Here is a 72,089-nt window from a genome sequence, read left to right as displayed (position 1 = left end):
GTTATACATAATTATACAAATACGATTACAACACATATATAACAGTATAAATCATGAATTCAGTATCCATCCTTTTCAAACTGTAACTAATTGGTACTTCAGAATCTGAACTTTGATATTAATCCAACAATTAGTACAAATCATGACCTAAATCAGAAGAATAATCCAAGGAGTAGTTAGACATCGACTTCATACAAATTTTATTTATTTTCTGACAAATATTATGTCGAACCATCAATCTATTAAACAAATTGTTTAGCCTTTAATTCCTATAGAGTTTTCATTCAATAATCAACAACAAATCACTCAATAACTTATCTCTCTCTCTCATAAACAAACTGAATCTATTACCTTGATCACCAACACCAAACCATCCTCTAATTCTTTATAAACGCATATATATAATACATGATCATATGATTTTTTATCATCACCCTCAAACTGAAATGTCCCGTTCTTATTGATTAAAAACGTTCCATATTAATTGATTTCGTTGCGAGGTTTTGACCTCTATATGAGACGTTTTTCAAAGACTGCATTCATTTTTAAACAAACCATAACCTTTATTTCATCAATAAAGGTTTAAAAAGCTTTACGTAGATTATCAAATAATGATAATCTAAAATATCCTGTTTACACACGACCATTACATAATGGTTTACAATACAAATATGTTACAACAAAATAAGTTTCTTGAATGCAGTTTTTACACAATATCATACAAGCATGGACTCCAAATCTTGTCCTTATTTAAGTATGTGACAGCGGAAGCTCTTAATAATCACCTGAGAATAAACATGCTTAAAACGTCAACAAAAATGTTGGTGAGTTATAGGTTTAACCTATATATATCAAATCGTAACAATAGACCACAAGATTTCATATTTCAATACACATCCCATACATAGAGATAAAAATCATTCATATGGTGAACACCTGGTAACCGACAATAACAAGATGCATATATAAGAATATCCCCATCATTCCGGGACACCCTTCGGATATGATATAAATTTCGAAGTACTAAAGCATCCGGTACTTTGGATGGGGTTTGTTAGGCCCAATAGATCTATCTTTAGGATTCGCGTCAATTAGGGTGTCTGTTCCCTAATTCTTAGATTACCAGACTTAATAAAAAGGGGCATATTCGATTTCGATAATTCAACCATAGAATGTAGTTTTACGTACTTGTGTCTATTTTGTAAATCATTTATAAAACCTGCATGTATTCTCATCCCAAAAATATTAGATTTTAAAAGTGGGACTATAACTCACTTTCACAGATTTTTACTTCGTCGGGAAGTAAGACTTGGCCACTGGTTGATTCACGAACCTATAACAATATATACATATATATCAAAGTATGTTCAAAATATATTTACAACACTTTTAATATATTTTGATGTTTTAAGTTTATTAAGTCAGCTGTCCTCGTTAGTAACCTACAACTAGTTGTCCACAGTTAGATGTACAGAAATAAATCGATAAATATTATCTTGAATCAATCCACGACCCAGTGTATACGTATCTCAGTATTGATCACAACTCAAACTATATATATTTTGGAATCAACCTCAACCCTGTATAGCTAACTCCAACATTCACATATAGAGTGTCTATGATTGTTCCGAAATATATATAGATGTGTCGACATGATAGGTCGAAACATTGTATACGTGTCTATGGTATCTCAAGATTACATAATATATAATACAAGTTGATTAAGTTATGGTTGGAATAGATTTGTTACCAATTTTCACGTAGCTAAAATGAGAAAAATTATCCAATCTTGTTTTACCCATAACTTCTTCATTTTAAATCCGTTTTGAGTGAATCAAATTGCTATGGTTTCATATTGAACTCTATTTTATGAATCTAAACAAAAAAAGTATAGGTTTCTAGTCGGAAAAATAAGTTACAAGTCGTTTTTGTAAAGGTAGTCATTTCAGTCGAAAGAACAACGTCTAGATGACCATTTTAGAAAACATACTTCCACTTTGATTTTAACCATAATTTTTGGATATAGTTTCATGTTCATAATAAAAATCATTTTATCAGAATAACAACTTTTAAATCAAAGTTTATCATAGTTTTTAATTAACTAACCCAAAACAGCCCGCGGTGTTACTACGACGGCGTAAATCCGGTTTTACGGTGTTTTTCGTGTTTCCAGGTTTTAAATCATTAAGTTAGCATATCATATAGATATAGAACATGTGTTTAGTTGATTTTAAAAGTCAAGTTAGAAGGATTAACTTTTGTTTGCGAACAAGTTTAGAATTAACTAAACTATGTTCTAGTGATTACAAGTTTAAACCTTCGAATAAGATAGCTTTATATGTATGAATCGAATGATGTTATGAACATCATTACTACCTTAAGTTCCTTGGATGAACCTACTGGAAAAGATAAAAATGGATCTAGCTTCAATGGATCCTTGGATGGCTCAAAGTTCTTGAAGCAAAATCATGACACGAAAACAAGTTCAAGTAAGATCATCACTTGAAATAAGATTGTTATAGTTATAGAAATTGAACCAAAGTTTGAATATGATTATTACCTTGTATTAGAATGATAACCTACTGTAAGAAACAAAGATTTCTTGAGGTTGGATGATCACCTTACAAGATTGGAAGTGAGCTAGCAAACTTGAAAGTATTCTTGATTTTATGAAACTAGAACTTTTGGAATTTATGAAGAACACTTAGAACTTGAAGATAGAACTTGAGAGAGTTCAATTAGATGAAGAAAATTGAAGAATGAAAGTGTTTGTAGGTGTTTTTGGTCGTTGGTGTATGGATTAGATATAAAGGATATGTAATTTTGTTTTCATGTAAATAAGTCATGAATGATTACTCATATTTTTGTAATCTTATGAGATATTTCATGCTAGTTGCCAAATGATGGATCCCACATGTGTTAGGTGACTCACATGGGCTGCTAAGAGCTGATCATTGGAGTGTATATACCAATAGTACATACATCTAAAAGCTGTGTATTGTACGAGTACGAATACGGGTGCATACGAGTAGAATTGTTGATGAAACTGAACGAGAATGTAATTGTAAGCATTTTTGTTAAGTAGAAGTATTTTGATAAGTGTATTGAAGTCTTTCAAAAGTTTATAAATACATATTAAAACACTACATGTATATACATTTTAACTGAGTCGTTAAGTCATCGTTAGTCGTTACATGTAAGTGTTGTTTTGAAACCTTTAGGTTAACGATCTTGTTAAATGTTGTTAACCCAATGTTTATAATATCAAAAGAGATTTTAAATTATTATATTATCATGATATTATGATGTACGAATATCTCTTAATATGATATATATACATTAAATGTCGTTACAACGATAAACGTTACATATATGTCTCGTTTCAAAATCATTAAGTTAGTAGTCTTGTTTTTACATATGTAGTTAATTGTTAATATAATTAATGATATGTTTACTTATCATAATATCATGTTAACTATATATATAACCATATATATGTCATCATATAGTTTTTTTTTTTACAAGTTTTAACGTTCGTGAATCACCGGTCAACTTGGGTGGTCAATTGTCTATATGAAACCTATTTCAATTAATCAAGTCTTAACAAGTTTGATTGCTTAACATGTTGGAAACATTTAATCATGTAAATATCAATCTCAATTAATATATATAAACATGGAAAAGTTCGGGTCACTACAGTACCTACCCGTTAAATAAATTTCGTCCCGAAATTTTAAGCTGTTGAAGGTGTTGACGAATCTTCTGGAAATAGATGCGGGTATTTCTTCTTCATCTGATCTTCACGCTCCCAGGTGAACTCGGGTCCTCTACGAGCATTCCATCGAACCTTAACAATTGGTATCTTGTTTTGCTTAAGTCTTTTAACCTCACGATCCATTATTTCGACGGGTTCTTCGATGAATTGGAGTTTTTCGTTGATTTGGATTTCATCTAACGGAATAGTGAGATCTTCTTTAGCAAAACATTTCTTCAAATTCGAGACGTGGAAAGTGTTATGTACAGCCGCGAGTTGTTGAGGTAACTCAAGTTGGTAAGCTACTGGTCCGACACGATCAATAATCTTGAATGGTCCAATATACCTTGGATTTAATTTCCCTCGTTTACCAAATCGAACAACGCCTTTCCAAGGTGAAACTTTAAGCATGACCATCTCTCCAATTTCAAATTCTATATCTTTTCTTTTGATGTCAGCGTAGCTCTTTTGTCGACTTTGGGCGGTTTTCAACCGTTGTTGAATTTGGATGATCTTCTCGGTAGTTTCTTGTATAATCTCCGGACCCGTAATCTGTCTATCCCCCACCTCACTCCAACAAATCGGAGACCTGCACTTTCTACCATAAAGTGCTTCAAACGGCGCCATCTCAATGCTTGAATGGTAGCTGTTGTTGTAGGAAAATTCTGCTAACGGTAGATGTCGATCCCAACTGTTTCCGAAATCAATAACACATGCTCGTAGCATGTCTTCAAGCGTTTGTATCGTCCTTTCGCTCTGCCCATCAGTTTGTGGATGATAGGCAGTACTCATGTCTAGACGAGTTCCTAATGCTTGCTGTAATGTCTGCCAGAATCTTGAAATAAATCTGCCATCCCTATCAGAGATAATAGAGATTGGTATTCCATGTCTGGAGACGACTTCCTTCAAATACAGTCGTGCTAACTTCTCCATCTTGTCATCTTCTCTTATTGGTAGGAAGTGTGCTGATTTGGTGAGACGATCAACTATTACCCAAATAGTATCAAAACCACTTGCAGTCCTTGGCAATTTAGTGATGAAATCCATGGTAATATTTTCCCATTTCCATTCCGGGATTTCGGGTTGTTGAAGTAGACCTGATGGTTTCTGATGCTCAGCTTTGACCTTAGAACACGTCAAACATTCTCCTACGTATTTAGCAACATCGGCTTTCATACCCGGCCACCAAAAATGTTTCTTGAGATCCTTGTACATCTTCCCCGTTCCAGGATGTATTGAGTATCTGGTTTTATGAGCTTCTCTAAGTACCATTTCTCTCATATCTCCAAATTTTGGTACCCAAATCCTTTCAGCCCTATACCGGGTTCCGTCTTCCCGAATATTAAGATGCTTCTCCGATCCTTTGGGTATTTCATCCTTTAAATTTCCCTCTTTTAAAACTCCTTGTTGCGCCTCCTTTATTTGAGTAGTAATGTTATTATGAATCATTATATTCATAGATTTTACTCGAATGGGTTCTCTATCCTTCCTGCTCAAGGCATCGGCTACCACATTTGCCTTCCCCGGGTGGTAACGAATCTCAAAATCGTAATCATTCAATAATTCAATCCACCTACGCTGCCTCATATTCAGTTGTTTCTGATTAAATATGTGTTGAAGACTTTTGTGGTCGGTATATATAATACTTTTGACCCCATATAAGTAGTGCCTCCAAGTCTTTAATGCAAAAACAACCGCGCCTAATTCCAAATCATGCGTCGTATAATTTTGTTCGTGGATCTTCAATTGTCTAGACGCATAAGCAATCACCTTCGTTCGTTGCATTAATACACAACCGAGACCTTGCTTTGATGCGTCACAATAAATCACAAAATCATCATTCCCTTCAGGCAATGACAATATAGGTGCCGTAGTTAGCTTTTTCTTCAATAACTGAAACGCTTTCTCTTGTTCATCATTCCATTCAAATTTCTTCCCTTTATGCGTTAATGCAGTCAAGGGTTTTGCTATTCTGGAAAAGTCTTGGATGAACCTTCTGTAGTAACCAGCTAGTCCTAAAAACTGGCGTATATGTTTCGGAGTTTTCGGGGTTTCCCACTTTTCAACAGTTTCTATCTTTGCCGGATCCACCTTAATACCTTCTTTGTTCACTATGTGACCGAGGAATTGAACTTCTTCCAACCAAAATGCACACTTTGAAAACTTAGCGTACAATTCTTCCTTCCTCAATACTTCTAACACCTTTCTCAAATGTTCACCGTGTTCTTGGTCATTCTTTGAGTAAATAAGTATGTCATCAATGAAAACAATGACAAACTTGTCAAGGTATGGTCCACACACTCGGTTCATAAGGTCCATGAACACAGCTGGTGCATTAGTTAAACCAAACGGCATGACCATAAACTCGTAATGACCGTAACGTGTTCTGAAAGCAGTCTTTGGAATATCATCTTCTTTCACCCGCATTTGATGATACCCGGAACGTAAGTCAATCTTTGAATAAACAGACGAGCCTTGTAGTTGATCAAATAAGTCGTCGATTCTCGGTAGTGGGTAGCGGTTCTTGATGGTAAGTTTGTTCAACTCTCGGTAGTCGATACACAACCTGAATGTACCATCTTTCTTCTTGACAAACAAAACAGGAGCTCCCCACGGTGATGTGCTTGGTCGAATGAAACCACGCTCTAAAAGTTCTTGTAATTGGCTTTGCAGTTCTTTCATCTCGCTGGGTGCGAGTCTGTAAGGAGCACGAGCTATTGGTGCAGCTCCTGGTACAAGATCTATTTGAAATTCCACGGATCGATGTGGGGGTAATCCCGGTAATTCTTTCGGAAATACATCGGGAAATTCTTTTGCAATGGGAACATCATTGATGCTCTTTTCTTCAGTTTGTACTTTCTCGACGTGTGCTAGAACAGCATAGCAACCTTTTCTTATTAGTTTTTGTGCCTTCAAATTACTAATAAGATGTAGCTTCGTGTTGCCCTTTTCTCCGTACACCATTAAGGGTTTTCCTTTTTCTCGTATAATGCGAATTGCATTTTTGTAACAAACGATCTCCGCTTTCACTTCTTTCAACCAGTCCATACCGATTATCACATCAAAACTCCCTAACTCTACTGGTATCAAATCAATCTTAAATGTTTCACTAACCAGTTTAATTTCTCGATTCCGACATATATTATCTGCTGAAATTAATTTACCATTTGCTAATTCGAGTAAAAATTTACTATCCAAAGGCGTCAATGGACAACTTAATTTAGCACAAAAATCTCTACTCATATAGCTTCTATCCGCACCCGAATCAAATAAAACGTAAGCAGATTTATTGTCAATAAGAAACGTACCCGTAACAAGCTCCGGGTCTTCCTGTGCCTCTACCGCATTAATATTGAAAACTCTTCCACGGCCTTGTCCATTCGTGTTCTCCTGGTTCGGGCAATTTCTAATAATGTGGCCTGGTTTTCCACATTTATAACAAACTACATTGGCATAACTTGCTCCGACACTACTTGCTCCGCCATTACTCGTTCCGACACCATTTGTTCCTTTCGTTCTATTAACCCCTGGTCCGTAGACCTCACACTTCGCCGCGCTATGACCATTTCTTTTACACTTGTTGCAAAATTTGGTGCAGAACCCCGAGTGATTCTTTTCACACCTTTGGCATAGTTGCTTCTGATTGTTGTTGTTGTTGCGATTATTATTGTTGTTGGGATGATTGTTGTAGTTGCTGTTGTTGTTGTTGTTGTTGTTGTTGTTGTTGTTGTTGGGCCGTTTGTTGTAGTTGCGATTGATGTTGCGATTGTTGGGATAATTATTGCGATTGTTGTTGTAATTGCTGTTGTTGTTGTATTGGTGATTCTTATCACCGTTTTCCTCCCACTTTCTTTTGACTTGCTTCACATTGGCCTCTTCAGCAGTCTGTTCTTTAATTCTTTCTTCAATCTGGTTCACTAGTTTGTGAGCCATTCTACATGCCTGTTGTATGGAGGCGGGCTCGTGTGAACTTATATCTTCTTGGATTCTTTCCGGTAATCCTTTCACAAACGCGTCGATCTTCTCTTCCTCATCTTCGAATGCTCCCGGACACAATAGGCACAATTCTGTGAATCGTCTTTCGTACGTGGTAATATCAAATCCTTGGGTTCGTAACCCTCTAAGTTCTGTCTTGAGCTTATTGACCTCGGTTCTGGGACGGTACTTCTCGTTCATCAAGTGCTTGAATGCTGACCACGGTAGTGCGTACGCATCATCTTGTCCCACTTGCTCTAGATAGGTATTCCACCATGTTAACGCAGAACCTGTGAAGGTATGCGTAGCGTACTTTACTTTGTCCTCTTCAGTACACTTACTTATGGCAAACACCGATTCGACCTTCTCGGTCCACCGTTTCAATCCGATCGGTCCTTCGGTTCCATCAAATTCCAAAGGTTTGCAGGCAGTGAATTCTTTGTAGGTGCATCCTACACGATTTCCTGTACTGCTAGATCCAAGGTTATTGTTGGTATGTAGCGCAGCCTGTACTGCAGCTATGTTTGAAGCTAGAAAAGTACGGAATTCCTCTTCATTCATATTCACGGTGTGTCGAGTAGTCGGTGCCATTTCCTTCAAAATAGTTAAATGGAACAAGTTAATCATACAGAATATTAAGAGTAGTTAATAGTATTTCGTAGCATAATATGAACTCATTTATAAAAGCTTTTTCTTCATATTAGCGTTTTATAAGTTTAAATTCGGGTAGTACCTACCCGTTAAGTTCATACTTATTAGCTAATATACAATTCAACTACTACAATTCTATATGAAAAACTGATTATAATAATATTTTGCGTTCAAACTTTTATACAATATTTTACAAACTTACAATACCGCTTATTTTACATAAAGCATGAAATATAGCACACAATAACTTTGATACAAGATAGTTGTGAAGATAATTCTAGCTAGTACACAAGTCGTTCAGCAAAGGCAATAAAGACACGTAATTCATACGTCCAGAAACAAGTCATGCATTCTGGTTTTACTAGGACTACTTCCCATCCTTGGTCTTGTGCAACATAACCGTTATGGCCGTTGATAAGACAGCGTGTTGTAACGTCGTCAAAGGGACGAGGGTTACGTAATGTCCAACAGTCCCGTAATAATCTAAACACCTCATTTCTTACCCCAATTACCGACTCCGTCACTTGTGGAAACGTTTTGTTTAATAGTTGTAGCCCGATGTTCTTGTTCTCACTTTGGTGAGAAGCGAACATTACTAATCCGTAAGCATAACATGCTTCTTTATGTTGCATGTTAGCCGCTTTTTCTAAATCACGAAGTCCAATATTCGGATATATTGAGTCAAAATAATTTCTTAACCCGTTGCGTAAAATAGCATTTGGGTTCCCCGCAATATATGCGTCAAAGTAAACACATCGTAACTTATGGGTTTCCCAATGTGATATCCCCCATCTTTCAAACGAAAGTCTCTTATAAACCAAGACATTCTTGGAACGTTCTTCGAATGTCTTACAAACTGATCTCGCCTTAAATAGTTGTGCCGAAGAATTCTGGCCGACTCTAGACAAGATTTCATCAATCATGTCTCCGGGTAGGTCTCTTAAAATATTGGGTTGTCTATCCATTTTGTGTTTTTAAACTGTAAAATAGACAAGAGTTAGATTCATAAAAAAAATACTTATTAATACAAGCAATTTTTACATATATCATAAAGCATAAGAACACTATATTCCATATATTACACCACACGAATACAACTATCTTATTCCGACTCGCTCGTTTCTTCTTCTTCGGTTTTGGTTCGTTTTGCCAAGTTTCTAGGGATATATGATGTTCCCCTAATACGAGCCGTCATTGTCCACATTGGTTTAGAAAAACCTGGTGGTTTAGAGGTTCCCGGGTCATTGTTACAACTTAAGGACTTCGGGGGTTGACGATACATATAAAGTTCATCGGGGTTGGAATTAGATTTCTCTATTTTTATGCCCTTTCCCTTATTATTTTCTTTTGCCTTTTTAAATTCAGTTGGGGTAATTTCTATAACATCATCGGAATTCTCGTCGGAATCCGATTCATCGGAGAATTGGTAATCCTCCCAATATTTTGCTTCCTTGGCGGAAACACCATTGACCATAATTAACTTTGGTCGGTTGGTTGAGGATTTTCTTTTACTTAACCGTTTTATTATTTCCCCCACCGGTTCTATTTCTTCATCCGGTTCCGATTCTTCTTCCGGTTCCGATTCTTCTTCCGGTTCCGACTCTTCTTCCGGTTCCTCTTCGGGAACTTGTGAATCAGTCCACAAATCATTCCAATTTACATTTGACTCTTCATTATTATTAGGTGAGTCAATGGGACTTGTTCTAGAGGTAGACATCTATCACATAATATCAAACACGTTAAGAGATTAATATATCACATAATATTCATATGTTAAAAATATATAGTTTCCAACAAAAATGTTAAGCAATCATTTTTAAAGAAAACACGGTCGAAGTCCAGACTCACTAATGCATCCTAACAAACTCGATAAGACACACTAATGCAAATTTTCTGGTTCTCTAAGACCAACGCTCGGATACCAACTGAAATGTCCCGTTCTTATTGATTAAAAACGTTCCATATTAATTGATTTCGTTGCGAGGTTTTGACCTCTATATGAGACGTTTTTCAAAGACTGCATTCATTTTTAAACAAACCATAACCTTTATTTCATCAATAAAGGTTTAAAAAGCTTTACGTAGATTATCAAATAATGATAATCTAAAATATCCTGTTTACACACGACCATTACATAATGGTTTACAATACAAATATGTTACAACAAAATAAGTTTCTTGAATGCAGTTTTTACACAATATCATACAAGCATGGACTCCAAATCTTGTCCTTATTTAAGTATGTGACAGCGGAAGCTCTTAATAATCACCTGAGAATAAACATGCTTAAAACGTCAACAAAAATGTTGGTGAGTTATAGGTTTAACCTATATATATCAAATCGTAACAATAGACCACAAGATTTCATATTTCAATACACATCCCATACATAGAGATAAAAATCATTCATATGGTGAACACCTGGTAACCGACAATAACAAGATGCATATATAAGAATATCCCCATCATTCCGGGACACCCTTCGGATATGATATAAATTTCGAAGTACTAAAGCATCCGGTACTTTGGATGGGGTTTGTTAGGCCCAATAGATCTATCTTTAGGATTCGCGTCAATTAGGGTGTATGTTCCCTAATTCTTAGATTACCAGACTTAATAAAAAGGGGCATATTCGATTTCGATAATTCAACCATAGAATGTAGTTTTACGTACTTGTGTCTATTTTGTAAATCATTTATAAAACCTGCATGTATTCTCATCCCAAAAATATTAGATTTTAAAAGTGGGACTATAACTCACTTTCACAGATTTTTACTTCGTCGGGAAGTAAGACTTGGCCACTGGTTGATTCACGAACCTATAACAATATATACATATATATCAAAGTATGTTCAAAATATATTTACAACACTTTTAATATATTTTGATGTTTTAAGTTTATTAAGTCAGCTGTCCTCGTTAGTAACCTACAACTAGTTGTCCACAGTTAGATGTACAGAAATAAATCGATAAATATTATCTTGAATCAATCCACGACCCAGTGTATACGTATCTCAGTATTGATCACAACTCAAACTATATATATTTTGGAATCAACCTCAACCCTGTATAGCTAACTCCAACATTCACATATAGAGTGTCTATGGTTGTTCCGAAATATATATAGATGTGTCGACATGATAGGTCGAAACATTGTATACGTGTCTATGGTATCTCAAGATTACATAATATATAATACAAGTTGATTAAGTTATGGTTGGAATAGATTTGTTACCAATTTTCACGTAGCTAAAATGAGAAAAATTATCCAATCTTGTTTTACCCATAACTTCTTCATTTTAAATCCGTTTTGAGTGAATCAAATTGCTATGGTTTCATATTGAACTCTATTTTATGAATCTAAACAAAAAAATTATAGGTTTCTAGTCGGAAAAATAAGTTACAAGTCGTTTTTGTAAAGGTAGTCATTTCAGTCGAAAGAACAACGTCTAGATGACCATTTTAGAAAACATACTTCCACTTTGATTTTAACCATAATTTTTGGATATAGTTTCATGTTCATAATAAAAATCATTTTATCAGAATAACAACTTTTAAATCAAAGTTTATCATAGTTTTTAATTAACTAACCCAAAACAGCCCGCGGTGTTACTACGACGGCGTAAATCCGGTTTTACGGTGTTTTTCGTGTTTCCAGGTTTTAAATCATTAAGTTAGCATATCATATAGATATAGAACATGTGTTTAGTTGATTTTAAAAGTCAAGTTAGAAGGATTAACTTTTGTTTGCGAACAAGTTTAGAATTAACTAAACTATGTTCTAGTGATTACAAGTTTAAACCTTCGAATAAGATAGCTTTATATGTATGAATCGAATGATGTTATGAACATCATTACTACCTTAAGTTCCTTGGATGAACCTACTGGAAAAGATAAAAATGGATCTAGCTTCAATGGATCCTTGGATGGCTCAAAGTTCTTGAAGCAAAATCATGACACGAAAACAAGTTCAAGTAAGATCATCACTTGAAATAAGATTGTTATAGTTATAGAAATTGAACCAAAGTTTGAATATGATTATTACCTTGTATTAGAATGATAACCTACTGTAAGAAACAAAGATTTCTTGAGGTTGGATGATCACCTTACAAGATTGGAAGTGAGCTAGCAAACTTGAAAGTATTCTTGATTTTATGAAACTAGAACTTTTGGAATTTATGAAGAACACTTAGAACTTGAAGATAGAACTTGAGAGAGTTCAATTAGATGAAGAAAATTGAAGAATGAAAGTGTTTGTAGGTGTTTTTGGTCGTTGGTGTATGGATTAGATATAAAGGATATGTAATTTTGTTTTCATGTAAATAAGTCATGAATGATTACTCATATTTTTGTAATCTTATGAGATATTTCATGCTAGTTGCCAAATGATGGATCCCACATGTGTTAGGTGACTCACATGGGCTGCTAAGAGCTGATCATTGGAGTGTATATACCAATAGTACATACATCTAAAAGCTGTGTATTGTACGAGTACGAATACGGGTGCATACGAGTAGAATTGTTGATGAAACTGAACGAGAATGTAATTGTAAGCATTTTTGTTAAGTAGAAGTATTTTGATAAGTGTATTGAAGTCTTTCAAAAGTTTATAAATACATATTAAAACACTACATGTATATACATTTTAACTGAGTCGTTAAGTCATCGTTAGTCGTTACATGTAAGTGTTGTTTTGAAACCTTTAGGTTAACGATCTTGTTAAATGTTGTTAACCCAATGTTTATAATATCAAAAGAGATTTTAAATTATTATATTATCATGATATTATGATGTACGAATATCTCTTAATATGATATATATACATTAAATGTCGTTACAACGATAAACGTTACATATATGTCTCGTTTCAAAATCATTAAGTTAGTAGTCTTGTTTTTACATATGTAGTTCATTGTTAATATAATTAATGATATGTTTACTTATCATAATATCATGTTAACTATATATATAACCATATATATGTCATCATATAGTTTTTTTTTTTTACAAGTTTTAACGTTCGTGAATCACCGGTCAACTTGGGTGGTCAATTGTCTATATGAAACCTATTTCAATTAATCAAGTCTTAACAAGTTTAATTGCTTAACATGTTGGAAACATTTAATCATGTAAATATCAATCTCAATTAATATATATAAACATGGAAAAGTTCGGGTCACTACACAAACCTTCTTGATCAACCACTAAACCACCATCGTTCTATCACTCTGATCATTCAGGTAATTCAACACAGATCCATCATTGTTTTATTGATTGTTTCTACTATGGCTGCTTTTGTTTAACTAGCCAAACCCATTTATGCTTTACTTCCTGCCTGATCGAGCCAAGTCAAACACCACAAAAAAACCTTCACCACTATCTAAACTATCGAATTGTTGCTGTTACTATTATGCTGAAATATTTCTGTTTCGTTCAAACCATAAATCACCTCCATACGCCACCCCAAAGCATCACCACTTTGAAAACTACCACCTCAACACAATCACCTTTGAACTGCATATTACTATCGTTATGAACTGCTACAACAATCTTGTTCCTGCTATTATTCGAGGGGTTGTAACCCAAGTTGTTCGACTGCAACTACTCGTTGAAGTATTCCGGTTTGCTGGTTACCATCCGACTTCAATACAAACACACACAATACACATTTATATTTTGAGCCATTCTCCATTCAATAATGATGATTAATAATAATATTGGAGTGAATTGCATAATTTATTCTTAGTGGGTGAACCCCTTTTTGAAAGTGATATGGACCTCTTTGCTTTACCTAATTTCCCCACTAACAATATATTATGTCGAGTATACTGTCAAGTTTGGAACCCCACATACAATCTTATCGATTAAAGGGTAGCCAAGTTTGTTTCTGTGGAACGAGTAATGGTGATACAATGATGATACACTAAGTATGAAAATTACGGTGGTCATGATGTATGATGACAGAAATGATGATGTAGCGATATGATGAGTTTTAGAATGATGATGATGGCTTCTGTGATAATAATCGATGATGAAGATAATGATGTATATGTAAAGATGATGGAAGGATTGTGGAGCCGTAACCGAAATTTAAATCTCTTTTGGACCGTATGTTTTAGGAGGAAGAAAGTTATGGATTTTGTGTCATTATTTAATGAAATGATATCATGGTAGAGCATGTTATGATCATATTTGATTAGGCAATTATTTGTACAAATTTGCAAGTGGATTGTTACAATTGCCGATAGTGGGTACACCATATCATTATTTAATTTTTGTTGTTTCTCGTTTCCCTTCGGTAATTACAATAGCAAACAGCCGTATAAAAACTCCTTGGGTCCGTTTGATTTTGTTAGTGGACTATCACTGTTGGGCCGCCATTTCACTAATCCTCTGTTGGGCTGTGGTTGGGTAGTTGGGCTGAGATTCGGGTTATAATTAAATGATGTGAATTAATCTTAGAAAAACTACATTGGATGAGTGGTATGGGTGTTTGTGTGGTTAGCGAGAGGTCGCGGGTTCGAGTCCTGGCAGGAGATTTTTATTTTTAAGGCCTATTCTTCAAAGGTAGTGCTATCAATAATATTATTTTTATAAATATTATCATTATTATTACTATCATTATTATTGTCACTATTATTGTCATTAGTACAAATAAATTTTATTTTCCAAAAATACATTACAAATATATTAATATTACATATTATTAATTTTTTATTACTAAAATGATATTAAGTAAGCCATATATAAAATATAGTAATAATATAAATAAATATATTCTTATTATATAAATCTTGAAGTAAATTCCTATTTTTAATATATTATGATAAATGATACATAATATATTATAAAACTAGCTTAATAATTATTTACTATATTAATATTAATAAATGTATTACAGAAATAAATATTAACTACTTAAAGTATATAGGATAAATATAACTTATTTAGTAATATGATATGTAAGTTATTGATATATATATATATATATATATATATATATATATATATATATATATATATATATATATATATATATATATATATATATATATATATATATAAACTAGTTGGTTGTTATTATATGTGTTAATATACATAAATGATATAGGTTCGTGAATCCGAGACGAACCCTACACTTGTTCAATGACGTCATATGTATTTTTACTACAAAATACAGTATGGTGAGTTTCATATGATCCCTTTTACTCTTTACATTTTGGGGACTGAGAATACATGCGCTGTTTTTATAACTGTTTATTTAAATGCTTTTGAAATATATTTTGAACTGAGAATACATGAAATGCTTTTAAAAATGTTTGACGCGATATGACACAAGCAAAACATTCCTCGAATGAATTATTATGCAGACAAAAGTTCTGCGGATTATTATTGAATTATGTGGACATGATAATTGCCACCATTGAATTATGTGGACATGATAATTGCCACCATTGAATTTTGTGGACATGATAATTGCCACCATTGAATTATGTGGACATGATAATTGCCACCAATTGATGTGAATGTTATGTATCGAGAGAATGATTTTTATACACAGGTTATGTGTATTATATTTTGTACATGAGATATATGTACGGTTACTAAGATTTATGAAAGATGATTTCGTACACGAGAAAGGTGTACTGTATTTAAAAGATATCGCATGTACATTACAGGTGGGTATATGATTCGGGCCCATTTGTACCATGCAGGATTTAAATCTTGTGGTCTATCAAAATGATGTATTTTATTGTTTAATGATAAACTTATGAACTCACCAACCTTTTGGTTGACACTTTAAAGCATGTTTATTCTCAGGTATGAAAGAAATCTTCCACTATGCATTTGCTCATATTGCATGGAGTCATTCATGGCATATAGAGGTCAGAACCTCACAATGGGACCAACTGTTGAGGACTTCGTCCATATGGATTAGGACGGGTCACTACAGGTGGGTATCAGAGCTGGTATTACGCCGTCCATGTGTGGTGGGTTAGTCGTAAAGGAGGTTCTCACAGTCTTACCTGTGACGAAGCATTGGCTCTTACTCCCTGCAATCCCTTACGAGGGTTGGCAGTAGCCGAGAGGCAGGCCCTAAAATCAGTAACTGAGGTACACTCAGTGGTCACCAGGCGGTTAGCTGGGAAGGCACTGGGTGGGACGGTGGTTTTCCCCAACTGTACTACAGGTGGTATCAGAGCAGTGGTCTTAGCAAACCAGGTCTGCATTAGTGTGTCTAACTGATAAGTCATTAGGAAGCATTAGTGAGTCTAGACTTCGACCGTGCATGCATGTCAAAAGTTTTGCTTATCATTTCTTATCGAAAATTATCTGCTTATCATTCTTAGGGAATCACTTGCTTATAATTCTTAGTCTAGACACATCATACTGCAATGATTGCATGAATAGTGTATAGACAAAATTCATATCTTATCGTATCTGTTAATTCATATCTTAGCGTATATGTTATTGTTACCTTTGCCTGACAGCTTCCGTAGATTCCTCCGTACCTTATGGGATTTTAGTATTATATATGCATATGTAAATTATGTATTGCAGGGTACTAATCTACATCCTATAATCTATTTCTTATCGAAAATCCTTCATCTGATCGTACGAGATGAATCCCTCAACCAGTTCGAGTCCCTCAGATTCTGATAGCTATTTCGACAACTATTCCGACAACTATTCTGACATGGATGTTCACCTAAGCTCCGGAAGCAGCGTCACCAGAATAAATCAGCCAATCAGCCATCCCCAATTCATCTGATGGGTTCGTAGTCTACTTAATCAATGGAGACGCGCAGAAGGCGATCCCTTCCACTAACCGAATTCACCTCTTGATGAAGAACTTTTAGCACTTACCGGCGAACTTATTCGTAACACCATTTTCACCCTCATTTCCCGAATATCTCGTCACGACTATATCATAACTCAGATTCTAAACCTTATTCATTCACCCATTCTTACCGACAATCATCCCGGAGTAAGAAGTCAACGAACTATGCGCCAAGTTTTAGCCTTGAAAAATATGGTGCAAAACATACCGGCTTCAGCAACATCAACGGCACCAACAGTACCACCAACATCAATACCAGTACCATCAACAAACTATGCCTCAACATCTCATTCTATACCTCGAGTATAATTATGGTTCTACGAATCGTTCTACATCCTTAATCTTCGTTCGACATGGCGATTATGTAATCTCTAATGTTTTAGAGATTATATATTCTTATTTTAACGGTAAATCAAATGAGTCTAATATCATATTGACTCATTAAATCCCTGACTACATCTGAAGAAAATATATATGTATATATGTTTTCATAAGGATTGTAATTAAAAATTCTTTTGTACAAACTGTCAATGGTGAAAAAAATTTTAACGGGTAGGTAATACCCGAGGAATATTTAGATTTCACATTAATAAGTTACACTGTACATTCTTCAAATCTGATTTAACAGTCATTACTATCCTACTTACATCCACAGACATACGTATTCGTTCACCACAGAATAACCATTTTCATTCAATTTCATATTTGGATTTTGACCTATCAGAATCCGGCAAGTGGCATAATGAAGAAAACATTGGAGAAAATGAAATTTGTTAGAAACTAACAAATTGACCATGAGAAATTTTGGTTAAGAATCCACGCTAACTGTTCCTAGTTAAATGTTCCTAGCTAACTGATTACATTTTATTTATCGCAGTTTATTTGTTGCAATTTAATTATCGCAATTGTATTTATCGTCATTTAATTTATGTTATTTACTTTACGCACTTTATTTATCGTCATTTAATTTCTGTATTTATTTTACGCACTTTAAATATCGGGACACGTATACAAGGTTTTGACATATCATATCGACGCATCTATATATATTATTAGGAATCACCATAGACACTCTATATGCAGTAATGATTGAGTTCTTTATACAGGGTTGAGGTTGATTTTACAATAACATATATAGTTTGAGTTGTGATCGAGTCTGAGACATGTACACGGGTTACGATACGTATTTATTAATTCGAATATTATATATGAATTATTGAATTGCTAACTGTGGACTAGTAACTGTGGACTATCAACATTGGACAATTAAAATGAATTAAAATATTGATTATAACATATGAAACTAAAAACTTCTTCAAGTTTGCCACTTGACTTCATCTTAAACCTCAATTGTATCTTGACGATTACAATCTGCGTTCAAACTCTTCATGATTCTTGAAAACACCTCAATTGAGAGGATGAACCAACCGCACTTCATCAACGGAAGAAAAGATTGATACATATAGTTATACACCTGAAAAACTCCCGGAAACTTAGTAAACGTTTAACATGTAGCCGTGCTAATTCCTTAGTATTATTATTACCCAAAATAACATTTCCACTCTTTTTCAAATTAGCCATTTTGGTCACAGCTCCAGCAAGTCAACTTCGACTTTTCATTCAAAACAACCTTATTATAACCTGGATATATATGTGTGCTCATTTATTGTTATCGGAGAAACCTTTTATATTCAACCATATTACCATCAGTGTTTAATCATCTAAAAACACAATTCTTTTGAAACCACCTCGGATTGATAACCGATGATTTAGATATAATAGCATTAAATGCAGAGGAAACAGCAAAATTATAGATGGTCTAAATGGCCAAAAGTTTGATGATAAAGAATGGAGTGTTGGGAACGCTCGATAGAAAATTTGGTACTGAAAAACGGATTGAGCTAACCATGAAGGAGACCAAGAACAAATACACGAACCAAACCCTATATTTAAAGAATCCAGGTAATTCTGGATCCGATGAAATCTTTAGAGAATGTCTTGCTTCGAAGTCATGTTAAAATCTTACGGAAAATTTTTCTTCATCAACTTTCGAACTTAGAAATTCCAAAATATCATCAAAAATATCTTCGATATTTTTGAGGATATTTTCATAAATATTCTTGTCCGAAATTATCTACCTCTTCGTGTTTTCTTTATTTCATTATATTGGAAACTTCTGTAAAATCTAAGTATAAATTATGAATGAATTGTGGAGAAGTGCTGGGAATTGAAGCATGGGTTAGTATAATATAATGACGCTTGGCCAACGTGATTATATTACTGTAAGTCATGCTGGAAGTTCTATTGGAACATGATGATTCACAGATCATAACGTCATCATGTGCCATGTTACATAACTCTTTCGTTCTACTTAACTTATGAACATATCAAGAAAATGTATTCTTGATGGTTCTATCTTCCGTAATGTTGATAAATTTGAAAATCAAATTGTGCTATCACGTTCCTTCCTGCTTAGAACATTATAATCATTCGAAACTCTATACCTACGAATTCTGAACCAATACTTTCTACTTAAAAAAATTGAGAAGAGAAAACAAAAGTATGAATTGAGAAAGAGAGAATAGAAGGTGTGAGTTGTATGGAAACGAAAGGGGTAGATTTATAGTAAAATATCCAACAGAGCAATCAAAACAGATGACCGCATTTAATTCAAGAGATCTTAATTCCCTTAAATTTCGAAGAATCAGATCTTATAGATTTCGAAGATTTTCTTTAATCCCTTGAATTCCGAAATTCAACCATGACTACGTCAAAAGTTATGACGAAACTTATTTTTCTCATTCCACTATTTTGTGATAGCTTCACTCGTACACTTCGAATAATCGAATCGTTTTATCCACATTAATCAATAATGATAAAACTCTATTTATCAACTCATATTCATCATGAAAACATTTTTAGTATTAGCCATGACCACCTCACTCAAATTTCGGGACGAAATTTCTTTAACGGGTAGGTACTGTGACGACCCGGAGATTTCCGACCAAATTTAAACTTAATCTGTATATGTTTCCGACACAATAAGCAGAGTTTGTAATGTTGAAATCTTAAAAACTTTGAACTGTGTTTCATATATTCTTTTGACCTTCGACTGCTCTCGACGATTCACGAACAATTAATTGTAAATAGATATGTGTGTATGTTTATATAAATAATAATTCGAATTATAATTTGAATAATTATATGTTGTTGTAACTAAAAGTTAATAAAATAAAAATAGAATATCATAATAATTATTATTTAAAATACAACTCTATATATAAATAAAGTATATTAAAAATAAATATTAATAGTAATATCAGCATTATTATATATATATATAACACATAGATATGAAATATGTTATGTAGAGTTGCTATATTATCATTATCAATTTTATTATTATCATTAATGAAATTTATATTAGTATAACTAGTATTATTATTAGTATCGTTAATAAGATTATTATTATCATTATCATCATTATCATCATTATTAATAGTTATTATTAAATTTATTAATATTATTATATATGCATTATTATGGTTATTTACTTTGAATTTATTATTATTATTATTACTACTAATATAATTAATAGTAGTATTATTAATATTTCAATAGTATTATTATTAATAATTTTATTATTTTTATTATTAGTGTTAATATTTTTATTAAAATTTATGAATATTACATATATGGATAATAAGATATATATATATATATATATATATATATATATATATATATATACAAAATTACGTATACTGTTATACATAATTATACAAATACGATTACAACACATATATAACAGTATAAATCATGAATTTAGTATCCATCCTTTTCAAACTGTAACTAATTGGTACTTCAGAATCTGAACTTTGATATTAATCCAACAATTAGTACAAATCATGACCTAAATCAGAAGAATAATCCAAGGAGTAGTTAGACATCGACTTCATACAAATTTTATTCATTTTCTATCAAATATTCTGTCAAACCATCAATCTATTAAACAAATTGTTTGGCCTTTAATTCCTATAGAGTTTTCATTCAATAATCAACAACAAATCACTCAATAACTTATCTCACTCTCTCATAAACAAACTGAATCTATTACCTTGATCACCAACACCAAACCATCCTCTAATTCTTTATAAACGCATATATATAATACCTGATCATATGATTGTTTATCATCACCCTCAAACCTTCTTGATCAACCACTAAACCACCATCGGTCTACCATCGTTCTATCACTCTGATCATTCAGGTAATTCAACACCGATCCATCATTGTTTTCTTGATTGTTTCTACTATGGCTGCTTTTGTTTAATTAGCCAAACCCATTTATGCTTTACTTCCTGCCTGATCGAGCCAAGTCAAACACCACAGAAAAACCTTCACCACTATCTAAACTATCGAATTGTTGCTGTTACTATTATGCTGAAATATTTCTGTTTCGTTCAAACCATAAATCACCTCCATACACCACCCCAAAGCATCACCACTTTGAAAACTACCACCTCAACACAATCACCTTTGAACTGCATATTACTATCGCTATGGACTGCTACAACAATCTTGTTCATGCTATTATTTGAGGGGTTGTAACCCAAGTTGTTCGACTGCAACTACTCGTTGAAGTATTCCGGTTTGCTGGTTACCATCCGACTTCAATACAAACACACACAATACACATTTATATTTTGATCCATTCTCCATTCAGTAATGATGATTAATAATAATATTGGAGTGAATTGCATAATTTATTCTTAGTGGGTGAACCACTTTTTGAAAGTGATATGGACCTCTTTGCTTAGGTATGTTAGTGTCGAGTATACTATCATGTTTAGAACCCCACATACAATCTTATCGATTAAAGGGTAGCCAAGTTTGATTCTGTGGAACGAGTAATGGTGATACAATGATGATACACTAAGTATGAAAATTACGGTGGTCATGATGTATGATGACAGAAATGATGATGTAGCGATATGGTGAGTTTTAGAATGATGATGATGGCTTCTGTGATAATAATCGATGATGAAGATAATGATGTATATGTAAAGATGATGGAAGGATTATGGAGCCATAACCGAAATTTAAATCTCTTTTGGACCGTATGTTTTAGGAGGAAGAAAGTTATGGATTTTGTGTCATTATTTAATGAAATGATATCATGGCGGAGCATGTTATGATCATATTTGATTAGGCAATTATTCGTACAAATTTGCAAGTGGATTGTTACAATTGCCGATAGTGGGTACACCATATCATTATTTAATTTTTGTTGTTTCTCGTTTCCCTTCGGTAATTACAATAGCAAACAGCCGTATAAAAACTCCTTGGGTCCGTTTGATTTTGTTAGTGGACTATCACTGTTGGGCCGCCATTTCACTAATCCTCTGTTGGGCTGTGGTTGGGTAGTTGAGATGAGATTCGGGTTATAATTAAATGATGTGAATTAATCTTAGAAAAACTATATTGGATGAGTGGTATGGGTGTTTGTGTGGTTAGCGAGAGGTCGCGGTTTCGAGTCCTGGCAGGAGATTTTTATTTTTGAGGCCTATTCTTCAAAGGTAGTGCTACCAATAATATTATTTTTATAAATATTATCATTATTATTACTATCATTATTATTGTCACTATTATTGTCATTAGTACAAATAAATTTTATTTTACAAAAATACATTACAAATATATTAATATTACATATTATTAATTTTTTATTACTAAAATGATATTAAGTAAGCCATATATAAAATATAGTAATAATATAAATAAATATATTCTTATTATATAAATCTTGAAGTAAATTCCTATTTTTAATATATTATGATAAATGATAAATAATATATTATAAAACTACTTTAATAATTATTTACTATATTAATATTAATAAATGTATTACAGAAATAAATATTAACTACTTAAAGTATATAGGATAAATATAACTTATTTAGTAATATGATATAAAAGTTATTGATATAAATATATAAACTAGTTGGTTGTTATTATATGTGTTAATATTCATAAATGATATAGGTTCGTGAATCCGAGACGAACCCTACACTTGTTCAATGACGTCATATGTATTTTTACTACAAAATACAGTATGGTGAGTTTCATATGATGCCTTTTACTCTTTACATTTTTGGGACTGAGAATACATGCGCTGTTTTTATAACTGTTTATTTAAATGCTTTTGAAATATATTTTGAACTGAGAATACATGAAATGCTTTTAAAAATATTTGACGTGATATGACACAAGAAAAACATTCCTCGAATGAATTATTATGCAGACAGAAGTTCTGCTGATTATTATTGAATTATGTGGACATGATAATTGCCACCATTAAATTATGTGGACGTGATAATTGCCACCATTGAATTTTATAGACATGATAATTGCCACCATTGAATTATGTGGACATGATAATTGCCACCATTGAATTATGTGGACAAAATAATTGCCACCAATTGATGTGAATGTTATGTATCGAGAGAATAATTTTTATACACATGTTATGTGTATTATATTTTGTACATGAGATATGTGTACAGTTACTAAGATTTATGAAAGATGATTTCGTACACGAGAAAGGTATACTGTATTTAAAAGATATCGCATGTACATTACAGGTGGGTATAGGATTCGGGCCCATTTGTACCATGCAGTATTTAAATCTTGTGGTCTATCAAAATGATGTATTTTATTGTTTTATGATAAACTTATGAACTCACCAACCTTTTGGTTGACATTTTAAAGCATGTTTATTCTCAGGTATGAAAGAAATCTTCCGCTGTGCATTTGCTCATATTACATGGAGTCATTCATGGCATATAGAGGTCAAAACCTCGCAATGGGACCAACTGTTGAGGACTTCATTCAGATGGATTAGGATGGGTCACTACATTTGACATGTGTCTCGAAGTCTTCAAAAAGTGTGTTATTACAACATAATACACTACATGTATATACATTTAACTGAGTCGTTAAGTCATCGTTAGTCAATACATGTAAGTGTTTTTTTGAAACCTTTAAGTTAACTCTTGTTAAATGTTGTTAACCCATTGTTTATAAGATATAATGAGATGTTAAATTATTACATTATCATGATATTATGATGTATTAATATATCTTAATATGATATATATATATATATATATACATTTAAATGTCGTTACAACGATAATCGTTACATATATGACTCGTTTTGAAATCCTTAAGTTAGTAGTCTTGTTTTTACATATGTAGTTCATTGTTAATACACTTAATGATATGTTTACTTATCATTTATCATATTTAAACATAGTGTAACAATATCTTAATATGATTCATATGTATTTAGTAAGACGTTGTTATAACGATAATCGTTATATATATCGTTTCGAGTTTCTTAATTCAATAAACTCATTTTTATGTATATCACTCATTGTTAACATACCTAATGAGATACTCACTTATCATAATATCATGTTAACTATATATATATCCATATATATGTCATCATATAGTTTTTATAAGTTTTAACGTTCGTGAATCACCGGTAAACTTGGGTGGTCAATTGTCTATATTAAACCTATTTCAATTAATCAAGTCTTAACAAGTTTGATTGCTTAACATGTTGGAAAAACTTAATCATATAAATATCAATTTCATTTAATATATATAAACATGGATAAGTTCGGGTCACTACAGTACCTACCCGTTAAATAAATTTCGTCCCGAAATTTTAAGCAGTTGGAGGTGTTGACGTATCTTCTGGAAATAAGTGCGGGTATTTCTTCTTCATCTGATCTTCTCGTTCCCAAGTGAACTCGGGTCCTCTACGAGCATTCCATCGAACCTTAACAATTGGTATCTTGTTTTGCTGAAGTCTTTTAACCTCATGATCCATTATTTCGACGGGTTCTTCGATGAATTGAAGTTTTTCGTTGATTTAAATTTCGTCTAACGGAATAGTGAGATCTTCTTTAGCAAAACATTTCTTCAAATTCGAGACGTGGAAAGTGTTATGTACAGCCGCGAGTTGTTGAGGTAACTCAAGTCGGTAAGCTACTGGTCCGACACGATCAATAATCTTGAATCGTCCAATATACCTTGGATTTAATTTACCTCATTTACCAAATTGAACAACGCCTTTCCAAGGTGCAACTTTAAGCATGACCATCTCTCCAATTTCAAATTCTATATCTTTTCTTTTAATGTCAGCGTAGCTCTTTTGTCGACTTTGGGCGGTTTTCAACCGTTGTTGAATTTGGATGATCTTCTCGGTAGTTTCTTGTATTATCTTCGGTCCCGTAATCTGTCTATCCCCCACTTCACTCCAACAAATCGGAGACCTGCACTTTCTACCATAAAGTGCTTCAAACGGTGCCATCTCAATGCTTGAATGGTAGCTGTTGTTGTAGGAAAATTCTCCTAACGGTAGATGTCGATCCCAATTGTTTCCGAAATCAATAACACATGCTCGTAGCATGTCTTCAAGCATTTGTATTGTCCTTTCGCTCTGCCCATCATTTTGTGGATGATAGGCAGTACTCATGTCTAGAAGAGTTCCTAATGCTTGCTGTAATATCTGCCAGAATCTTGAAATAAATCTGCCATCCCTATAAGAGATAATAGAGATTGGTATTCCATGTCTGGAGATGACTTCCTTCAAATACAGTCATGCTAACTTCTCCATCTTGTCATCTTCTCTTATTGGCACGAAGTGTGCTGATTTTGTGAGACGATCAACTATTACCCAAATAGTATCAAAACCACTTGCAGTCCTTGGCAATTTAGTGATGAAATCCATGGTAATGTTTTCCCATTTCCATTCCGGGATTTCGGGTTGTTGAAGTAGACCTGATGGTTTCTGATGCTCAGCTTTGACCTTAGAACACGTCAAATATTCTCCTACATATTTAGCAACATCGGCTATCATACCCGGCCACCAAAAATATTTCTTGAGATCCTTGTACATCTTCCCCGTTCCAGGATGTATTGAGTATCTGGTTTTATGAGCTTCTCTAAGTACCATTTCTCTCATATCTCCAAATTTTAGTACCCAAATTCTTTCAGCCCTATACCGGGTTCCGTCTTCTCGAATATTAAGATGCTTCTCCGATCCTTTGGGTATTTCATCCTTTAAATTTCCTTCTTTTAAAACTCCTTGTTGCGCCTCCTTTATTTGAGTAGTAAGGTTATTGTGAACCATTATATTCATAGCTTTTACTCGAATGGGTTCTCTGTCCTTTCTGCTCAAGGCGTCGGCTACCACATTTGCCTTCCCCGGGTGGTAACGAATTTCAAAGTCGTAATCATTCAACAATTCAATCCACCTGTACTGCCTCATATTCAGTTGTTTCTGATTAAATATGTGTTGAAGACTTTTGTGGTCGGTATATATAATACTTTTGACCCCATATAAGTAGTGCCTCCAAGTCTTTAATGCAAAAACAACCGCGCCTAATTCCAAATCATGCGTCATATAATTCTGCTCGTGAATCTTCAATTGTCTAGACGCATAAGCAATTACCTTCGTTCGTTGCATTAATACACAACCGAGACCTTGCTTTGAGGCATCACAATATATCACAAAATCATCATCCCCTTCAGGTAATGACAATATAGGTGACGTAGTTAACTTTTTCTTTAACAATTGAAACGCTTTCTCTTGTTCATCCTTCCATTCAAATTTCCTCCCTTTATGCGTTAATGCAGTCAAGGGTTTTGCTATTCTGGAAAAATCTTGGATGAACCTTCTGTAGTAACCAGCTAATCCTAAATATTAGCGTATATGCTTCGGAGTTTTTGGGGTTTCCCACTATTCAAAGGTTTCAATCTTTGCTGGATCCACCTGAATACCTTCTTTGTTCACTATATGACCGAGGAATTGAACTTCTTCCAACCAAAATGCACACTTTGAAAACTTAGCATACAGTTTTTCTCTCCTTAACAACTCTAGCACTTTTCTCAAATGTTCTTCATGCTCCTGGTCATTCTTTGAGTAAATAAGTATGTCATCGATGAAAACAATGACAAACTTGTCAAGGTATGGTCCACACACTCGGTTTATGAGGTCCATGAACATAGCTAGTGCGTTAGTCAACCCAAACGGCATAACCATAAACTCGTAATGATCGTAACGAGTCCTAAAAGTAGTATTTGGAATATCATCCTCCTTCACCCACATTTGATGATACCCAGAACGTAAATCAATCTTCGAATAAACCGACGAGCCTTGTAGTTGATCAAAGAAGTCGTCGATTCTCGGTAGTGGGTGGCGATTCTTGATGGAAAGTTTGTTCAACTCTCGATAGTTGATACACAACCTAAATGTACCATCCTTCTTCTTGACAAACAAAACAGGAGCTCCCCATGGTGATGTGCTTGGTCGAATGAAACCACGCTCTAAAAGTTCTTGTAACTGACTTTGTAATTCTTTCATTTCGCTGGGTGCGAGTCTGTATGGAGCACGAGCTATTGGTGCAGCTCCTGGTACCAGGTCTATTTGAAATTCAACGGATCGATGTGGGGTAATCCCGGTAATTCTTTCGGAAATACATCGGGAAATTCTTTTGCGATGGAAACATCACAGATGTTCTTTTCTTCAGGTTTAACTTCCTCTATATGTGCTAGAATGACGTAACAACCTTTTCTTATTAGTTTTTGCGCCTTCATACTACTAATAAGATTTAATTTCGCGTTATTCTTTTCTCCGTACACCATTAAGGGTTTTCCTTTTTCCCGTACAATGCGAATTGCATTTTTGTAACATACGATCTCTGCTCTCACCTTTTTCAACCAGTCCATGTCAATTATCACATCAAAACTTCCTAACTCTACTGGTATCAAATCAATCTTAAATGTTTCACTAACCAGCTTAATTTCTCGATTCGGGACATATATTATCTGCTGTAATTAATTTACCGTTTGCTAATTCGAGTAAAAATTTATTATCCAAAGGCGTCAGTGGACAACTTAATTTAGCACAAAAATCTCTACTCATATAGCTTCTATCCGCACCCGAATCAAATAAAACATAAGCAGATGTATTGTCAATAAGAAACGTACCCGTAACGAGCTCCGGGTCTTCCTGCGCTTCTGCCGCATTAATATTGAAAACTCTTCCGCGGCCTTGCCCATTAGTATTCCCTTGGTTTAGGAAATTTCTAATAATGTGACCCGGTTTTCCACATTTATAACAAACTACGTCGTCATTATTTGTTCCGACCTTATTTGTTTCTTTATTTTTGTTGTTCTTTGGTCCGTAAACCTCACATTTTGCCGTGCCATGACCACTTCTCTTACACTTGGTGCAAACTGCTGTGAAAAACGCATTCGGATGGTACTCTCCACACCTGAAGCATGGTTGTTTCTGTTGTTTGTTGTTATTGAAGTTGTTGTTGGGATTGTTATTGTTGTTGAAATGGTTGTTGTAGTTGTTGTTGTTGTTGGGACGTTTGTTGTAGTTATTGTTACGATTGCGGTTATTGTTGCGATTGTTGTTGCGGTTGTGGTTGTAATTGTTATTGTTGTTGTACTGGTGACTCTTGTCACCGTTTTTCTTCCCACTTCCTCTTGAGTTGTTTTTTGTTGGCTTCTTCGGCCGCCTGTTCTTTAATTCTCCCCTCAATCTGATTTATGAGTTTATGAGCCATTCGACTTGCCTTCTGTACGGAAGCAGGCTCGTCTGAACTCACATCTTCTTGAATCCTTACTGGTAACCCTTTTACAAACGCGTCGATCTTCTCTTCTTCATCTTCAAACGCTCCCGGACACAATAGGCACAACTCTGTGAATCATCGTTCATATGTGGTAATGTTGAATCCTTGTGTTCGTAACTCTCTAAGTTCTACCTTGAGCTTATTGACTTCGTTTCTAGGACGGTACTGCTCGTTCATCAATTGCTTGAATGCCGACCACGGTAGTGCGTAAGCAGCATTTTGTCCTACCTATTCAAGATAGGTGTTCCACCATGTTAACGCAGTACCTGTGAAGGTATGCGTAGCGTACTTAACTTTGTCTTCTTCAGTACACTTACTTATGGAAAACACCGATTCGACCTTCTCGGTCCACCGTTTCAATCCAATTGGTCCTTCGGTTCCATCAAATTCCAAAGGTTTGCAGGCAATGAATTCTTTGTAGGAGCATCCTACATGATTTCTTGTGGAATTAGTTCCACTGCTAGATCCAGAGTTATTGTTATTTTGCATCGTAGCCTGTACTGCGGCTATGTTTGCTGCAAGGAAAACACGGAAATCTTCCTCGCTCATGTTCAAATTCTGACGAGTCGTCGGTGCCATTTCTTTCAAAAATAGCCCAAAAGAATTAAGTTAATCATATAGAATTTTAAGAGTAGTCAATAGTATTTCGTAGCATAGTATGAACTCGTTTATAAAAGTTTTTTCTTCATATTAGCATTTTATAGTTTTAATTCGGGTAGTACCTACCCGTTAAGTTTATACTTAGTAGCTAATATACAATTCAACTACTACAATTCTATATGAAAAAACTGATTATAATAAAATTGCGCGTTCAAAATTTTATACAATATTTTACAAACTTACAATACCGCTATTATACTTATAGGATGAAATATAGCACATAATAACTTTGCTACTCGGCAGCTATAAAGGCAATTCTAGTTAATACGCAAGTTGTTCAGCAAAAGAAATAAAGACACGTAATTCATAAGTCCAGAAACCAGTCATGCATTCTGGTTTTACTAAGACGACTTCCCATCCTTGGTCTTATGGAAAGTAACCGTTATGACCATTGGCTAGGCAGTATGTTGTAATGTCGTCAAAAGGACGAGGTTTCGTAATGTCCAAAGCCCCTTAATAATCTAAAAGCCTTGTTTCTCACCCCAACTATTAAATCCTTCACTTGTGGGAAGGTTTTATTTAAAAGTTGTAATCCAAAATTCTTTTTCTCACTTTGGTAAGAAGCGAACATCACTAACCCGTAAGTATAACATGCTTCTTTATGTTGCATGTTAGAAGCTCTTTCTAACTCACGAAATCCTATGTTGGGATATGTTGAGTCAAAATAGGTTCTTAACCCGTAGCGTAAAATTGCATTTGGGTTCCCTGCATTTAACGTTTTAAAGAAAACACGGCATAACTTATGGTCTCCCCAATGTGATATACCCCACCTATCAAAGGAAAGCCTTTTATAAACTAAGACATTTCTGAAAAGTCTTTCAAATATTTGACAAGTTAATTTCGCCATAACTAAATGTGCTGATGAATTCTGACCGACTCTAGACAATATTTCCTCAATCATATCCTCTGGTAGGTCTTCTAAAATATTCGGTTGTCTACCCTTAACGTCCATTTTGTTTTTATACTGTAAAATAGACAAGGATTAGATTCAAAAAAGATAATTAACAAACAATACAAGCAATTTTTACATAGAACATAAAATTACAAGCACACTACAATACATATAATACACAACATGATTACAACCCTCTAATCCGAATCACTGGTTTCATCTTCTTCGGACTTGGTTCATTTTCCTAATTTTCTAGGGATATATGGTGTTCCTCTAATATGAGCCGTCGTTTTCCACAATGGTTTAGAAAAACCTGGTGGTTTAGAGGTTCTCGGGTTATTCTTACATTTTAGGAAATACGAACGTTGCCGATACATATAAAGTTCATCGAGGTTAGAATCAGGTTTCTCTATTTTTATACCTTTTCCTTTATTAAATTGGGTCGAGATAATTTCTATAACATCATCGCAATCCTCATCGGGATCCGATTCATTGGAAAATTGGTAATCTTCCCAATATTTTGCTTCCTTGGCGGAAACACCATTGACCATTTTTGACTTTGGTCCGTTGGTTGAGGATTTTCTTTTATTTAATCGATTTACTGTAGGTATCAATATTTATTCCTTCGGAACCTCTTCTTCTTTCGGTTCTTCATCTTCAGGTTCCTCCTCTTCCGGTTCCTCTTCTTCCGGTTCCTCCTCTTCCGGTTCCTCTTCGGGAATTTGTGAATCTTCCCAAAGTATATTCGACTCTTCATTATTATTAGGTGAGTCGATGGAATTTGTACTAAAGGTAAACATCTATCACACAATATCAAACACGTTAAGAGATTAATATATCACATAATATTTACATGTTAATAATATATAGTTTCCAACAAAAAATGTTAAGCAATCGTTTTTGAAGAAAAACACGGTCGAAGTCCAGACTCACTAATGCATTCTAATAAACTCGGTAAGACACACTAATGCAAAAATTCTGGTTCTCTAAGACCAATGCTCGGATACCAATTGAAATGTCCCGTTCATATTTATTATAAACGTTCCATATTAATTGATTTCGTTGCGAGGTTTTGACCTTTATATGAGACGTTTTTCAAAGACTGCATTCGTTTTTAAATCAAACCATAATCTTTATTTTATCGACAAGTTAAAAAGTCACCACCTAGATTATCCAGAAATGATAATCTAAAATATCACACTTACACACTACCAATACATATTGGTTTACAATATTAATATGTTACAACAAAGTAAATCTCGAATGCAGTTTTAAACAATATTATACAAGCATGCTGACACCAAATCTTGTCCATATTTTAGCATGCAACAATGGAAGCTCTTAATAATCACCTGAGAATAAACATGCTTTAAACGTCAACAAAAATGTTGGTGAGTTATAGATTTAACCTATATATTTATCAAATCGTAATAATAGACCACAAGATTTCATATTTCAATATACATCCCATACATAGAGATAAAAATCATTCATATGGTGAACACCTGGTAACCGACCTTAACAAGATGCATATAGAATATCCCCTATCATTCCGGGACTCCCTTCGGACATGATGAATTCGAAGTACTAAAGCATCTGGTACTTTGGATGGGGCTCGTTGGGCCCAATAGATCTATCTTTAGGATTCGTGTCAATTAGGGTGTCTGTTCCCTAATTCTTAGATTACCAGACTAAAAAGGGGCATATTCGGTTTAATAATCCAGCCATAGAATGTAGTTTCATTTACTTGTGTCTATTTTGTAAAACATTTATAAAACTGCATGTATTCTCATCCCAAAATATTAGATTTTAAAAGTGGGTCTATAACTCACTTTCACAGATTTTTACTTCGTCGGGAAGTAAGACTTGGCCACTTGTCGATTCACGAACCTAAAACAAATATGAACATATATATCAAAGTATGTTCAAAATATATTTACAACATTTTTAATACGTTTTAATGTTTTAAGTTTATTAAGTCAGCTGTCCTCGTTAGTAACCTACAACTAGTTGTCCACAGTTAGATGTACAGAAAAATAAAGCAATATATATTATCTCGAATCAATCCACGACCTCGTGTATACAAGCCTCAGGCTAGATCACAACTCAAAGTATATATAATATTTTAGAATCAACCCCAACCCTGTATAGCTAACTCCAACATTACTGCATATAGAGTGTCTATGGTTGTTCCGAAATATATATATAGATGGGTCGATATGATATGTCAAAACATTGTATTCGTGTCTATGGTATCCCAAGATTACATAATATATTAGAATACATGTATAATACAATATGAGTTAGCTAGGATATGATTAATATAGATTTTTTACCAATTTTCACATAGCTACAATAAGAAGCATTATCCAATCTTGTTTTACCCATAACTTCGTCGTTTTAAATCCGTTTTGAGTGATTCAAGTTGCTATGGTTTCATATTGAACTTAAGTTTATGAATATAAACAGAAAAAGTATAAGTTTATAGTCAGAAATACATATTACAAGTCATTTTTGTAAAGGTAGTCATTTCAGTCGAAAGAACGACGTCTAGATGACCATTTTGGAAAACATACTTTCACTTTGAGTTTAACCATGATTTTCGGATATAGTTTCATGTTCATAAGAAAAATCATTTTCCCAGAAGAACAACTTTTAAATCAAAGTTTATGATAGTTTTTAATTAACTAACCCAAAACAGCCCGCGGTGTTACTACGACGGCGTATATCCGGTTTTACGGTGTTTTTCATGTTTTCAGGTTTTAAATCATTAAGTTAGCATATCATATAGATATATAACATGTGTTTAGTTGATTTTAAAAGTCAAGTTAGAAGGATTAACTTTATTTGCGAACAAGTTTAGAATTAACTAAACTATGTTCTAGTGATTACATGTTCAAATCTTCGAATAAGATAGTTATACATATATGAATCGAATGATGTCATGAACATCATTACTACCTCAAGTTTAGTAGGTAAACCTACAGAAAATTATGAAAAAATAACTTGAGCTTCAAAGGATCTTTGATGGCTTGGAAGTTCTTGAAATAGAATCATGACACAAAAACAAGTTCAAGTAAGATTATTACTCGAATTAAGATAGTTATAGTTATAGAAATTGAATCAAAGCTTGAATATGAATATTACCTTGATTTAGAAAGATAACCTAATGTAAATAACAAAGGTTTCTTGATCTTAGATGATTACTTGGAATGGATTAGGAAACTTGGAAGTAAACTTGTGAACTTGGAAGTGTTCTTGATGTGTTCTTGAGTAATTGATTTTATGATGATTATAGGTAATAACCAAAGCTTGTATTTGATGAATTTTTCTGGAAAATAGTAACTTAGACGTTCATGGAAGAGTGTGTGTGTTTTGAGAGAAAATTGGGAAGAAAATTGGAAGTAAAATGGAGTAGGTGGTGAGTGGTGAAGGTTAGTGAGGTTAAAAGGAGTTCTTGTTTTTGTTTCCTTGCTCATAAGTCATGCTAGTTGTTTAATTGTTGGTTCCACATGTTTGTTGACTATCTAGGGCTGCTAAGAGCTGAATTATTATGTGTATATACCAATAGTATATACGTCTAGGAGCTGGGTATTGTACGAGTACGAACACGGTTGCATACGAGTAGAATTGTTGATGAAATTGAACGAGAATGTAATTGTAAGCATTTTTGTTAAATAGAAGTACTTTGATATGTGTCTTGAAGTCTTCCAAAAGTGTATTATTACAACATAATACACTACATGTATATACATTTAACTGAGTCGTTAAGTCATCGTTAGTCGTTACATGTAAGTGTTGTTTTGAAACCTTTAAGTTAACGATCTTGTTAAATGTTGTTAACCCATTGTTTATAATATCTAATGAGATGTTAAATTATTACATTATTATGATATTATGATGTATTAATATATCCTAATATGATATATATACATTTAAATGTCGTTACAACGATAATCGTTACATATATGACTCGTTTCGAAATCCTTAAGTTAGTAGTCTTGTTTTTACATATGTAGTTCATTGTTAATACACTTAATGATATGTTTACTTATCATTTATCATATTTAAACATAGTGTAACAATATCTTAATATGATTCATATGTATTTAGTAAGACGTTGTTATAACGATAATCGTTATATATATCGTTTCGAGTTTCTTAATTCAATAAACTCATTTTTATGTATATCACTCATTGTTAACATAACTAATGAGATACTCACTTATCATAATATCATGTTAACTATATATATATCCATATTTATGTCATCATATAGTTTTTACAAGTTTTAATGTTCGTGAATCACCGGTCAATTTGGGTGGTTAATTGTCTATATGAAACCTATTTCAATTAATCAAGTCTTAACAAGTTTGATTTCTTAACATGTTGGAAACACTTAATCATATAAATATCAATTTCATTTAATATATATATATATAAACATGGAAAGTTCGGGTCACTACAAGTGACGTACATATGAGGTCAAGTGGCCATAGACGTAAAGGGTTTAATGTTCATGGAATATACCCGAAAGTCTAAAAATTTATCGTAGAATGCTTTTTTGTATGATGTGTATGTTTGTTACGTTATAACATCGCGCATCTTAGGGTTTTAGAGTAATGTATTTATAAGCTAACAAGTAAGATTGTGTTTGGATATTTACCCGAGATAGACACAATCCAGTCCATAACAAACATGCGTTAATTATGGCAACCAAATTATGGATTGATATATCTTATCTTTACCTTGACCATTAAGTTAAGCATAAGACCAAGTCAAACTACCGCATCCAATAGTATATGCGAAAAGCAGTGGCGTTCTTGTAGTGACCCGAATTTTTCCATGATTATATATATTAAATGAAAACTATATTTGTATGATTAAATGTTTTCAACATGTTAAGCAATCAAACTTGTTAAGACTTGATTAATTGAAATAGGTTTCATGAAGACAACTGACCACCCAAATTGACCGGCGATTCACGAACGTTAAAACTTGTAAAAACTATATGATGATATATATATATATATATATATATATATATATATATATATATATATATATATATATATATATATATATATATATATATATATATATATATATATAGTTAACATGATATTATGATATGTAAGTATCTCATTAGGTATATTAACAATGAGTTATATACACAAAAATGAGACTACTAAGTTAAGAAACTCGAAACGATATATATAACGATTATCGTTATAACAACATTTTACTAAATACATATGTATCATATTAAGATATTGTTACACTATATTTAACATGATAAAATGATAATTATATATATATATATATATATCATTAAGTATGATAACAATGAACTACATATATAAAACAAGACTACTAACTTAAGAATTTCGAAACGAGATATATATGTAACGATTATCGTTGTAACGACATTTTAATGTATATATACCATATTAAAATATATTCATACATCATAATATCATGATAATGTAATAATTTAACATCTCATTAGATATAATAAACAATGGGTTAACAACATTAAATGAGATCGTTAACTTAAAGGTTTCAAAACAACACTTACATGTAATGACTAACGATGACTTAACGACCCAGTTAAAATGTATATACTTGTAGTATATTAAGATGTATTAGTACACTTTTGGAAGACTTCAAGACACATATCAAAATACTTGTACTTAACAAAATTGGTTACAATTGCATTCTCATACATTTTCATCAAGAATTCTACTCGTATTCGTTCGGTACTCGTACTCGTACAATACCCAGCTTCTAATTGTATATACTATTGGTATATACATTCAATGATCAACTCTTAGCAGCCCTTAATGAGTCATCAAATATGTGGGAACCATTATTTGACTACTAGCATGAAATATCTCACAAAATTACAAAAATATTATTAATCATTCATGACTTATTTACAAGAAAATAAACTTACACATCCTTTATATCTAATCCATATACCAACGACCAAAAACACATACAAACACTTTCATTCTTCAATTTTCTTTATCTAATTGATCTCTCTCAAGTTCTATCTTCAAGTTCTAAGTGTTCTTCATAAGTTCTAAAAGTTCTAGTTTCATAAAATCAAGAATACTTTCAAGTTTGCAAGTCTTACTTCTAATCTTGCAAATCCATTTCAAGTGATCATTCAATCTTAAGAAATGTTTCTTAATTACAGTAAGATATCTTTCTAATTCAAGGTAATATTCATATTCAAACTTTGATTCAATTTCTATAACTATAACAATCTTATTTCGAGTGAAAATCTTACTTGAACTTGTTTTTGTGTCATGATTCTACTTCAAGAACATTCAAGCCATCCAAGAATTCTTTGAAGCTAGATCAATTTTTGTCACTTCCAGTAGGTTTACCTACTAAACTTAAGGTAGTAATGATGTTCATAACATCATTCGATTCATATATATATAACTATCTTATTTGAAGATTTGAACATGTAATCACTAGAACAATAGTTTAGTTAATTCTAAACTTGTTTGCAAACAAAGTTAATCCTTCTAACTTAACTTTTAAAATCAACTAAACACATGTTCTATATCCATATGATATGCTAACTTAATAATTTAAAACCTGGAAACACGAAGAACACCGTAAAACCGGACATACGCGGTCGTAGTAAAACCGGGGGCTGTTTTGGGTTAGTTAATTAAAAACTATGATAAACTTTGATTTAAAAGCTGTTCTTCTGAGAAAATGATTTTTCTTATGAACATGAAACTATATCCAAAAATCATGGTTAAACTCAAAGTGGAAGTATGTTTTTCAAAATGGTCATCAAGACGTCGTTCTTTCGACTGAAATGACTACCTCTTACAATATTGACTTGTAACCTGTATTTCCGACTATAAACTTATACTTGTTCTGTTTAGTTTCATAAATTTCAGTTCATTATGAAACCATAGCAACTTGAATCACTCAAAACGGATTTAAAACGAAGAAGTTATGGGTAAAACAAAATTGGATAATTTTACTTGTTGTAGCTACGTGAAATTTGTAACAAATCTATACAAATTATAACTTAACTAACTTATATTGTATTATACATGTATTCTAACATATATTATGTAATCTTGGGATACCATAGACACGTATACAATATTTTGACATATCATATCGACCGATCTATATATATTATTTGGGAACAACCATAGACACTCTATATGCAGTAATGCTTGAGTTAGCTATACAGAGTTGAGGTTGATTCCAAAATGATATATATACTTTGAGTTGTGATCTAGCCTGAGACTTGTATACACTTGGTCGTGGATTGATTCGAGATAATTTATATTGATTTATTTCTGTACATCTAACTGAGGACAACTAGTTGTAGATTACTAACGTTGGACTGCTAACTTAACAAACTTAAATCGTTAAAACGTAATCAAAAATGTTGTGAATATATTTTGATCATACTTTGATATATATGTATATATTCGTTATAGGTTCGTGAATCGACCCGTGGCCAAGTCTTATTTTCCCGACGAAGGAAAAAATCTGTGAACGTGAGTTATAGTCCCATTTTTTACTATCTAATATTTTTGAGATGAGAATACATGCAGTTTTGAAAATATTTACAAAATAGACACAAGTGTTGAAACTACATTCTATGTTGAATCGTTATACCGGATATCGCCCTTGTTGAACTTGGTATCCTAAGAATTGGTGTTTATTATAATTGCCACCAATTGACGCGAACCCTAAAGATAGATCTATGGGCTTTGACACGCCCCAGTCAGAGAATTTGAACTACTTTAGTACTTCGATATTTATATATGGGGATATTCTAGATGCATTTTGTTAATGTCGGTTACCAGGTGTTCAACCATATGAATGTTTTTTATGCAGATTGCATGTTATTGAACGATGAAATCTTGTGGTCTATTATTACAATTTGATATATAGGTTAAACATATAACTCACCAACATTTTTGTTGACGTTTAAAGCATGTTTATTCTCAGGTGATTATTAAGAGCTTCCGTTGTTGCATGCTAATTTATGGACAAAAGTTGGAGTCAGCATGCTTGTATAATATTGTTTAAAAACTGCATTCGAAGACATATATTGTTGTGTAATATGATTTGTAAACTATTATGTAATGGTCGTGTGAAAACGCTATATTTTAGATTATCATTATTTGATAATCATCGTAATATTTTAAAGGTTATGGTTTGTTTTAAAAATCGAATGCAGTCTTTAAAAAACGTCTCATATAGAGGTCAAAACCTCGCAACGAAATCAATTAATATGAAACGATTATAATTATTATGAACGGGACATTTCGGTTCTCACGATTATAGCTCAATGGTGGCGATTTCAGGATTATAACTCAATGTGGTTCCGAAATTTTTTTCTAGTACTAATAATATTTTAATGTTATTTTAGTGGTAGTTACTTTCAAAAACTACAAATTCTTAAGATATATGGAGTCCAAATAGTTAAATTTAGTGGTGTCTTATACAACTAAAAAAAACTATAAATTTAAAAAATATATGGGGTCCTGCAGTTACATTTAGTGGTGTCATATACAATTTAAATAATATTTTCTATTAAAAATTTTTAAACTAGTAGTGTCCCCTGACTCCACGAATTTTTAGAGTGCGTGAGTATACCCTTTATACGTATCTCTATATGCCATTAAGACTAAATATACATGGAGCCATGGAGGACTACATGCGCATAATACGCTGCCATGCAGGTATGGACATGATTATGTATTTCAGGAGCAATGCTTTACATCATTTGTAAAACACTGTTGCTATGTATGGTAAATGGTTTCTAATTAGAAAATTATAAAATAAGCAACAAATACATGGGTGTAATACTTGCCAAGGTCATTTTAATAAAGGTGTCACTAATACATGGGTGTAATACTTCAAGTAATGGGAAACAAAAAATAAATTAAAACAACATAGATCATTATAATAAAGGTACAACATTCATGAGATATGAGATATAAGACTCATGAAATGATCGTTTCAATACTAGGCAAGAGGGAATCGAAGACAAGTCGGTACGCCTTTTCTGATGGATGAACTGAATCCCAGAAAATGTACTTTGATGTATCATTACACACTGGAGCGTTAGCACACATCAAGGCAGCGCCAATATACCCATCTCCACAACATCCCCGATTAACCTCATTAAAACCTATAAATAAATACAAGATCTTATAACACGATATCAAATTGTTAACGATTTAAAAAGCTAGAACGATGGGTAGAGGTACGTACCATACTTGGCCTTTTGATTAACCATATCCATGATAGGATTGAATATATCAAAATACACGATCTTTACCCCTGGTCTTTGAAGTCCTTTAATATTCTTTTGTAGCATGTGATTGTACTTAATGGAAATGGAATTCAAATAGTTAATACATCTGCGGTTAGAGTTAGGGTTCGTCGAGTAGAGAGTAATCATCGCTGGTAGGCATCCAATCGGTGGTAAACCCGCAATTCCTATTGTGCTTGCACCCTCATTTAATAAGCCCTGAAAACATTGGATTGATTTCATGTTAAGTTTGAGGGATTTAGTTTTTGACATATGTGTTAGAACTCGAACAGATTGTCAAGGTTTTTTATTTTATATTTTTATTATCATTTTTTACGGTAAAATTTTATAGAAATAGTGTAAGCTAGAAAGAAAATTACATAATTAAAGTTGAATTTTGGATCCAAAGGGACCAGTTGATCTAGTCATGTTGATATTAATATTAAATTATCGTCAGTAAACATGACTAAGAATTTTACTGTTTAATACCGTGACAACTTAATATTTGTAGGTATGAGTCAAATCATACGGCCATTCAAAGATCTGACCCAACAAGCACCACACGCCACGTACCATGAACTGTGCATGGTATTTGGTGCGTGTTCGCGAATAAAATGAGTGTCTCGGTCATTATCTCTTCTTCCGTTAAAAATGAAAACCTAAAATCATGACTATGATTGAAAGAGTTATCAACATAAACCTGTAAGAATTTGTTAACGTTCTGCCCAATGAAATGTTGATAGTCCAAAACATTAGGATAGTTCGTGCGTTGAACAAGGATAGGTCCGTAGTAGTTGAACGCGATATCGTTAGTGCCAGCACTAATGAGGAACCCTGCATTCCTAACTAATGTTTTAGTCCTTTTCTTGCCTATTTTCGCCTCGAGTTTTGATTTGTACTCTTTGAACATCTCCAATTGTTGCGATTGCGGAATTGCACCCTGCAAACGAAGTAAATCATTGTCAACATTTGGTTCAAGTATTCGTTATTCTCTCGACAATCACATGATTTTAACTTGATATGAATGCAACCGATGGCACCATCTCTAAGAATAGTAGTTGCCTTGTTATATACGCCCCATACCCAAATTAGTCCATGTGTGGTCTAAATCATAAGTATCTTAATCCTGGTTTGTTAAACAAAAGTTTTCAATACCATGCTTTGTACTATAATCTAGTGGCCCCGACCTTATATTTCCTATTAAGGTACGTATAATATATAATAGTGTCGATTTTTACATTACAAAATTTTATTCCTATGTCAAACAAATCCATGTACAACTTCTCAAATATCAAAAGAGTCGCAATGCACAAGCTACTTTCAAAGAGAAAAGAATTTTCAAAAGAAGAAGTTCTCAACCAAATTCATCAAGATTCCACATCTTCAACAAATTTCAACAATAAAAGACATCAAAAGATTAAATCAAGAAGTCAAAGACAAGAGATTATCAACAACAAATCATATCAATGAGAGAAATTGTTAAGTCTATATTATATTATTATTATTAATAGAATCTGTTGTTAGTTTGCTTAATAACTTAGGCATTGTTTTAGCATTTTACCTTTGTAATTCTCACTTGTACATAGGTGCATATGGCTAGGCCTGGCAAAGAAAACCCAAAACTAGTAAAATAGGTCCACGAAGCAACCAAAACTATATATACTGGTAGGATCAAGAGGGAAGTAACCAATCGGAGGAAACGGGAGGAAGCAAAATCTTTTTTTTTTTTCGTTTTTTGAAAAAACTTTGTTCACAAACATTATTGATTGGATGAAAATATGAACATTTAATAAAGAAACTTTGTGATAAATGTTTTTATTTTGGCGGAAAAACGCTCTAAGAACTAATATATAACAATTATCGTGTTTTTCAAGCGTATGTTGAGGTTTTAGATATTAGGGTTTATAGGGTTTAGATATTAGGGTTTAGAAATTTAGGGTTTAGGGTTTAGATTTAGGATTTAGATTGAGTTTTTAACACGAACGATTAAGAGTTTAGGGTTTAGGGTTTGGTGTTTTGAGGTTTATGGAATAAACCCAAAACACCAAACCCTAAACCCTAAACCCTAAACCCTAAATTTTAAATCAGGCTAAATTTTACTTCACAAAACATGAAGAAGAAAAAAAACGTTAACATTCTACACGAAAATATGATCTTGAATATTACTTTTGTCGATCGTTTTCCCACCTAAATAATAACATTCATCACGAAGTGTCTTTTCTAAATGTTCATATTTTCGTGTAATCTTGATGCCTGAAAAAAAAATTCCAAAAAAAAACGAAATTTTTATTTTTTTTTGCTTCCCCCCGCTTCCCCCCGATTGGTTATTTCCCCATTAATCATGCCCCATATATATTATTAATAATTTATAGTTATAATTTAAAAATATAAATATAAAAAAAAATAGAACCAAATCACTACTTACCATCGATACAGTAGTGTGTTACCAAACAATTTAAGTTTTTAATATCATGTTTCAGTTTTTAGTTTTCGTCGCACAATTTCAACGCGTGATTTCGACGCTTTTTTGACGCGCGTTTTCAAGGCGCGTTTTCGTCAAGCTTTTTTTTATGCGCATTTTCGAGGCATGTTTTCGAGGAGCGCTTTTGACACGCGATTTTAACGCGCGATTTCGAGGCGCGTTTTTTACCCATGTTTTTACTTGCCTTTTTTAAGCGCGTTTTCGACCCGCTTTCGAGATGTAGTTTTCAATGCGTGTTTTCAACACGCGTTTTTGACGTTCGTTTTTTATGCGCGTTTTCGGGTTGCGTATTCGGATGTGGTATATCAAAAAATACAAAAAACAATTTTGCTAGCCCGACCCAACCGAGCCGGGTCTTGACCCAACCCGACCCGCGTCTCGACCCAACCCTTTCGACCAATTTTAATTTTGACCCATTTCGACCCGTGACCCATTTCGACCCATACACATTTGATCATTGACCCAATCCGACCCATCTCGACCCGTTTGCCAGGTATGCACAATATAAATATGTACCATTCCCTCTCCTTTTTAGGTTAGCCAATATACTTGCCATTCACTTAGCCATTCCTAACCTCCCTCACCAATATACTTTGAGTTTCACACACATCACCAAAATTCTCTCCACTTGTATCCTTGAATTCTTATGCAATTGTGATTAATTGTTGTGCATATTTTTTTTTCATCTTTATCATTATAATATTATCATCACTGCAATCACAGCAAGCATACATGCTAATACATATACACTGTTTCATCCAGTATTATAATCTAAGCATGACACTACTACAAAAAAGAGCAAATTATGCTCTTTAGAAACCTGTTTTTAAATAGCGTGTAAAACAGGTTCCTAAAATAAATAGGGACTGGTTTTAATTTGGGCGGAATTATGGAACTGGTTTTTAGTAAAAATAAGTTTCTAAAGTGGGCTTTAGGAACCTGTTTGAAAAAAAAAACACGGTTCTAAAGTTAGAAACCCACTTTTTGGTGAAATCGGTCTCAATCAGTGGCGGAAATAGGTAGGGAAAATGGGGGGCATCCACCTCCCAGTGGATTTGCAATTTTCAGTGTAAAAATTTTGGGTTTTTCGAGTTTGCCCCCGGTGGAAATTTTTTTTTTTTGCCCCATAGCCTCTATATTTTGTCCAAAAACCTCAAAATTTTGCCCAAAAACTTTAAAATTTTACCCAAAAATCTTCCAAATTTTATCTAAAAACCTCCAAATTTTGCCCAAAAATCTCCAAATTTTACCCAAAAAAGTTGCTATGTTTTTTTTTTAAAAATTCATCCAAGGTGAAAAATTTTCTGTTTTCGCCACTGGTCTCAACTCTCGTACTTTAGAAACATGTTTACTTATAAAACCGGCCTCGATTCAAAACGACAAAATAATAATAATAATAATAATAATAATAAATTTTTTATCCATCTCCCGCTTATTTTTTTGGACAGCGAATAGAATCACCTGAGGGGGACTAAACCACCCGTTACGATCATCTTCCGTTTTGACTATGTCGATGCAGCGATAATAACCCCGCCCCATCGCTGCCTGGGAGGAAACCTTGAAACCGATCCAAGGGCACGACCAAGTAAACCCCCCTCCCCTTTACCCCCCAAACGATATGGAAAATGTGCCATGGGTGGATACTTCATGGCTGGGATGAAATTGTGTTTTAAATATGTAGCAAACGGGGGTCGAACTCCTGACCTCCCTTAAAGGAGGCAGACCACCAACCGCTGGACCACATCACAACTTCTCCATCTCCAGCTCTTTATTAGTCCCTCAACCTAACTAAAATTCAAACACATTCACTAGGTATAAATCTAGGTATTTCACTCCGGATAGTCAATATTTATCCGTTTACTGTTTTTCTCTCCTGAAGATTTGAAGATCTAAAGTGTGTCTATTGACACCTAATTAATACAACATAGATTTACATCCGATAACTACTAATATATTCGTAAGAATTGATTATATATAAATCAAACACGCGTGACCACATATGTATGTCATTGTAGGTCCTTTTTCATGTTGGGTCATAGAAAAGAAATAACTACGTATGTACCTCTTTGTCCTTTTTACAGGTTTGTAGGTGCATAAAAAAGTAAATATCCAACAACCTCAATAACTCTAAGGATTGAAATGAATAATGACACAGTGTCAGGTCGTGTAATATAATTGAAGCATTCATTTTTATGTTACTGCAACTCGATTAGAGTAGCATACTAGCATCCCCATATTATACTTATAACATCCCTAGATGTTGCATAGTATAAACTATAACATATTTTACTAACCGGTTATATCGAATAAGTTTTTAATGTGCCAGTTATCTCAATTTGCAGTGCTTAGAGTCTCTAATTATATTGTTATGTTCTAAACATAAAGTTTTGGTGCCTTGAACAATAAAAATAAAAGGAGAGACAGAGAAATATTACAGTCATTAGAGGGGTAAATGGATCGAAACCGCCACCAGAAGACGCAAAGCTAACTCCAGTCATGAGGTCTTGAATGGTTATATTCGGTTTGAGGTACGGTGGCACGTTCTTTTTCAACCCCGCATATTCAGCTAAACAAATACGGAGTATATTGCAATGTCATTAACAAAATCAATAATTATTCAGACCGATCTGATCAATAATATATGCTTAAACATCTCGAGGTGCCATGTTTGCAACGGCTCACTTTATACTTTCTATTGTTTTTTTAACAAGACTTTATACTATACACCAAATTTATAGAGATTCTTTGGAAGGGAGAACCCTACCCCTCAAATACTAATTTAGTAACAACATATTTAGTTTATAAAGTTAGTTGAAACTTATTTATTATGACTATTACTATTTGTCAGTTGAAGTACTTTCAAGTCATACTATATATAATTATTACTAATATATTTTTATAGTCTAGATATAAACTTTAAAATTAGGCGATTTTGAACTACGTTAAAACTCCCTTATATATATATAACATGTGCATGTCTTTTACAAATTATAAGAACCACAAAGACACATAGTTAACTTTGGTCACACATAAACCTAAAAACTAATGTGTTAAATAATGTACGTAAATTAAGTATATAAATCACCCGCCTAAATACATTATTTTTTTTTTTTTTTTTTTTTTTTTGAAAGGCAAGGTTAGTTGTTAGACTCGAACCTGGGTCACTCTCGAATCCATGAAACATGGATACCAATGAAGCAAGGCCTCATTGGCCAAAGTTAAATACATTTACATTGTTTGATTTATAAGATACATGACATTGTGTATATTACCAGCTATATATTTCTTCTCTATCTTTTTCATCATTTCTTTAAATATATATATCCATTTGAGCTATTGATACAGACAAACAAGGCAGATTTTAAACTGAAAATGAAAAAAAAAAAAAAAAAAAAAAAAAATTACCAACTAAATCGGTTACAAGGCGGCCATTGGTGAACCTTCCGGTGGCGACATGGTTGTCGAAATCTTTGCCGTAAGGTGGGAAGTTCCCTCGCATGATGGTGGGGATGTAGTTGTTGTTTCCAGGGTCAACTGTCGAGTCACCGAAGGCGAAAAGGGATGAGATTTTGCTCTTTTTATTATTATTAGCATAACAATAACAATATTGCATATATAGAATATTGATGATGACAAGCATCACCAAATGAAAAGAGATTGTAGTACTCATTTTTAGCTTCAAATTAATATTTGGTGATAATACGGAATATGTATGTATATATATAGGCATACTTTGACCCTAAATGTGGCATATGTATGTGTCTTGTCCTTTGCCAACTCAGCATCAAGTACATAAAAATGGGAATTTTTTTTCTAAAATGGTAATAATTTTAAACTAACTTTCAAAACTGGAAAAAATGAAAAATTCGTTGCAAAAATAGTAAAACTGAAGTTTAGAACTTTGGTTTTGCCATTTCCGGAGTTTCAAACTTCGGTTTTAGGTGGTGTGTCAGCAGAAACCCTAATCTGAAGTTTGGAACTTCGGTTTTACCAAATCCGAAGTTCCAAACTTCGGTTTTGGTATTTTTTTTTTTTAAACACTAATTTTATAAATAACTTGGTTTTGATAGTTAATTTACAGTTTCATACGCTAAAATTACTTTAAAAATATATAATAACATTACAAATAATAAAATATTAATATTAGTAAGATGCAAATACAAATTTTTTGAACAACACTTTTATTAATATCAGAATCACGGTTACATTTTTTTGAAAATAAAAATACATAATTTAAAACAACACATAGAAATTTAACACATAATTAAATTAGATGCAATGGAAGAGGTTGGTTTTTCACAATTGATTCCTTTTTTATCATAATCCATTCATCTTCCTCACAAAGATGCTCGAATTTTCCTTTACATTCATTCCAAAACATCACGCCAGAATGTTCAATCGTAATGTTTTCTTTGAGCCACTCAAACACCTTCAAAATTGTTGTCATCTGACTAACATCCACATTTTGAAAGTACTTATATTTGTACACATAGTAAAACTTTTTGTGTATTGAAAACTGTCCATTCCAATAGACATTAATTTGAACAGGAATTGGTGACACGTTTATGTTTACAAAATTAAAATTTATGTTTGGAGAAGGGAGAATAGAGTGATACATATGTTTGTTGTAATAGATGTCGGTTTATATAGTGTAGTTAAAATTGAAAAACCGACCTTTTAAAGTTCGATTTCAGTAAAAGCTGCAGAACAGTAAAAGGTAACAGTAACATTTCTTTAATTGCTTTTTATGACATGTCTAGTACCTGACAAACCGAAGTTTCAAACACCGGTTTTGCATGCTTTTTTCTGATAGGTCTGAAACCGAACTTTAAAACTTCAGTTATATGTAGATTCGGGCTTATAAAAGTGATTTGTGATTGTTTCATAAATACATAACAAAAATGAATCTGAAATACGTATCAATTGACGTGTATCATGGTTGTGATTTTGAATGGAACGATGGTAAAACGGAACTCTCTAAAGGGCCTAAAATGACGTTTGATAACGTATATGTTCGGGGCTTTAATATGGAGAAGTAGAATGACGTTTTGATTGCTTCCGCCCCCTGTGCTTAACCAGTCTTGATGGATCGGCCATAATTTTCCATTCTATATGTGTCCAGTAGCTCGCATCTCTTAATGGATTAAAATGATCGCTATATTGCTCTCTCCATGTAGGAGTTGTATACTTTTTACTGATTTGTTTATTTATATCCTCGTTTAGATGGCTACATACGAAAATGGCATGAGAGCAAGGTAATCTTTGGTGTTGCCAAATACCACATGAACACCTTTTCTTTTTAAACTCCACTGTGTAATCAGTGCCACCTTCACCACTTCTTTGATAAGTTGAATGAACCTTGTAGATACCTTGTTCTTCGTGATAACATTTTTTTTTTGTAACGTTGAGCTCTTTTTGCCTGTTCATTAAAGACGTTGAACATGAACTTCGAAAGTGGTGAATTACATAGCCTTGCTTCTCGACTTTGATCGTAGAAGTGTTGTCTAGTGTAATCAAATGTATATTCGATACACGCTTTGATCGGCATCATTCGGGCATGACGGAACACATTGTTGAGGGACTCAGCAATATTTGTCATTGTGTTACCCCAACGACTCCTCTGACTGTCCCTATACACAGTCCATTTGCCTACATCAGCATCTTGCAAATATTGCCAAGCCTCAACACTTCGCAAAGCATTCTTGTACAATATTTGATTTGTTGTTGAACCGACTGTCCAACACAAGTGTTTGAGCGATTTCACTTTAGTGTATTTGCTCAACAAGTTGCTACGAATGTGGCGCAAGCAGTACCTATGTTCCCAACCATATGTTTGAGCACCCATTGCATGTAAGATACCTTGGTGTCGATCAGGGATGACACACAACTTTTCGTTTCCAATAACATTTTCTTGGAGCATTTGCAAAAACCAAGACCAACTTTCGTTACTTTCTTCATCAACTAGGGCAAAGGCAATAGGTAAAATTTGATTGTTAGCATTTTTGGCAACCGCTGTTAACAGTTTACATTTATAACTACCTTTCAAATAGGTTCCATCGATGCAAATCATTGGAATACACAGTTTAAACGCTCTAATGGATGGACCGAATGCCCAAAACATAAATTTAAAGGTGTCGAAACCTTCATAAATTTCAGGTCCATTTTCAAACACAACAATTGTGTCTGGATTGGTAGTAACTAATTCATTTATATAATTTGGTAAATGAATAAAGTTACTTTCCCAAGTTCCAAACAATCGTTCGGTTGCAATACGCCTAGCATTCCATGCTTTGCCGTAACGGATATCTACATGCCATATATATTTTATTTGGGCTTGGATATTGGCAACAGGATAAGCAACGTTCACACATATTTGATGTTCAATTTCAGTAGCAATTAAGCTAGAGGTTAAACAACGATTGTTGTTTTCTGATACGTGTCCATAACATGTGTGTTCATCTTTCCATTTTGTTATTTTCCATACCTTAGATCGATTGTGAGACGAACCACTAACACTCCAGGCACAATGGTATCTTTCTTGTGGACCCTTAAAACTTGAGCTAGTTGTTCTACAATGTGCTTGCCAATAACCGGCTTGCTTTATGTAACAACTATTTCTCTATTATGGTGTATATTCAATTTTCGAACAGCATAAATAAGTTCGGATTTGTTCTGGAACACCATTCCTTTGGAAATAATACCGATCTCCTTATCATAAAAAACCCATGAAGCTTCTTGGTCGTCATCGTATGGAAAACTATTACTACCTTCACCTTCATTAACAAACCCAAAACGTGAAACTGGGGCAGGCTCCAATTGTGGTTCCACTTGCTCTTCTCTACCTTCGTCACCCGAAATATTATCTTCAGCGCTATATTCAGAAATTGTATCGTCGGTTGCAGTAGACATACCATCATCTGGGTCTACTACATTTTCTACTTCGTCTCTTCGTTCTTGTTCATCTTCAACAACTGTTGAATGGTAGTTTGATGTTGATGGACCACCCTCCAAAGTTTGAATAAGATCAATATAACCCGAACCTTGGGTGGTTGAAAAAACTTCCTCAAACTGAATTTCAATTTGAGCCTCGTAATTTGGATCATTCTGAGAATAAAAATATATTATTTCCAAAGTGTTATCATTAGTAAGTTCACTTTTTCATTCATTTCCATTGAAAAGAACCTACAAGAACATTTTTAACGTGTGTGATCTTTGACTCACACCTACATAATTATACGCCATTTGATTTAACTGCATACAGTTAACCTTGGTTGTCAACACAAAACTCCTTCTAATCGTTGTGTTATCACAAGTAAGCCAACCATTTTGGAATGAAATTTGCCCTTCCCAAAGAAAATGAACCATGAATGGACGAATTATAGACATTTTTGTAATTATTGATGTATGAAACTGATTAAGATTAGTTTGAATTGTGTTGTTGGTGTTTGAAACTGACTTTGAAATACTTGAATTGTGTTCTTGGTGATGTTTGTGTTTGAGTCCATGATAAGGGTGATATAAATAAATGAAAAAAGATGATAAATCAGATTTTGACATGATAGGTTAGCATGTTTCAGTCCATAATTGAGACTAGGGTTGCAGGTTTCAGTCCATAATTGTGACTGATGATGCAGACTGCAAAACCGAAGTTTGAAACTTCGGTTTTGCTGAAAAGCCTGCAAAACCGAAGTTCCAAACTTCGGTTTTACCATTTTTGCAACGAATTTTTCATTTTTTCCAGTTTTGAAAGTTGGTTTAAAATTATTACCATTTTAAAAAAAAACTCATAAATGGAAAGCATTAGGAAAACATGTTAATGAAATAAAGATAAGTCCTAACTACTAGTAGTTGTGTTTATGATGCATACAATATTTCTTTAATTCAATCTTAAAGATAACAATTATGAAAGGATACAGTCATAACATGCATGAAATTAAATAGGACAAAATAAATGAATACAAATTACTACTCGTATTACTATTACAACGATACACGCACCTAGTTCCAACTCATTGTTGTTAAGAAAGTAGATTAGAGTCTCATAAATTGTGCATATAATGAGCAGCCTATTACATTGATTATAGTTACAGAGTGCAATTTGTTGCCATAAGTGTTCCTTTTTCATCTCATAAAAAACATAAATAAACAAGTAAACGAATGAGTTTTCACCGTTCAGGTATTCAATATGAACAATTTTTTGTGATTCAGATTTATGCAGAGTAATAAGGATTCCTTCTAATGTATTCAACCATTCAACAACCATATATAAAAGTTGAAGTTTACAAATAGGGTGTCAAAGGTTAAATCCAGAAAGTCAGTATCAATTGTTGACTCTGAAAAGTCAACTTCATCTTCAAAAAATACACCTCGTGAATTCATTCGATAGTAATACACGGAAACTCAACACTATCCTCAGCATATCACTAGAAGAAAACAAACCTTTCCAAACGCCTAACTAGGAAGACAAAACGTCCAGGACGGAACTTAGTCTATCGGGGGTATTCGCCCCACCTGGATTTAACTGGGAAAAAAATTTTACACTAATTTTTTTTTTTTTTTTTTTTTGTTACCAAAAAGTAAGGTTTCTTTTAGTGTTTACCCCTGCTGATTTTAAAAAATATATTAAATTTTTACACTCGCCCCATTTGTATTTGGGTTCAAATTCCGCCACTGAAATAGTCCATATAGGTTTTTCCGGACGACATGTCGTCCGGTATATACCTTCCGCAAAAACTCGTGTGTGAAGGTTTTTCGGGACGAACTTTGGCATCCCTTTCGGACGACGGTCGACCCACATTGACTTTTCTGGTCAAGAGCTAAAGACCTTTTCCGGAAGATCTTTCCGGACGAAATGTCGTTCGAAAATAATATTAATAATCATTAATTTATTAATAATCTATAAAAAAATAATATTTTATTTTTACCCTTTACGGATGAAATATCACCCTGAATGTTGTTAGGTGTCTTCCAAAACATGCAATTTCTTGAACCTTTTATTATCACCTTTTTCCGACGACATGTTGCCCGGAAAAGTGACTGTGTTTTCAAAAAAATAAAGCTAAAAAATGCATATTTCCAACCGCAAAATGACAAGTTACCAAACAAAAACATGTTGTACATTTAAAATATATTTCACCAAATAGTTAATAACATTTAATAAAAGATTCAAACCTACTAGATGAAAACCTTTAAACGTACAATTACATCAAACCCAAATTATCTCCAAACCTAAGTTTAGAGAAAATACATCAAGCATAAATAAATGACTATTAATCGATTCAATGACAAACGTGGATTTATTGACGACTTGACTGTCGTTTAAAGCCTAAATTGAACTTCAGGCATGTTTAAAACCCATGGAAATTTGATTCTACCATCTTCATGACATCTCACCTTTTTTTTCTTCCTTTTTAACCTACTTATTGGCCGGAGGTCCATTCGGAAGCTATCTCTCTATTCATAGTGAAGCGACCCGTCCTAATCCATCTGGACGAATACATTACATTTGGTTACATCGCGAGGTACTTGACCTCTATATGATACATTTTACAAACATTGCATTTGTTTTTAAAAGACAAACTTTCATTACATCGAAAGTTGACGGTATGCATACCATTTTATAATATATCCAACTATAATTGACTCAATAATAATCTTGATGAACTCAACGACTCGAATGCAACGTCTTTTGAAATATGTCATGAATGACTCCAAGTAATATCTCTAAAATGAATGACTCCACTAATCATTCCTCCGGAACCACCAATCATTCAAACAGAGATTGTCGAGGAACAAACCATTAAATCAGAATCCCTTAGTGATTCAGATTCAACAAATTCAATAATGAAAAATCTGGAACCTCTAAGTATGGTAGACCGAATGAGAGCTAAACGCACTGGCCAAGGTCACGCAATTACTCAACCAGATATTAATGCGCCAGATTATGAAATCAAAGGACAAATCCTACACATGGTAACAAATCAATGCCAATTTAGTGGTGTGCCTAAGGAAGATCCAAACGAACATCTTCGAACCTTTAATAGGATCTGTACTCTATTTAAAATCTGAGAAGTGGAGGATGAACAGATCTATCTCATGTTATTTCCCTGGACTTTAAAGGGAGAAGCCAAAGATTGGTTAGAATCGTTACCTGAAGGGGCGATTGATACATGGGATGTCTTAGTTGAAAATTTTCTTAAAAAATTCTTTCCGGCATCTAAAGCCGTGAGACTTCAATGAGAAATTATCACGTTCATACAAAAGCCAAATGAAACTCTATATGAAGCATGGACAAGATTTGGAAAGTTATTGAGAGGATGTCCGGAATTTGGTTTAGACACTTATCAAATAGTACAAATATTCTACCAAGGATGCGACATCACTACAAGAAAAGACATCGATATAGCAGCTGGTGGTTCTATTATGAAGAAAACCGCAACTGATGCTTACAAAATTATTGATAACACTGCTTCCCACTCACATGAGTGGCACCAAGAAAAAGACATCGTTAGATGATCTAAAGCAGCTAGAGCCGATTCTAGCCATGACTTAGATTCCATTTCTGCAAAGATAGATGCTGTACAGAGACGAATGGAAAAGATGACTAAAGATATTCACTCAATAAGAATTAGTTGTGAGCAGTGTGGAGGACCACATTTGACAAAAGATTGTCTCAGTATTGAACAAACAATGGAATAAAGAGATAATGTTTCATACATGAACCAAAGGCCTGAAAATAATTATCAGAATAATTATCAACCGCCAAGACCAATCTACAATCAAAACCAGAATTATAACCGAAATGTTCCATACAACAACCAACAAGGTCCTAGTAATCAACAAGTATCCAACAATACTTACAATCAGCAAAGACCTATTTTTAAAAATAAACCACCACAAACCGATGATAAAAAGCCAAATTTAGAAGATATGATGTCGAAGCTAGTTGAATCTCAAACGCAGTTTTTCACATCTCAGAAACAAACCAATGAAAAAAATGCTCAAGCATTTAGAAATCAACAAGCTTCTAATCAAAATCTGGAACAAGAAGTGAGCAACCTAGCACGGTTGATAGGTGAAAGAAAACCAGGAAATCTACCGAGTGATACAAATGCTAACCCCCTAAATGAAACGGCTAAAGCCATTACCACGAGAAGTGGTATTACACTTAAACCACCTGAAATACCTGTAATTTCTGATGACTCTATTCCTACTCCACAAGAACCACAACCTGAACAAGATAAGGAAACAGAACCGGTAGTTGAAAAGGTTAATGAAGATAACACAGTTAAGGCAAAACCTTAAGTTAAACCATACCAACCACCACTTCCTTACCCGAGTAAAATGAGAAAAGAAAGACTTGAAGCCGAGCAATCCAAATTCTTGGATATATTTAAACAAATAAATGTAAATCTTTCTTTCATTGATGTGATATCAGGAATGCTAATATATGCTAAATTTCTGAAAGATCTAATCACAAATAGAAAGAAAATGGAAGAACTCTCTGCTGTTACAAAGAATGCTAACTGTTCTACACTACTGTTGAATAAGATACCAGAAAAATTATCAGATCCAGGAAGTTTCACAATTCCATGTTTTCTGGGTAGTCTTAGTTCAATAGAAGCATTGGCAGACTTAGGTGCTAGTATAAATTTAATGCAGTATTCACTATAAGCTAAACTAGACCTTGGAGAATTGAAACCAACACGAATAAGTATACAACTAGCCGATCGATCAGTAAAATATCCTAGAGGGATAATGGAGAACATGCTAGTTAAAGTTGGTACTTTAGTATTTCCAGTAGATTTTGTTATTCTGGATATGGAAGAAGATTCTCGAGTTCCTCTCATATTAGGATGACCATTCTTAAACACGGCTAAAGCAATAATAGACGTGTTTGGTAAGAAACTGACCCTAAGTATAGAGGACGAGAGTGTTACCTTTTCTGTGGATAGAGCCATGCAAAAACCACAATCTGCAGATGATACATGTTATTATATTCAAACCATAGATTCACATGCAGAATTGTTAGAAGAATTTCCAGAACTACAAGGAACAGGAGAATGTTCTTTAGGAGAAGGAACTGAACCAGTTAATGAAGCTGAAATGTTAGCTACACTCATGGCTAATGGATATGAACCAACAGCAGAAGAAATTCAAATGCTAAAAGAGGAAGACAGATATCGATACAAATCATCGATAGAAGAACCACCGATATTAGAGTTTAAGCCACTTCCAAACCATTTGGAATACGCTTATTTACATGGTGAATCTGAATTACCTGTAATAATATCGTCTTCTCTTACGGAAACTGAAAAATCTCAACTCATTTCTGTGCTAAAAGCTCATAAACCAGCTATTGCATGGAAGATTCATGATATTAAAGGCATAAGTCCTTCATATTGCACACATAAAATCCTTATGGAAGAAGGTCATAAAACGTATGTGCAACGCCAACGAAGACTAAATCCTAATATGCAAGATGTTGTTAAAAAAGAAATTATTAAACTACTAGATGCAGGTTTAATTTATCCAATCTCTGATAGTCCATGGGTAAGCCCAGTTCAATGTGTACCTAAGAAGGGTGGCATGACTGTCATCACAAATGAAAAAAATGAGCTTATTCCTACTAGGACTGTAACAGGATGGCGTGTTTGTATTGATTATAGAAAATTAAATGTTGCCACCAGAATAGATCACTTTCCCTTACCTTTCATTGATCAAATGTTGGAAAGATTAGCCGAAAATAGTTACTATTGTTTTCTTGACGGTTTTTCCGGATACTTTCAAATTCCAATAGCACCCGAGGACCAAGAGAAAACCACGTTCACGTGTCCTTATGGTACTTTTGCTTACAAACGCATGCCATTTGGACTTTGCAACACCCCTGCAACCTTTCAAAGGTGCATGATGGCGATTTTTCATGACATGAAAGAAGAATGCATGGAAGTTTTCATGGATGACTTTTCAGTCTTCAGTGATACTTTTAAAACATGTCTAGTTAATCTTGAACGAATGCTTATTAGATGCGAACAATCAAATTTAGTACTTAATTGAGAGAAATGCCATTTCATGGTTAAAGAAGGCATCGTTCTTAGTCATAAAATTTCAAAGGAAGGAATTGAAGTGGATAGAGCTAAAGTAGATGTAATTACTAAACTTCCACATCCCACCAATGTTTGAGCAGTTAGGAGTTTTCTAGGGCATGCCGGTTTTTACCGACGTTTCATAAAATATTTTTCTAAAATTGCCACTCCTATGAATAAACTCCTTGAAAAGGATGCTCCATTCATCTTTTTAGATGAATGTATCGAATCTTTTAATATTCTTAAAGAAAAACTCACTAACACACCGATCATGATAACTCCAAATTGGAATCTACCATTTGAACTCATGTGCGATGCAAGTGATTTTGCAATGGGAGCCGTTTTAGGACAAAAGATTGAAAAACGATTTCAACCTATTTATTACGCTAGTAAAACTTTACAAGGAGCACAAACGAACTACACAACTACTGAAAAAGAACTCCTTGCTATTGTCTTTGCTTTTGACAAATTTCGTTCATATCTCGTTCTAGCTAAAACGGTGGTCTATACCGATCATTCTACTCTTAGATACCTATTTTCAAAACAAGATGCCAAACCACGATTAATCCGTTGGATCTTACTCTTAAAAGAATTCGATATTGAAATCCGAGAAAAAAAGGGAGCAGAAAATCTCGTAGTTGATCATCTTTCTCGTCTTGAAAATCCCGAATTAGAAGTTCTAAATGAATCGGCCATACAAGATAACTTTCCTGATGAATACCTATTGAAGATAGATTATAATGAAATTTCATGGTTTGCAGACTATGCAAACTAAATAATATGTAGATTCCTTAAAAAAGGGTTGTCGTACCAAAAACGAAAGAAATTCTTTAGTGATATAAAACACTATTTCTGGGAAGATCCACATTTGTTTAAAAGTTGTCCCGATGGAATAATACGCCGATGTGTATTCGGGGATGAAGCCAGTCAAATCTTAAACCATTGACACACAGGACCAACAGGAGGGCATTATAGGCCTCAACTTACAGCAAGAAAAGTCTATGACGCTGGATTCTATTGGCCTACAATTTTCAAAGATGCACACCTTCTTTGCAAATCCTGTGATGCATGTCAAAGGGCCGGAAAAATAAGTCAACGTGATGAAATGCCACAAAATGTCATTCAAGTATGTAAAGTATTTGATGTTTGGGGTATTGATATTATTGGTCCATTTCCAAAATCTCACAATAATCTCTACATTCTCGTTGCCATTGATTATGTATCTAAATGGACGGAAGCACAAGCTCTCCCAACTAATGATGCACGAGTTGTAGTCAACTTCTTAAAACGCATTTTTGCTAGGTTTGGAACACCGAAAGCTTTAATAAGTGATCGGGGTACTCATTTTTGTAATAATCAACTTGAGAAAGTTCTCAAAAGATATGGAGTAACTCATAAAATTTCAACCACGTATCATCCACAAACAAGTGGATAAGTTGAAAATACCAACCAAGCATTAAAACGTATTCTAGAGAAAACCGTGGGATCAAATCCGAAGGCATGGTCCATGAAATTGGAGGATGCACTCTGGGCTTTTAGAACAGCCTACAAAACTTCAATTGGAACCACACCTTTCAAACTCGTTTATGGAAAAGCATGTCACCTTCCAGTAGAAATTGAGCACAAAGAATTTTGGGCTTTGAAGACGTGTAATCTTGCTTTACATGAAGCCGGATGTCTACGGTTAAGTCAATTAAACGAATTAGAAGAATTAAGACATGAAGCATACGAAAATTCATTAATATATAAGGAAAGAACGAAGAAATGGCATGATAAAAGAATCAAAAGTTCAAAAGAATTTAAAGAAGGAGACAGAGTTCTTCTTTTCAATTCACGATTCAAGCTATTTCCTAGAAAATTGAAATCAAGATGGTCTGGACCATTCATAGTCAAAAGAGTTTTCCCATATGGAACAATAGAGTTACTAAATTCAAATGAGATTGAATTTAAAGTTAATGGTCACAGAGTTAAACATTACATAGATAGTCCAATGGAAGTTGAAGATGAAGTTAATCACAATTTCAACACCACAGTTAACTAAGTGTGGGAAAGTTCAAATCTTTTTAGGATAATATTTATTTCTGTTAGAGTTAGATATTCTGTTTTTGTGTAGTTCCCGAAGATGGAATCCGAATGGTCTTTCCCTAGCAGACCCTAAAGAACTAATCTTCTCCCTCCATTCTGAATTTTTATTTTTTTTAGGTTTTACGAGATGAAGAATTCCTTTGAATTGAACCATGGTCTAATGCTACATGCTTTGATTACTAAACGTAATAATGACACACTCCCGAGTGACCTGGTGTCAGTAATAAGAAGTAGATATGATGAAGTGAGGAAAGAACTCAGGAAAGATCATCATAAGATACATTTTGGAAAAGGAAAATCAAAATCCGCAACAAAAAGAAGAGCACGACACCTTGAAAGATGTTATAAATGCGGAAAATGGTCACATGAAGGTAAATGTTCGAACAATCAAACATATTCAAATACCGAATTTGTTACTCTATGCAGAGAAGGACCGTTCATATGTTTAGAAGAAAAGATATTGAAAAATCGAGGTTAAGCTTATGTAGCTATGGAGAACCAAATCACACGACTCTCCTATGAGTCGGCTAAAGCAGGTCTCTGAGAATTCTATCTCACAGGTAAGTATGTACAGTTTTTATTTTTTTTATTTATTGCTTTTAACCTTTTGATAATAAACGCTGAATCGTTCGCTATAAAGTATTAAATTGGTATTCAATAAAATTAGGTATGCGTAACCGAAATTATTGATATCATACAAAAATTTATTACATCACTGCGAAATTTACCGTTTATTCTTAAGGTATAAAAATCTTTAATCAATCAACCCAAAATATTTCAAAAATTCGTCAGGAGTAAAACTAGGTTATGGAACTGAAATTACTTTACCAAAAAGAGGGGCGTATATTTTTGATAATATTTGATTGATTAAAGTGGGATAAAGATCAAAAAGAATTTTTTTATTTTAATTTTTACCTTGTTTTTAATTAATATATAAATATTAAATTAATATTGTAAACTTTTTAAAATCAATATATTTAAGTTTGTAAATATTTGAAAAATTAATATTTTTAATATAAGTTTGTATGTATAAAAATATTAATGATATGAATTTTTAATTTTATGCATTTTAAATTTAAGTTTGGTGTAAATTTAAAAAAAAAATTACTTTATTTCATTAAGTTAAAAATTTGATATCTAAAAATTCGTCGTGAGTTGAAAACTAGGTCGTTGAACCGAAATTGCTTTACCCGAGGGCGGGACGAGAAATTTTATTATCATTATTTTTAATCTTATTGAATTAAAGTATGTCAAAAACATTAAAAAAAAACCCAAAAATCTTTGCTTTTAAAACAACGCTGAAAAAGTAACAAATTTTAAAACTTTGTTGAGAGACGGACTAGGACTAAGATCCGAAACGCCCTCATTCTTAAAGAAACAAAATTTTAAATAATTTATTAATTGTTTCATTAGTCAAAGGTTTTTATAAAAAAAAAAAAAAAAAAAAAAAACCGGACCCATGCGATCGCATGGGATTTACACTACAACCTCATGCGATCGCATGAGGCCTAAAATCTGGCCAGAAACAAAAAGAGTAGCGAGCTGCTGCTGCTCCTCACTCCACACACACACATACACGAATATACTCTCAAAAACACCCCTAAAATCATCAAATTTTCACCAAATTCAACCATATTTCTTGCTATAATCCACTCTAATCATGAATTTGTTAAGAAATTTTTCAAGAAAGGTAACAATTACACCCCTAAACTCTTTAAATTTGAATTTTAGTGTTCTTGAGCTATTTTTTACCTAATTTGATTTTGTTAATTTCTAGTGTAATTAGAGTTAAATTGTTAGTATATTATGCATGTATAACCTAGATTGATGCTATTTAACATGATTTGAAGCCAAAAACTTTAAAATTTATAGAAATCTAGGGTTTGTGTTCTTGAGCAATTTGGGGCTTTTTGATATAAACAGGTTATGGCCGATTTTTGTCATGAATTATTGCTAAATTAAGTAGTGTAACATGTTTAGGTAGCTAAATGATCCAAACTTTGATCCTAAACATGATTTTTGAGAATTAAAGTGGACTTTTTAGGTCTAAAATTCATGAACTTGATTAAATTGATGTAAATGCCATTTGAAACTTGTTTAATTGCTAGTAATGGTTATTTTAACATGTTATTTGAGTTGAATGCTTATGAACTTTGTAAACATTTTCATATATGCTTATTTGAATAAGTGTAGAATTATTAAAATTGTGAAAATGTGTATAAGTTTAATTTTGATTAAACATGTTATTGTAATTGTTTCAAATTATTATTTTGCTAACACTAATGCATATTTGGATGCACAAATTTTGCGTTTAATGTGTTTTGCAGAGATTTATCGATATTGATGGTGCATCATCATCATCTAGGCAACCTGCTCCAGAACCTGAACCAGAAATGCAATATGAACCGGAGCAACAACAGGAACAACAGCAACCTGATCAACACGTACCATATTATGATCCGCAACAAGAATATGTTAATGCCTAAGTACAATTTCCGATTCACCCGATAATAGAACACCCAACGATTCATGAAGAACAGTTGCATCCTAATTTGAGATTTGATCGAAGCTGGAGAGATTACCCGACGTATCAAAGTAACAAATTCAAACTGATAACGAAAAATGTAGAAGTACCGAGGGTAATCGATTGGGAGCCTTTGGAAAGGGTCCAACTAGTTAACTCAGTTTGACAGCATCTGATCCAAAGGTATGGCAGCTCTTCTTTTCCCGATTGGGAACGTTTATTCACCATTCGTAGGCCTGTATATAAGGAATGGTGTGTTGAGCTTATGAGTACTATATCACTTAATGCGGATGTAGTTAGGTTAGATGATAGAAGTTTTCTTAGATTTTTACTTGGCCGTAGGATGTACAGGATGTGCATGCTGGACATGGCCAGGGCTTTACAGATTTACACTCCTGGTGAATTACTACTACCCGATTGTACAAATTTGATTTATCATGGTGAGCAGGTAGATAGGAATTTTGACGCGGACGCCGTATGGAGGCGTATGTCAAATTATAATGTTTTTTTGCTGGGAGGAAGACACTCCTATTTAGATATTAACAAAGCAGAGCTACGTATTATACATAGATTTTTAGCTAATTCGATTACACAAAGAGGTAAAAACAAGGAGAAGATGACCTTACACGACTTATTTTACCTTAAGTGTATTCGAAACACTAGAAGCTTTGTTAATATCCCCTACTGTGTTGGTTTTTATCTGTCCAAAATAGTAGCAGGAATACAGGACGGGGGAATAATAGGAGGAGGTATTTTTGTTACTCTCACTGGAGAGTATTTGGGTGTAGATAGGGATCAAGGAGGTCCACTGATGGTGTGTAGGGAATAGGTTGATACTTTAGGATTGAAGGTCTATCAGGGTGCAAAGTTATTAAAGAGCAGACGCAATCAGGCAATACCATATGATGGCCATCATCCACAGGTAGAGAGAGGTTCAGATGAGGAAATGGAGGAACATGATGACATTAGGGAGGCTATGACTGACGTCTACCAGCGTATAGATGAGGTAGAAATGACAAACGAGGATAGACATAGTCGGTACGAGCAGTGGCAAGCCGAGAATGTGTACGAGCATTCCAGGCAACGACAGCATGATAGATGGCACTATCATCAGCATCAGATCATGAGCCAGCTATCATCTCAGGTACCAAATAACTACGTACCGACCCGACCTGCTTACTATCCTCCACACCAGTCCGATATGTGACCACCATTTACTCTCTATGACTCTAAACAGGCCTATCAATACACCTATAATCAACCGTGGAACCCGCCCAACGACATGAACTGGAACCCCTATCCAGATTGATATAGTTCCCGTTGGTGATTTCTATGATTTTTATCTTTTTATTATTTTTATTTATTTATGTTTAAACATATAAAATTGTGATACTTTTAATGTAATGTTTAATATTTTTTTATATTGTACTAATATTTCATATTTGATTTGAAAGTGAGATGTTAAGTCCCATTTCAAATTACCATGCATGTTATTAATTGTATGTATGTATATTGTCATGTTCACAACAGGGTAAAACAGCGCATTTTCAAAGACTGACATTAAGTTCAGCAAAAGCTACTAATTTTAACGACAAAACGAAAAACAAATGTGATGTAACAATAAGACGGAATGAACAAATGATGTGCACCATTTATCATTCAACAAACAAACTCCAATATGTTTGGAAACTTTGGTAAAATTTAATCATTTTTCTACACTAATCTCCGTTAATAATTTAAATTGTTACTGATTTCTTGTAAATGAGGGCATTGCAAGATCTTAAGTGTGGGAAGGGGTTAAATTCTTTCGGATTTTTAAAAAATTTTTAACTTATACACTTGGTTACCATTAAAAATACTAGTAACGCAGTAGTTGTATTAGAATCTAGTGCTCTCTGATAATAAAGAACAACCCTAGTCTTATATACTGACTACCCAATTCTAGTAAAATTTTTCAAAATTTTCAATTAAATGAACTCAAAATCATGTTTATACAAATTTATGAACGATAAAACTAGGTGTTAACACCGAAATTATTGTTACCTCGGAAAGGACATAAATTGATAAATAACCCAAAATGTTAGAATTCATTTAAAATGGAATAGTGGGAAAATAAAAAGGCAAAGAAAGGAAAATAAAAGCCAAGTGTGGAAAAAATTTACCAAGTTATTTAGAACATATATCACATATTTTTGTACGAATAATTGAAAATACTTTTGTTTTGGACGATATTTATCAGTTTTACCCAGTTTATTGTAATATAAAAGGAAGTAACGTCTTCCAAAAAAGACACGCGCTTCTTGATTTAGGTCAGGAAGTTGTCGTCCAGACCAGTTGTAGAGTCTACGAAAAACCTTGAAAAGGTTTCTCGAAAATCAGCTGAAAATCCACGGACCTCAGCATCAAACAGGGTCGCCAAGTGGTTAGACTTATCCTAACCATGAGAGGATCTGTCTTGTATAATGGGGGGCACCGTGCAAATTAGCTTATAAGACTAATGAATCAGATCCCCAGAAAGGATAATCTCCTTAAAGATCAAAAATCAGATTTTAAGACTGATATTACTCAATCCTTGAGATTGACTTTAAATATTGAGAATTACAAACTCATGGAATTCGATGATATCTAAACTCGAGCTTGAACGAGAAAATATTTTGATCAAAATTACAAACCGATTTGTTTTCTGAAAACCCATTTTCAATGCGTTCATTACCATTGAACGTAAAATTCTAGGAATTCTCCTGAAATTTATTATGTCACCTGAACCAAATCAGGTGTCAACCGTAAGAATGGTGGTTGCATAGCATGGTCAAAGACAGGACCTTGGGCTAGATCGAAAAACTATAGGGTGATCTTTACTATTGCTCCTACAAAGGATAGTAATTGCATCCGACACGATATAGACCATAATCAAAAGCATGTCACGGGACATTGCCTCAACAGTTGTTTGTTCAACGCTTTCCTTTACAACCGGACGGTAGTTTACCGAAAGATAATATACGGAGCAAGTATACTGGACGTGTTGCTTTCCCAATACAAGGTTAGCAAGTGGGTGACACAAAACCGCAAGTTTTGAGCTAAAATTTTCAAATATGAAACCCACCAAACCCACAAAAATAATTTGCAAACACCGGTGAAGGGTTATTCCGAAAAACTTATCTAGGGTAAAAGTTAGATTGAATCTTCAAAAGATCAATTGTTTTCATAAAGATCCAATTTCCTTAAAGGATCTAAATTTTCATAGTCATGTGGGACTGTAAACCACATCGTTACTACCATTGTTCATACTGCCGTATAAAAATCACTGATGTACAAAGTGTGAAGAATAAAGAAGTGAATTCTAGTATTTTTATTTCAAGACTATATTGCTTGAGGACAAGCAACGCTCAAGTGTGGGAATATTTGATAATGCTAAAAACGAACATATATTTCATAGCATTATCCCTCAAGAAAGACAAGCTTTTAGTTGCAATTGTTCTATTTACAAGTGATATTCGTTTAAATAATAAAAGATGAAGACAAAAGACAGATTCGACGAGTTGAAGACGCAAACGACCAAAAAGCTAAAAAGTACAAAGTACAATCAAAGTGGTTCAAATTATTGATGAGAAACGTCTCAAAATTACAAGAGTACGAGACGCAAAACGCAATGTACAAGATATTAAAAAGTACGAAAGGACGTTCGAAAATCCGGAACCGGGACCAGAGTTAACTCTCAACGCTCGACGCAACGGACTAAAAATTACAAGTCAACTATGCACTTGAATATAATATAATATATAATTAATTCTTAAAATTATATGTATATATATATATATATTATATTATTTAATAAAACCATCGGCAAATAAACAAAGAAAAGATCCTGAGCTGTAAAAAGTCGCCATACGATCGCATGGCCAGAAGGCACAAGATCCATGCGATCGCATGGATCACTGTAGCACGCCACATTCTATAAAAAGTCAGTTTTTCGGACGAATGGAGTACTCTATCATCTATCTCTCACTCCTCTCATATATATATATATTTATATTTATATTTTAATTATAATTTTAATATTAAAGTTTAATAATAAGGGTATGTTAGCGAATGTTATAAGTGTGTAAGTCAAAATTCTGTCCGTGTAACGCTACGCTATTATTAATCATTGTAAGTTATGTTCAACCTTTTTAAATTAATGTCTCGTAGCTAAGTTATTATTATGCTTATTTAAGCCGAAATAATTATGATGTTGGGCTAAATATTAAGATTGGGTAATTGGGCTTTGTACCATAATTGGGGTTTGGACAAAAGAACGACACTTGTGGAAATTATACTATGGGCTATTAATGATTTTTATATTTGTTTAATTGAATGATAGTTCATTAATTTAATATAAAAATTACAATTGGACGTACCTATAAATAACCACATACACTCGATCGGACACGATGAGCAGGATATTTATAAGTACTAATAATCGTTCATTTAGCCGGACACGGGAATGGATTGATAGTCAATGGAATTCTTAAAACAGGGGTGAATTACATACAAGGAAAATTGGTGTAATTATAGTTTAAGTCCCCAATTAGTTGGAATATTTGACTTCGGATATAAGGATAATTTGACGAGGACACTCGCACTTTATATTTATGACTGATGGACTGTTATGGAGATGGACATATTGAATAATCCAGGACAAAGGACAATTAACCCATGGTAATAAACTAAAATCAACACGTCAAACATCATGATTATGGAAGTTTAAATAAGTATAATTCCTTTATTTCATATTTCGTCGCACTTTTATTTACTGTCATTTTATTTAATTGCACTTTTAATTATCGTACTTTTTAATTATCGCAATTTTATTTCTTGTCATTTTATTTATCGTATTTTAATTTGTCGCGCTTTAATTATTGTCATTTACTTTACGCTTTAAATTAAGTTATTTGTATTTTTAATATTTTACATTAGGTTTTAAGTGCGACTAAAGTTTTAAAATCGACAAACCGGTCATTAAACGGTAAAAACCCACTTTTATAATAATAATACTACTTATATATATATATATATATATATATATATATATATATATATATATTTATATATTTACAAATATATTTTTAAAAGTATAACGTTAAACTTGGCTAGCTCCTTGTGGAACGAACCGGACTTACTAAAAACTACACTACTGTACGATTAAGTACACTGCCTATAAGTGTTATAGCAAGGTTTAGGTATATCCACTCTATAAATAAATAAATAACTTGTGTAAAAATGTATCGTATTTAATAGTATTTCGCAATAAAAATATAACTATTTCGTATACACCTCTACGCACATCAGGCCCAAACATCTATCTTTAGGATTCACGTCAATTAGGGGTCATTTCCCTAATTCTTAGGTTACCAGACTTGAAGGGGCGATATTCGGTATGGTAATCCAACCATAGAATGTAGTTTCAAGTACTTGTGTCTATTTCGTCAAACATTTATAAAAGCAGCGCATGTATTCTCAGTCCCAAAAATATATATTGCAAAAGCATTTAAAAAGGGAGCAAATGAAACTCACTATATGATATTTTGTAGTAAAAATATTCATACGACAGAACTGAACAATGCAGAGTTGGCCTAGAATTCACGAACCTATATCAATTGTATATTTATTAATACATGTAATCGTAATCGAGCAAGTTTATATACATTATTATTAATAATATACTTGTTATATTATATGTTATATAGATATAGATAGTTTAATATATTTAATTTATATATCTTATATAACTATTATTTATCATTCTTTAATATGTTAATAATAAAAATCTATATTAGGGTTTATATAAGATATCAATATATTTTTATGTATTAATTGGTACATTATATATATATATATATATATATATATATATATATATATATATATATATATATATATATATATATATATATATATATATAGTTTAGTTAATATCATTTTAATAATAAAAATATAGTGATATGTAATATTAATATTATTACAGTGTATCTTTATATAAAAATATTTACTTGTAATAATACCAAAAATGATAAGAGTGATAGTCATAATATTGATAGTAATATTATTAATAATAATATTAATTTTAATAATGATAATCTTAATAAAGTTAATAATGTTAATTATAGTAAGAATAATAGTTTTAATAAAAGTGATATATTCCCTTAATAATAATAATAATATAATAATAATAATAATAATAATAATAATAATAATAATAATAATAATAATAATAATAATAATAATAATAATAATAATAATAATAATAATAATGATAACAGTGTTAATAATAATAATCAGATTTATCATAAACTTCATGTTTAGTTTCTAAACCTGTATCTATAGTTCCTATAACTTAAAATTATAATCATATTCATAATTCTTGCCATATCAACTTTTATTATAAATTTTCTAATCTAAATGTTATTAATATGTTCATAATCCTGTTAATAATAATAACAATAATAATACTAATAATGATAATGTTAGTAATGATAATACTAATAGTATTTAAATGATAATACTAGTATCAATGATAACACTAATAGTAACAATAATATCAATAACAATGATAATAATAATAACAATAACAAATAATAATAATAATAATAATAATAATAATAATAATAATAATAATAATAATAATAATAATAATAATAATAATAATAATAATAATAATAATAATAATAATAATAATGGAAGTGTATACCCTTTCAAAAGCCATCATAAAAAAAATTGTCCGATACGAGACTCGAACCCATGACCTCTCGGACTCCCGACAACACCCATGACCACCCATCTGTCTCTTCTTTTTCTGATTTAAACCCAAGATTATTTACACTTAACCCGTATTATAATATCATCATCTTCACCAAATTACTCAGTCGACCAGAGAAATTAGTTTTAACATCAAAATGTATTTGATTTATCATTATAATTGAAACAGAAACCACTTGTACATATGTTTGGAGTTTAATCAGTGAAATTAAAATAAAATAAAAAATTAAAGCTGAAGAACAGCTCTCTGTAAGTCGACTATGAACTAAAAATCAATTTTCGAATTTTAGATGTTTTTAGATAAAATTTTCAACATAAACTAGGTTACAAATCACTACTAAAAACTTTATAACTCATCAATTTAACCAGAAATATTAACCAGATTACGAATTTCAATTTTAAAGAAACAGTTGACCTTTTTGTTTTGAACTTTGACTTCGAAATTCAGCATCAATATAATGAATTGAGGCTTGAAATTTTGCAGAAAGTTTAAGTAAGAGATTCTTAACAAAACTACATTAATAGATTTTGACAATTGTTATGAAATCGAGCTTTGAGAAAAAAAGAACGTGTACAGAGTAGTTATTTATAATTCAGCATCAATATAATGAATTTCTGCTTTTTTTTTTAATAACAGATATAATTGAAGTATTATTTATAATTGATCAATGTTGTTGTTTAGTGAAGAAATTGAGTCAACTGGTAAATGTATGGAGACAGAACAAAAATCAAAAACAGGATCGATGGTTAAAGGTAACAGATTCGTACCAATCTATTTCTTTTCACTTTATATATAATTAATTTTAATTATTAATAAATATATTAGTATTAATAATAAATATTTTTGTAATAATAATAAATAATAATTATCCTAATAATCATAAAATGATAATAATAATAATATTAATAATAATAATAATAATAATAATAATAATAATAATAATAAATTGTATTATTTTCTATTGATAATAATAATAAATATAATAATAATAATGATTTTTAAAATAATAATAATAATAATAATATCACTAATATAAATAATAATAATTATTATATATATTAATAATAATAATAAATTATAATGATACTAATAATAATCAAATGATATTAATATTAACTTTTATAAAATATTTTATTTTCTAATAATCCTAATGATCATATTTGTAATCATAATATATGGATAAAAATACTAATAACCATTAATAATAATAATATCAAGTAATACAGTGTAATAGAAAATATTGATATGATAACATTAATAATAAAGATGATGGATAAAAGATAGGTTTAATAATTATAAATAAAATGATAATCATATTAAAAATGATAATAATAGTAATATTAATGATACTAGTAATAATGCTAATTATAATAATATTAATATTATTAATGTTAACAATATTAATAATAACCATTTTTACATACCAAATTTCATATCTATATATAATATTATTATTGATTTTATTAACAATATTTATTTTAATAAAATAATAACATTAATAGTATTTTATCTTGCTGTTAATTTAATATATTAATATTACATAGTATTAATCATGTATATTTTAATAATTATATTCATTACATCTAATAGTTAAACCTTTTATATATATATATATTATAATATACATATCCAATTAATTATTTATAGAAATTATATACACTTATATATAGAGTTTTATTTTAATAATCATTTTATTACCTTGTATATTATTTTACATATTCCATTCTAATGATTAAATTATATTTTATTATTTCAAATTATTATATATACTTATGTTTATATTTATTTATTTATTTACATATATATCTACACATATACATATTTATTTGTACACATTTGTTTGTGAATCACCAGAAACAGTCAAAGGTATAAATGAATCTATGTAAACAGTTCAACATTTTTGAGACTCAACTTTACAGACTTTGCTTATCGTGTTGGTATCATATAAAGATTAAGTTCAAATTTGGTTGGAAATTTCCGGATCGTCACACATAGAACATTGAGAGGGAGGACTTTCTCTACTCTTGGAGTGTTTCACTCTGGATGGAGAAATGACTTCTCTTTTATTCTAGAATAGATGAATGATTTTCTACATCTTACATCCCCCCATATCCCATTATTGGGGGATTGAGTTTTGTTGTTGTTGTACATCAAGCATAAACAAATTATCTATCCAACATATTTGAAACAACTGCTTACTCTTTTTCTTCGTCTTCGTCATCACTATTTCTCGCATATTGATCAACATTTAAATTATCGTACAGGAACATACTATGTAAGCCATGCGGGATATTAAGTTTAGGATTTGCGGACATTTTTTTGGGAAAATTTGTCTAAAGTTTTGTAAGTAACTCAAATGGTGGGTTGAATAAAACTTAGTCATTTTCAAATTTTTTAAATCAATTTGGTTTAAATTAATTTAATCTTCTTAAACTACATTAGATGTTTGTGATAAAGATGCAGAATATTAAGAACAAGCCATTACAACGAAGATTTATAGCGCTTGAGGAGGATGTTTATCCTCCTTAATCCACTCCTTAATCCGAAAATTGAGAGTTCCACTAACATTTATCCAAAAGTGGCGGAGAGGCCATTACACAAAAAGTTTGATATCGGCTAAAATATCACGTTTTTACCCTCGATATTAGCCCCTTTTACGATAAAGTAAATGATTTATCCTCAAAATAAGCATTTATCTCCTTTATTTAGTAGATTTTGTCATTACGAATGCTATGTTTTAAGAATCACTAATGACGGATGAAAAACAAGGAAAACGAGCAAACATGGCTAAGACGATTTGCTCGCATTTAAATAAATTATTTTTTATAATCTTATATTGTAGGATATTCTATTATGAAAGCATGGGTGCAAGAATCGCTTAAAACGAACGAGAAACGAAGAAGTTAGAGCGAAAATAGTGAAAACCAACTTAACATCCCAGTACCCGACTCAATTACCTGGCTCGCTCGTTTACCCGACTCATTTACCCGGACCATTTACCCGTCTTTGCTCACCCGGCTCGTCTCGCCAGCTCATTTACCCGGCTTGGTCACTACCTGACATGTCTACCCGACTCGTGTACCCAGGTTGCCCACGATAGCTTGACTGCTCGGATCGTTTACACGGACTCCCATGCTGAATTTTGCCTATATAAAGGCCATTTGCTCCTCACTCAATATATCCATCACTTCCAACCACCATCAAACTTCTATATTAATTATACATTTTCACTCTCACTAGAGTCTCTTTCTAGATTAGAGAGAGAAAGTTATGAGATTTATATAATAGTAAGGAGTAAAAACTAGTTTAGCAATGTAACCCTCTGGATATTTTTACAAGTTTTATTCGGTATGCAATATTATGGTAATATATACCAATTCTATTATTAATTTGTTATAATGTTCTTGTTTGATGTTAGTGACTTATTAATATTATAAATACTGTTGGGGGAGAATGTGTGTTAACATGAGATTATGCTTAATGACTATACTAATCTTAACCCATAACAATAAGTGTTTTGATGATGACATATGCACATAGCTAAAGGTGATGGTAGACATCTTGACATAAATAAATAAGTTCACTAATCCACACTTGCTTTAGCAAAAGACCAAAACCAAAAGAAAGCGTAAAAGGAAAAACAGGGTACACGGCTAAACCACGGTCGACCGTAGGTCAGACCGTGGAGACTTGCACACGAATTTATGAAATCTAAGTTGCACGGTTGACTCCACGGCTGACCGTGGATTGACCGCAGAAACCTACTGTTTAGTTTTTGATCGAAAAATGTTTGACCACTTCCGGGCATCTATAATTCATGAAACCTGTTCAAACATGCTTAGGATAGTTGCCTTCATCATTCCCAAAGGAGTTTTGGTTGCTAGAACACTAATCTTGGTTAATCACGCCTAATGACACAATAATGACGATTAAGCCTTGATTAAGGAAAACACATAAGTGTTTTAGGAAAACATGCACATCTAAAATATATCTAGACATTCTTAGGATGGTCACCAAGTCCCAACCAAGAGTTGTTTTTTCTTGTACATGTGTTGGATATTAATGTATACTTATACATTAATCTTGCAAATGTCACTTTGCAAGAAAAACTTACATAGTCTTAGTTTAAGGCTATGTTATCACTATGTGCTTAATTCTAAGATCAATTAGTGATCTCTTGCTAGGCATTACATGTATATTACTTGACTACTTGCTATTAGTACATGTGTATTATTTGACTATGTATTAAGTACTAAATGATATGTAGTTATTTAATGCATGAACCATGTCTTGCTATCTGTTACAAGTTGGATTTCACCAACTAGTATTTGGACTACTTCATTATATGCTTGTGCTACTTGGATAATATTTGGAATGTCATAATCTAGTCGGTCAAGCTGCAGACATGGCTGACTTTTTATCTCTCCATATAAATAGCAAGACTTGGAGAACTTTGATGACTTGGACCTCTTGCATGCTACAACTCAAAATCATCAGAGAATCACAAGAACATAACATTCATACATATGTTTGTGATTAACAAGAGAAGTTTTATAATATCATAGATTATAAAAGGGGTGTTTGTAAACTTACTTTCAAATTCTAATCTTTGTAAGTTTGCATAGTGTTGTAATAATCCTTAGAATTGTCTTAGGATTGTCATCACTAAAAAAATGTGAGTCTTTGTACTTTGTAATTAGAAGCATATGCTAGCTTAGCTATCATCTTCCTTAAAGGGAACTAGGGAGTTGATTACTCTCATTGGAGATTAATACTTGTCCTAGTTGAAGACAAGTTGATCTAAGTTGGAGGTAATCTTTCAAAGATATAGAAGGATTAGGTTTGTTGTCTAAGGAGAAGTACAAGGCTTGTAAATCGAATCTCCACCGGATTTGAAGAAAGGTGCTTAGTGAAGCAAGAAATCCCGATTAGTGAATCAGGGAGTGGATTAAGATGGATTAGTTAACATCCACCTGAACCACTATAAATCCTTGTGTTTATGCTCTTTACTTTACATTCTGAACTATTACAAAACTATTACAAACATAAACACACCACACATTGGTTTGAATTGATTAAGGTGATCAAGTATTGTTCAAATCTTATTGATCATCGAAAAAGTTTTAAAAATCGTATTAAGTAACTATTAACCTCCCCTCTAGTTACTTACAAATACATATTGCCATGATGCATGAGTAATTACTTGATTGTTTTTCATGATTTAATAATATTAGTAGGGATGATTATCGTTTCGTATTAACATATGTCCATGGTTTTTAACCTCATAATAATTATCGTTTTTTTGGTAAAC

The 72,089-nt window shown here is 32.7% G+C and overlaps 1 protein-coding gene across 1 annotated transcript; it reads right to left on the bottom strand.

The window, feature by feature from the left end:
• Positions 1-39,495: 39,495 nt before the first annotated feature.
• Positions 39,496-45,958, bottom strand: LOC139900435 (GDSL esterase/lipase At5g45960-like). Its single transcript, XM_071883210.1, has 5 exons — positions 45,694-45,958; positions 44,724-44,854; positions 40,507-40,746; positions 39,767-40,025; positions 39,496-39,683 (listed from the first exon to the last, which is right to left on the bottom strand). The coding sequence occupies exons 1-5, from the start codon at positions 45,956-45,958 to the stop codon at positions 39,496-39,498; spliced, it is 1,083 nt and encodes a 360-aa protein (XP_071739311.1).
• Between the last annotated feature and the right edge of the window lie 26,131 nt (positions 45,959-72,089).

Source organism: Rutidosis leptorrhynchoides, chromosome 1 (assembly GCF_046630445.1).
Source record: "Rutidosis leptorrhynchoides isolate AG116_Rl617_1_P2 chromosome 1, CSIRO_AGI_Rlap_v1, whole genome shotgun sequence".
Classification (NCBI taxonomy): Eukaryota; Viridiplantae; Streptophyta; class Magnoliopsida; order Asterales; family Asteraceae; genus Rutidosis; species Rutidosis leptorrhynchoides.
This window is presented reverse-complemented; position numbering and strand designations above follow the sequence as displayed.

Excerpts from the sequence above, each read along its gene's own strand:
- LOC139900435 (XM_071883210.1), bottom strand. The coding sequence starts at position 45,958 with ATGAGTACTACAATCTCTTTTCATTTGGTGATGCTTGTCATCATCAAT. Across the intron at positions 44,855-45,693 it reads CCTTGTAACCGATTTAGTTG|CTGAATATGCGGGGTTGAAA; the intron begins GTAATTTTTTTT and ends GTATTTGTTTAG. Across the intron at positions 40,026-40,506 it reads ACGTTAACAAATTCTTACAG|GGCTTATTAAATGAGGGTGC; the intron begins GTTTATGTTGAT and ends CAATGTTTTCAG.